Source organism: Miscanthus floridulus, chromosome 18, assembly GCF_019320115.1.
Source record: "Miscanthus floridulus cultivar M001 chromosome 18, ASM1932011v1, whole genome shotgun sequence".
NCBI lineage: Eukaryota > Viridiplantae > Streptophyta > Magnoliopsida > Poales > Poaceae > Miscanthus > Miscanthus floridulus.
In genome coordinates this window covers 84,631,036-84,702,916 of record NC_089597.1, presented here as the reverse complement: position 1 = coordinate 84,702,916, position 71,881 = coordinate 84,631,036, and the positions used below count along the sequence as shown (strand labels likewise).

Genomic DNA, 71,881 nt, shown 5'->3' with positions numbered 1-71,881 from the left:
CGGAGTAATGGCTGTGCAGTATCGGTTACTAAGCCTCATTAAATTGCGGAGAAATCGGTGAATATTTGGCGGCAATAAATGAGCGACGTGGGCTACTGCTATGTGATAGCCCAAGTTGCGGCCCATTAAACCATGTTGGAGGAGTCGAAGTAGCGCTGATCGCGGGAATGGTTTCCCAAAAACCCTCAGATGCAAGGAAAGGTGGGGGAAGTGCTTTATAACCGCGCCACCACATACATCGCCTCCTACCTCTGTCAATCTGCCCTGCTTCCTTCCTTCGCAATCCCTGTGCTCCACATTCCGCACCAACGCGAGCACTCGCCTCCAATCTAGGACCAATCTAGAGAGAATGGCGCCGAAAAAAGGAGCCGCAAAGCCAAGGAAGGTGACCACCGGAGCTAGCCGTGCTGAGGAGTGGGTGCCGTCAAAGACAGGGGCAGCGGATCTCAACAGGATGGTGGCGGCGGGCGTTCTCCCAGACCACCTCACTGCCAGATGGCGGCCGGCTAGTGGTGAGCCCTTCCCAACACCTCATACTGATGAGGCTGTAGTATTTGAAGATTATTTCTAGCGAGGATTTGGGTTTCCTGTCCACCCCTTTCTGAGGGATCTTATGGAGTTTTGGGTGATTAGCCTCTGCAATCTGCACCCCAACACCATACTGCACGTGTCGATATTTATCCATTTCTATGAGGCATTTCTCGGTGTTCTTCCACACTTCAACCTCTTCAGGCACCTGTTCTGTCTAAAGAAGAAGGGGGGCAGCGGTTCCAAGGTGGTCGACTATGTGTACCTGCAGCTCAGGGATGGGATGTCCAGCGAATACATCAACGTACTGCTAAATACTTCCCTGAAAGGTTGGAACACCAGATGGTTCTATATCAAACAAAGTCACCCAATGATTCGATGCGACATCCACCACATCTCGGTTAACCATAGTAACTGGTCGGAGAGACCCAACAACGCTGACATGGAGCAAGTAATGGAACTTCTAGACTTGATTAAGGGCGTGGAGCTTAGGGGTGAACTGGTTGCAGCTAGCTTCATAGTGCGGCGCATCTAGCCCTGCAAAGAGAGGACCCACCTGAAATCTAGGCCTTGACTAGCCCATAGTCCATAACGTCGAGCGTAGAGACCCTAACATGTGTAGGATGAATAGGCATGACCAAGGAACCACAGCCGACCAACCGTAACACAGGGCGCGGAGCCCCTAAGCACGTGTAGGAAGTAATCAGAGACTAGGTCTGCTCCATAGAAAACAGAAAAGAAAAACGTGTGCTGCTCGTCGATCGGTGAGCTATGTTATGAAATTTGGAGCACAAAATCATCATCGTTTTTAGGAGGAAAAACCTATGTGATCCGGAGAAAACATAGTAGGCGATTTTTGGAGAAATCGTGTTCGGCGATTTTTGGAGTTAACGTGTTCGGCGATTTCGGCATGCTTGGCGAGCGTATTGGAGATCGTCATTGAGTGGCGTATAGCCCGATAACAGTAAGTGAAACTTATAATGGAGGAAAATTACGGAGACTAGAACTTTATTAATCTGAAGGTAAAGAATACATATCTGTGTTGTTTCAGGGATAGAAACGTATAAGGTGCTCTATGTGCTAGGAGTTAGGAACATCGAGTCCATCTAAGTCACATAAGCGATAAGACCCTGGTTGAGTAAGACCTTTGATGATGTAAGGGCCCTCCCAGGGGGAAGACAGCTTGTGAAGCCCTTCGGTTTTTTGTTTCCTACGTAAGACGTGGTCGCCGATCGTGAACGAACGACCTTTGATGTTACGGTTGTAATACCTCCGTAGACCTTCGAGGTACTTGGCTATGCGAACGCAAGTAATCAGATGTTCTTCCTTAGCCCGATCAATGTCTTCTGTCCGAACAGCTAAGGCTTGCTCTTCATCATAATTTTCTACTCTAGGTGCTCAGAAAGCAATATCCGCTGGGAGTATGGCCTCTAAGCCGTAGACCATAAAATATGGAGATACGCCAGTACTGTGACTAGCTTGAGTGCATAGTCCCTAGACCATAGCCGGTAGTTCTTTGAGCTATCTACCTAGATGCTTTTCTTCTTTCTGATAGAGCCTTTTTTTAGGGCATCGAGGATCATACCATTAGCCCGCTCGACCTGGCCGTTAGCTCTAGGATGAGCAACGGAAACATATTTAACAGAGATGCACTAGTCTTCGCAGAAGTCCCAAAAATGATGGCCGGTAAAAGTCATCCCGAGGTCAGTGATGATGCTGTTCGGGAAACCGAATCTGTGTATGATGTCTTCAAAGAGCTCGACTTCTTTCTTTGTAATAGCTAAGACGAGTGGTTTGTACTCAATCCACTTGGAGAACTTATCAATGGCGATGTACACATACCAGAAACCTCCTGGCGCTGGTTTGAAAGGCCCGATCATATCCAGTCCCCAGCATGCGAATGGCCAGGAAGCTGGAATGGTCTATAGTTCTTGTGCTGGTACATGTATTTGCTTGGCAAAAAACTGACAACCCTCACATCGTCGAATGAGATCTTCTGCATCGGAGATGGCCATGGGCCAGTAAAAACCTGCTCGGAAAGCTTTGCCGACCAGTGTTCTCGAAGCCACGTGATTGCCACAGGAACCAGAGTGAATTTCAGAAAGTAGCTTCACACCGTCGTCTTGGATGATGCACTTCTGCAGTATCCCTTCCTTGGCACTTTTCCTCATCAAGCTACTGTCTACCAACATGTAATGCTTACTTCGGTGAATTAGTCATTCAGTTTCGATTTTGTCGGCGGGTACTTCGTCGCTGGAGAGGTATTTGATGAACTGTTCCCTCTAATCGGTGATCGGTGAAGGTACCGCGAGTACCAACTGCTCGACAGAGGGTACTTCTACAACTTTCTTCTCTTCTTTAATGGATGGTGCTAGGAGGTCTTGAACGAAAACCCTCTGCAGAACCACGGCGCGAGAAGATCCTATCTTTGACAGCTGGTCGACTGGTTGGCTTTGATCCCGTACCACATGGTGGTACTCGATACCGTAGAATTTCCCTTCAAGCTTCCTAATTTCAGCGCAGTATGCGTCCATTTTCTCACTGGAACAGGACCAATCTTTATTGAGCTGGTTGATAACCAGCGTGGAATCCCCATATAGCATGAGGCATTTGACGCCGAGCTCGATAGCTATATGGAGACCATGGAGACATGCTTCGTATTTCGCGGCGTTGTTGGAGGCCGGAAAATGTATGCGAAGAACATATCGGAGTTTATCCTTTGTCGGCGTGATGAACAGAATGCTCGCACCAGCACCATTGATGTTAAGGGCACCGTCGAAGTACATCACCCAGTGCTCGAGGCAAGTGGCGGCAATGGGTTCTTGGATCTCGGTCCTCTCAGCGATGAAATCAGCAAACACCTGTGACTTAACGATCGGTCTGCTTCTGAAGTCAATGGAGTAAGTGCTGAGCTCAACAGCCCACTTGATGATATGACCATTGGCCTCTTTATTACGGAGAATATCCCCCAGAGGGAACTCGGTGATCACAGCAATCTTGTAGTATTCGAAGTAATGTCGGAGCTTGCGTGAGGTAATCAAAATTGCATATAACAGCTTTTGCACTTGAGGATAATGAGTTTTGGGCTCATTAAGTACCTCGCTGATGAAATAGACCGGACGTTGCACCTTGTAGGCGTGTCCAGTTTCCTCGTGTTCGACGACAATAGCCGTACGGACAACGCGAGAAGTGGCGGCGATGTAAACCAGCAGAGTTTCATCTGGTCGTGGCGCTGTCATGACTGGAGGTTTTGTTAAAAACAACTTGAGCTGCTCGAAAGCTGTGTTTGCCTCCTCTAACCAAGAAAAAAGCTCGGAGGCCTTGAGGAGCTTGAAGAAAGGTAGCCCTTTTTCACTGAGGCACGAGACAAAATGGTTTAACGCAGCCATGCAACCTGTAAGCTTCTGTATATCCTTGACACACGTAAGCCATTTCATGTTGGTGATGGCAGAGACCTTGTCAGGGTTTGGTTCGATGCCCCAAGCGCTGACGATGTAGCCCAGCAAGATACCGGATGGTACTCCAAAGATGCACTTTGAAGGGTTCAGCTTCCATCGGTAGTTGCTCAGGTTGGAGAAAGTTTCTTCAAGGTCAGCGATAAGATTGTCGGAGGTTTTAGTCTTGATGACCACATCATCGATGTAGGCTTCGACATTGCGGCCGATCTGTTGGTCGAGGCACATCTGGATAGCCCTTTGGTAGGTCGCTCCAGCGTTCTTTAGTCTGAAGGACATAGTGGTGTAGCAGTATGCACCAAAAGGCATGATGAATGATGTCTCCACCTGGTCTTCTTTCTTGAGAGAGATCTGATGGTAGCCGGAGTAACAGTCAAGAAAGGAGAGCAACTCGCAGCCGGCGGTGGAGTCTACAACCTCGTCTATCCGAGGCAGGCCGAAGGCATCTTTAGGGCAGTGTTTGTTAAGATCAGTATAATCAACACACATTCTCCATTCTTTATTCTTTTTCTTAACAAGAACGGGATTAGCTAACCAATCTGGATGATACACTTCTTTTATAAATCCAGTAGCTAAGAGCCGTTTTGTTTCTACCCTAATGGCCTCCTTTTTGTCCGGTGCGAATCGGCGAAGTTTTTACTTGATCGGTTTAGCAGTCGGCGAGACATTCAAGGAGTGCTCGATCTTCTCCCATGGTACCCTCGGCATGTCTGTAGGTTTTTAAGCAAACACATCGGCGTTGGCATATAGGAAGGAGATGAGTGCGCTTTCCTATTTGGGGTCAAGGTGAGCCCCAATTTTCACCATCTTGGAAGGGTCATCGAGGCCGAGGCCGATCTCCTTGACTTCCTTGGACTTGGCGGAGGCACTAGGAGGCTCTAGGATCTCCATGTCATCGGCAGATGCCATCTTGGCTTCAGTGACCACGCTAGCCATCTAGATGGAGAGGTCGGTGGCTTCGGCGAGGGTGAGACTTTCTGTCTCGCAGGCGTAGGCGACGAAGAGGTTGGCCCGTAGAGATAGGACTCCTATGGGCGAAGGCATCTTGAACACCAAATACGCGTAGTGTGGAACAGCCATGAACTTGGCCAGAGCCGGACACCCTAGTATGGCATGGCAGGCGGTGTCGAAGTCGGCGATGTAGAAGTTGATATGCTCCACTCGGTAGTTGGTTGCCGTGCCGAACTGTACTGGTAGGGTAATTCCCCCAAGCGGTCTAGATGCCCTACTAGGTACCATGCCCTAGAAGGAGGAGTCTGAGGGCGTGAGATCTGTTGTCCCGAGGCCAAGCTCCCTTAGGGCCCCGACGAAGAGTAGATTCAAAGCGCTCCCACCGTCGACAAGGACTTTTCTAAAGAGCACCTTCTGGATAGTCACATCAAGGATGAGGGGAAAACACCCTGTGTAGGGTATGTCCGCCCACTGGTCGGCCCTGCTAAAGGTGATGGGGACTTTGGACCACGGGCGATAGCTAGGGTTGGTGGTAGTTTCCTCTGAAGCGACGATGAGCACTCGTCGGGCGGCCAGCTTCCGTTCCCTTCTGCTCTCATTGGAGGCGAAACCCCCAGAGATGGTGACGACCACCTTGTCATGGTCCTGGAAGGCATTATTATTATCCCCAGGTGGTCGGTGTCCTCCGTTCCCACCATTGTCGTCGTTGTATTTTTTCTCCTAGAACTCCTTAGCCAAACCAAGGAAGTTCTTCATCTTGTGTTTGGTGTTCTTGTGTAGGGGGCACGGTCCGTCGAGGATCTTCTTGTACTGCTCATCATAGTTATGCTTGGTGCATGGCTCATTGACGTTGGCAACAAAGTGGTCTGGTCAGCGGCGGCGATTCTGACTAGGTTTGAATCCATCTGGCTGATCATGTCCACTGTCCCGATGGAAACTGCGGTCATCATAGCAGCGATCGTTGTGCTGTCGGTTGTCGGTGCGATCGTCGTGGCGGCGAGGCAGGTGATTAGTGCCTGTATCTTCATTAAAATGCACCTCCGCTTCCTTGGCATCGGCGTACTAGTTGGCGGTTGTGATCATCTCGCCTATGCCGGTAGGTGGCTTTCTGTTGAACTTAGAATGGAGTTCGCGGTGATGAAGTCCTCGGACGAAGGCGGTGATGACTTCGACTTCTGTGATGTTGGGAATAGAATTCCTCATCTCAGAGAAGCATCTGATGTAGCTACAGAGTAGTTTGGACGGCATTTGGGTGATGCAGTTGAGATCGTGCTTGGTGCCCGGCCGCCTGCATGTGGCCATGTAGTTGTCGATGAAGACTTTATTCAGCTCTTCCCAAGATCCGATGGAGTCCGGGGCAAGGCTTGTGAACCAGCTCATGGCGGCTGGCGTGAGCATGATGGGTAGATAATTCGCCATGATGTTGGTGTCTCCTCCAGCGGCGCGGACGGCGGTGGCATAAGCCTATAGCCACTGAGTTGTGTTCATCCTTCCTTCATAGGGCTCAACTCCGGTGATTTTGAAACCACATGGCCACTGGAGTGTTTGGAACGCCTTGGTGAACACTGGGGGCCCTTCCGGGTAGTTGGGGCCGATATCAGCGTTATTGCCGGTGACGATTGGCTCCAGAGCTATGTCCGGATTACCGTACTCTTGCTCATACTCCTAGCGGCGTCATACTTCATCTTCATGGTGCCCGAAGCGACGTTGATTGATACACCATCATGCATCCCGAAGGTTACTGAGGTGCACTCGGGCGTCCTGTTCGACCTCTTGGTCGTGCTGGCGATGATGCTCGGTGTGGTGGCCTCCAACTCCCCATGGGGAGGTAGTGACTGGTCGGCGAAACGGCTTTGACAGGGGCGGTGATTGGATCTAGGATCGGCTGATCGGTGAATCGCGCTTGTGGAGCATGAAGGTCTCTAAACCTCTCGGATCTCATTAACTTGATAGTGTGCCGCTTTAAGCATAGCGGCGACCTTGGCGAGCTCGGGCGTCTGCGGGAGGTGTGCAAGTTTAATGGCGGCCACCGCCAGATTGGCGCTTGGAGTTTTGAAGACGTCGTGGCCATCAATGTGGAGGAATTCTTCATCGAGGTTGTGATGGAGGGGCCTTCCTTGCGAGTCGAACTAGTTATCTTGAGCAGCCTCGGCCATCGCAAGGGCATGTTCGTTATCACGGCGTTGCGTGCGGTTGACGTTCATGTTTTCATGGGTGGCGCGTTCCTCATCTGTTTCGCCGTTCCGAGGGGGCTGTTGATGCTGACGTTGAAGATTGTGCCACCCTGGAAAGGCAGGAGAGGGGGTTGCTCGGTGAAGGTCTCGGCAAGGGGTTCCACGGAGCCTTGAGACTCGGAGTCTGGATTTTCCTTTAGGATAGTTTGGAGGGATGTTCTAGGACCCCGGCTGGCGTGCAGCATGTTGATGGTTGGTGGGAGCTGGTCGGTGACCTGGTCGGCGAATTTGCCCCTCAGGGCGTCCTGATATGTAGCGGTGGCATTGGCGAGACCGAAGGGTAGGGCGGCGAGCCCTGAAGTTTGCCGAGCACTGAACACCGATAGATCTGGATCGGAAGGTGGTCGGTGCTGAACAAGGGTGTCCAAAGCCAACTCAGCAATGGAGAGGCAATCAGCGAGTTTTAGGCTGACCCGATCGATAGACTCGATCAGATCATCATTGTTGACATGCCTCCTCCAGTAGCGAGGAAGCGAGCGGCGAGTAGCTGATGAAGTTGACCCCGGAAGTGGTTCTGAGATTGGATCTGCAGTTGCAGGTGCGAGGGTGGTCGGCGCAGAACGGATCTACACTGGCTTGAGAAGCTCTCCAACTCCATCGGTGTTGATGACCCACATGATGGATCCGACCGTGAAGATCTGGCCGGGCTGCGGGAGGGACGAAGAGCCTACGAAAAAAGCCATCTTGTTCGACAAGGAAACAGCACACACACCCCTACCTGGCACGCCAACTGTTGACAGAATATCGTCGATAGTCCACCGAGGGGTATCCCGCGATGGTAGATTGATCGGTAGAGGAGCGTGTAATCAAGAACAAGAAGGCAACAGAGACACGTGAGTTATACAGGTTTAGGCCGTCAGTATGACGTAATACCTTACTCATGTGGTCTATTGGTTTGTATTAGCTATTGTATGATTTGTCGTGATTTTGTAGAGGGTCCCTGCCCGCCTTATATAGTCCGAGGAGCAAGGTTACAAGTCGGTTAGATCTGAGAGATAACCGGAAAGTAATAACAGATTACAAGAATCATGGGATCGTACGTATCCTAATAGATCTTGTAACATCTTCAGGATATCCTCCCCATGCCTTGCGGGAGGCGCCGAGCAGAATTGTGCCCCGCAAGGCTCCTTCTCGTGGGCCAGGCCACCCCTGGAGGCATAGCCCATGTGGCCTGCCGTGGGTATCCTGGGTCATACCCCCCCCCCCACAACAACCCACTCAAATAAACCGATTGCGCTAGGGCATCTAAAAGCGGTCTTTGCTATGTTTTTCTCAGTCATAAAAATTTGGTTATATCCTACATTACCATCCATGAAGCTAATAACCTTGTGCCCGGCTGCTGTGTCTACCAACATATCGGCTATCGGCATCGGATAACCATCCATGGGTGTGGCCTTGTTCAGATCTCTAAAATTGATGCAAACTCTTAACTTTCCATTCTTCTTATACATAGGAACAACATTTGATATCCACTCTACATATTGACATGGTCGGATAAACTTTGCTTCCAGTAACCTTTCAGTCTCCTTTTTGATATCATCAAGTACGTTTGGGTTGAATCTCCTTGGAGCTTGTTTAAATGGCCGATACCTAGGTTTGATTGGCAATTGATGTTCAACAATCGATCAGTCTAGACCAGGCATTTCATAGTATTCCCAAGCAAAACAGTCTTTAAATTCCTTTAATAAATCTACTAACTCTTGCTTATACTCAGGATCCAACTTGGCACTTACATACGTTGACCTAGGCCTATCTCTAGAGCCAATATCTACCTCCTTTAATTCATCGGCTGACGTGAAGCCATGTCCTAGTTTGCCACCTGTACCATCTATTGGATTATCCATTAAAACAAATTTTCAAAGCCAACTGCTTGGATCGGTTGTTGGCTTTCATTATTGATTCTAATGAAGCCTCCTTCCCATAACTTGCTAGAAAAACACTCAAAGTCTTCTAGCTCCCAAAATACTAGATCGATTGTTGTGATACTCACAGACTCATCAGCGCGAACCAGCTCAACATCATCTCCATACCATTGAATCAAACACTGATGCATGGTTGACGGCACACAATAGTTTGCATGAATCCAATCATGACCAAGGAGTAAATTGCATGGCCCTTTTCCATCGATGACGAAGAACGTGGTGAGCAGAGTCTTACTCCTGATTGTATGTTTGACGTTCGTTGCCCCCCGGGTCTTAAACGCATTACCCCCAAAATCCTTAAGCATCATGTCAGTCTCAATCAAATCTCCTGGTCCCATGTCAAGTTTATGAAAAGTGGTGTGGGGCATAAGATTGATAGAAGCACCTCCATCCACCAACATCTTGTTCATCGGCTTCCCATCAATAAAACCTTTTACATATAAAGCCTTTAAGTGCCGATGCTTGACTGGCTTATCAAATATAGCCTGCTATATAACTGTCAACTTGGCAACTATCTCCTCATACTCTGATTCATCAAAATTTGAGTAAACTTCTTGATCTACTGGAGCTCTGAATTCTGATGGCAACAAAAAAGCCATTTGAATATTAGCCGATGGTTGCCCTCTATCGACTGTTTGTTTAACATGCCACACTTGAGGTCTACCAGATACTTGAGCCTGTTATAGCTCTCTATTCCTAAGGTGTTGCACTCTTCTTTTCTGGCTTCTTGTCAGACCTCTTGGACACCATTGGACTTCCTGCCAAACATATTCTCCCTCATTACTTTCTTCTTCATAATCAACCCAGTTTTGATCAACAAGTCGTTTTCCAAGTCGATCATGAACACTTTTATTTTTTAAGCGTTGATCCATGTTATTATGATGATACGCATCTTGAGCACGGATAGACCGGCGGTTGGCTTGAGACTACCTAAACTCCCAATATTATTCGCTGCACTTTAGATAATTATTTCTAGTAGGTAATTTTAAACCTTCATTCCAGCAATGTCTGAAGAAAAGACAATTCCAATGTGATTTGGCTTGTTTTCTTTCGTACCCTTCATTTTCCTGTTAACGCTGGTATTCTTGCTCTTCTAACCAATGCTGATAATCCTTTTCCTTCTGCCGCTGCCATTTGTTCAACAAAATCCAAGATGTGATACACAACTTTGCCGCCCTATCCTTTGATGTTTCTCCCTGCTCATATTGGCTCTTTTGCTCATCACAACGCCTTCTAATCTTTCTATATTCATTAGCTAATATTTGCATCTTGGTCATGATCTAACTGATGTTAGGACTTTAGTCTTCCCCTTGAGCAGCCTAGCATCGACCATGTTCTGATCTCTTGGAAAAGGATTATCATTAACTTTCATCTTACGAGGCGTATTGAATTTAAGCCTTCCTTGTTGAATAGCCCTCTGTATATGCTGCCAAAAAACTCTACATTCATTAGTAGAATGGGATGTAGCGTTATGAAACTTATAGAACTTCTTATTCTTCAACTGATCAGGGGCAACATAACATGATTGTCGGGCAACTTGATCTGTCTCTTCTCAAGCAAGAAATCGAAGAGCTTGTCTAATTTTATGACGTCGAAGTCATAGATCTCTTTGATTCCTCTTCTCTAAGAATTTGGCACCATTACCATCTTCTTACCTCAATTCCATTCAGTTGTGGCAACCTCTTCTTCTTCATCGTCTTCATAGCCATCATCGACCGAATACAGATTATAGGCTTCGGCTATTGTGGTACTTTTCTGAAATTAGGTATCTCTGTGCATATTCTGGAATTGGCTATTGAGCGCTGTCACTAGTTGAGCCAGTTGACCCAAGTTGTCAAATTATTGGCCCAGCAGCTTCTCTCTCTATGTTGGCAACATTCCTTGAATGGCCAAAGCAGCTAGCTGATCGTTAGTTAAGTTTAGTGAGAAGCACAAATTTCTGGTCTCTCAGAATCTCTGAAGAAACTCGGTGCCCAATTCATTAGTTCTCTGTCTTATAGTTGTCAAATCAGTAATCTTCTTTTCTCCTATCCTAGAGTAAAAATATGTATGAAACTTCTTCTCTAGGTCAGCCCAATTAGCAATGGAGTTAACTGGCAGTGATGAAAACCAAGTGAAGGCTGGCCCTGATAGTGACAAGGAGAAGAAACGAACTCGATGGGCCTCTTCAATGGATGCTTCGCCCAATTATGTAACATACCGACTGACATCTTCTATTGTGCTTGTGCTATCTTGGCCAGTGAACTTAGCAAACTCTGGGAGCTTGTAATTTATAGGAAGAACAACCAAATCGTACCATTCTAGATATGGGCATTTGTACGAGAAGGTCTACCCTTTCAGCTTCCAACTGACCTGATTCTTCATCATCTCGGTTACTCTCAGCAACAACTCATCAGCATTTGAATTTGGATTTCTCTGCACCTGCTGACCCATTTGTAGATTAAAATTCTAGGTACCTTGGTACCCTGGATTCGGAATCATGTGAAGGGTATTGTAATCTATGCCATAATGACACCCTTGTGGAATCTCTATCTGTTGGGTCCTTTACTGGTTTGCTGCTTGAAGTCTCTGATTATAGATGTTATGATCTATATCTCTACGAATCATTTGAATTGATGGCTCTATTTTTTGAGCTGACGATGGTGTAACACCCACGGTGTTACACTGTACAATCTTTTGCTAAAACACTAAATGAGCATCATACTTATGTATAAATGTATGAAATATAATGTGTAAATAAATTCCTGTGACTTGAAAATTTTATCAAAAACACGAAACGAATGTTATATTTTATGTCACGTCATATCGCTTAGAGTTCTAAATGAATTTTTTATTGGACAAAAATGCTATAGAACGCATACCCGGCACTTTAATAAAGTTTGTAGTACAAACTTCGTAGGTCATGATGAAATATTTGTCGGTCGAGAATAGGATTCGCTAGATAGCTTACTTAATAACCCGGAAATCGAAGTTGACGCGAATCTGAATAAAAAGTTAGTCATTTTCTTAAGTTAGAAAATTGGTCGACGAAGCTAAGTTTGGGAATTTTTATAGGAGAATCAGTTTAAGTAGTAGCAAGGTTTTAGGGTTCGTTTTAGTAGCTTGACATCCCATCTTGAGCGTTAAATAGTTAGTTTAGCCATTGGATCATCAGGTTGGATTTTTAAGTAGCATTAAAAAGTGTGCAAGTCATGTTTTTTAACGGTGCCAGCGCCTAGGCGCGGTCACCCTGCCCAGCGCTCAGCGTTGTCACGCTGGCCACCGATGCACATGCGCATGCATGCCTGCATGCATGGCTCCACACTGCTAGCCATGGCCTCCTGCTACCGCGCTCTGGCGCATGACTCGTGCGCACGTTGGGGTCCAGCGAGCTTGGCCGCTCTACCCGCCTGAGCTTTCTACTCGCCATCGCCGTCACCACCGCATCGAGCTGCGTCCACGGTCACTGCTGCCGCTAACCTTCATGGTTGCATGCACATGGGCTTGCCATGCCTGCCTTTGCCATCATGTCCGCACTCGTGTGTCGCCACGCTGCTGCCTCCCTAGACCGATGTCAGTCACTGCGGCGCACAGTGCCGAGCCGCCATCGTCTTGCGGGTCATGGAGCTATAGTCACACGTTGCCGTGCTAGACTTGTATGCGCACATGGAGCCTTCATAGTTGCACTGCTATCCTTCCCCAATTAGTAGCTATGCCACGCCAAGCTCCTCGTCACGTCGCCTTGAATGCTGTCATGCCAGCCGTCTGAGCCGCACTAAGGCAAACCCACAGAGCTAGCCCATCTCTATAATTGCGCACGTCTAGAGGTCGAGTTGGAGTCCAGCTTCGCACCAAGCTTGCCACTATTGTAGCCGTATGGTGTCGGGGCTTCAATTGGAGTCCCCCCCACCGTCGACCCCTTAAGTCCAAACGTCGTCGTCCATCGAATTAGCTAGGCATAGTCCATCTCTTTCCAATTAACTGTGCACCCAGCTAGCCCTGTTAGTTAGCCAGCGCTTGAAGTCATCCCGGTGAGCTTCCATCCTAAAGTGAGGTAATGTGGGGTATTCTCCTCATGGCGGTCCACCATGGCCGTCGAGGTGGGTGCTCGGCTAGCACGTCGCTCCATGCTCTGTTGTTTCAATTGAGCGGTGCCTTTGAGTCATGTTGACTTGGTTGCCTCGCCCGTGTAATAGTTTCACCAGTGGAGCAGCAGGTCACCGGGGACACCGTCGCCACGCTTGCCGTGAACCAGAGTCACCCCACGCTCGTGGCCATCCACCTTGCCGAGCCCCATGACTTCATCTAGTCTGCCCTACACATCTTTGGTGAGGCCCTCTTGCTCCTAGGGTAGGTGGTTGAACCATTTGGGGACTAGGTCACCCGGGACACGTTCGTTACCGCTGGCGAACTGTGTTGGAGGCCGTTCCCATGGCCGATGCACTTGAGTGTAGTAGCGATTGAAATAGGACTTATACATTGTTGCCCACAGTCTGTAGATGGTTAAAGAGTAGCGGTAGAGGCGTTGGGCTAGGTAAATTCGCCGGCGCCGGTGTTGCCGCGGCCAGACCCCGCCGCGGCGCATGGCCACACCTAAACACTGCACAGTTTTTAGTGCTTAAGACCTCGATCAATTGCGTTTCGCTCGTAGAGTGCTAGGGAGGTGTTGGTTGAGGCTGAGGAGGCCCGTGCTCGCTGGTGTTTGGCCGGAAATGCCACGGCTTCTGTTGAGTTCCGGCCAGGGACTTTGTAACACAAATTCGAAGTGAACCGAGGGGTTAAGTGCGAGCGATAGTGAAAAAGGGGAATAGTGGAAAGGACTATGGGTTCATTTAGTTGAAAGCCAGGGGCTCTTTAGCAAAAGCGCCAGCTCACGCGCTAGCTCCGCCATGGGCTGCGTTGCGTGGGCCGCGTCTGCGCGCCGCTTGCGTGGGGCGCACCGGTGGCTCACGTTTGTGCGTTGTGGGAGTGGGCCGAGCTGCGAGTAGTGGGTCACGCGGTGAAGTTTAGTTTCTTTCTTTTCCAGTGAATTAACAAATATTTATTCAAGTTAGTATTGCGCTGATCTTGGTAAACTTATAGTAAATTCTATAGGTATCCAAAAATAGTGAAACAAAATTTGTTAGGTTCATAAAAATGCTATCTATCTGTTGGTATAGTTAGTTTACAGTTAGCTATGATAATGATAGGGTCATAAATTCAAATTAGAAAGCTTAGTATTATGTAGTTTAATATTTGTAGGAATTTTTGTGGCAAATTGATGGTAGCTTTAGCCATGAAATTTTTACAGCAGGTTTATTAGATTATTATGTACGCACGGTAATTTTTGTAGCCCTAGAGTAGATGGATAAATAGAGTAGCTAGCACTCCTTGTTTTAGCATATATAGAGTAAATCGATATTAAGAGTAAGAATACCTTTAGTTGTTAAGATAGTATATGTCATGCTTCATACTTGTTAATGGTAACTTAGCACCTTAGTCAGTAGACTCGCTTAGTAGCTTGCTAGATGTATTTTTATTTTAAGAGTTGTTGTTGCAGTATTACTAAGTGTTGCATCATCATTTCATGCATGTAGATCACGAGTTGGTAGAGTTCGTGCCTACAGACGAACAGGACTATGAAGAGGTCATTGAGAAGTACAAGGAGGAGATCCTCATGTAGGAAGGAGCCCCAGAGCCTTTTGGTGCTGACTTTGTTGACCCGCCGCCTGCCCAAGGCAAGCCCTGGTGCATAACCCATATTTTTAATGATCACTGAATATATATATATATGATGTGCATTTACGTTACAGGCATTTTATGGAAACTACATGCATAAATATATCTACCTATGAGTCTTACTAGTATAGGTCGAGTAGCTACTATGCTCTGGATTTCGGTAGTGTGAGTAACCTGCCGTTACTCACAATAGGTGATAATTATGATCACTCTTGATAAAGTGGTGGAAAGAAAAAATGGTGACCGGGCAGGGATGTGGTTTGGGTACTGGTGGGTGTAAGAGGCTATGTCCTATGACCAACAGGGCATAGCTTGGTTACACTTTTTCCCTGTCTGTGTCGGTTAAGGACCAGTTGTTGCATTGGACGCTAGGAAAGTCATAGACTTATTATACCAAGCACATACTTGGGTATGGGCGCAGGGAAGACTTGTTGCTCTCTTGTCGTGGGTTCTGGCTCTTTTTGGACCGACTGATTGGAGGTGGGGATGGTGGAGGTCCTTGCACCGCACTAAGTCCGGGACTTAGGAGTGGGGGCTTGGACTCCAAGTTTGGACAGGGACCTAGACCCCATGACAGGAGGGTGATGGGTTGGTCCTGCTTGTGCCTAGGGTACAAGCAGGGCATGTGTTTTCAAGGTACCCAGCTGGGAGCATTGATACACAAATCGCCGAGAAATCTGGTATGGCTTGTCTAAACTCTAGCACCATAGTAAGAACTGAAAGATAAAAGGTGATGAAATGGAACTAATTACTCAACTCTTGCTTGAAAGTAGAACAGGTACTTATATAGAATGGCTAGATAATCAATTAATCATGGCTACTAATTATAACATAAATAAGGACTCACTATTAGTATCACTTTCTGCAAAAAGGAAACTAGTAAACCATAAAGCTTTGCATATCCCTTGGAGTCGGGAAATTATTCCCACTAGTTAGATAAGTCTTGCGAGTACATTGTGTACTCAGGGTTTATTTACCCCTATTGTAGGTAATGCTTGAGGAGTATCATTATGTGAAAGATTCTTCTGGTGGGCACAGATGGATCCTTGTTCTTTGTCGTTAGATGTTTATTTTTAATTCCATTGTTTAATATTCCACACTCTAACTTTGGAATTATAATAATGTAATTTTTAAGAACTCTGGATGTATGTAATGGATTAAGTATTGTAACTCGTTCTCATTATTTAATCCTTGGGGAAAAATGTGGATCTTTCGGGTTCTTCCTCGGGGTGTGCCCGACGGATACCGCCTGACGTAGCTTGCTTTCGGGGTGCTTAGTGTCAGGTGGAAGACGAGCACCTCCGTAAGTGTGTTATTTCGGGTGGTTCTGCCACAGACGGTATGTGGCCTAATGTACCAAAATTAATCACCTGGTTCTGACCTTGCCCCACCAGCTATTGCATATGCTGCACTAATGATCCAGGATTATACTATATCTGATTTGTAGTAGCATCTTAAACTTGCTCAGATGAACTCTGAACTACCTGGACATCATCATTACTGGCTGGTGCTGCTTCTTGATGGCTAGTACCGGCTTGATTAGTCCCCTGAGTCGACGAATGTAGAATGTTGTAATAAGCTGGACCAACATGATCAATTGGAAACCCGTGAAACACCTCTTTCATGGTGTTGTGGAATGTGTTCAAGAAGATTTCATTATGGTTCGATATGGCATCATGAACAGATTTATTTACAGCTTCCATGAAGAAACGCTTGTCTTTTGCTTCATCTGCATCTGTCTACCCATGCAATAGAACTCTTGGTAGTGGATATTTTCAAACAATTGTATTGTCACGTGTCTTGGTGTAGGACAATAAACACTTGTTCTGAAATTCTTCTATAGCTTTACTGATGACATCTTTATCCTCATCAGGTAAGTCTTCATAAGGCACCATAAGGATGTTGTTGTTGTTGTTGTAAGCCGCCATGACGATTGTGGGTCCCACCAGGCATGCCAGAATGTGTGTCGGCACGAAAACATGTCATGTTGGCACACAGCAAGCCGAAAGGGTCTACTCAATGGAGCTGAAGATCTGCCTGGCTTCAACATAGGGATAATTGATCCTGCGTATTCCTGACGAGATGTGCTAGTCAATTTGACCCGGACAGATTGCTATTGCTGCAGACCAGAACGTGTGTCGGCACAAAAACGTGTCATGTTGGCACATAGCAAGCTAGAAGGGTCTGCTTGATAGAGTTGAAGATCCGCCAGGCTTCAACGCAGGGATAATCGATACTGTATATTCCTCTCGAGATGTGCCAGTCAATTTGACCCTACAATTGACAAGGAGAGAAAGTTTATTAGTAATTTAAGGTGGAACGTGACAGTCTGTGCCCAGACAGTTACAAGTGCGCCACTTCGGGAGCAGCCATACAAGAAGAGCGATTAAATAGCCGATACACACAGAAATCGATTGTTACAGACTGTAAAGCTCGTGGGTAGTGATTGCTTTTATGTTGATAGGTACAGTACACATATATGTAAATGAGATCATCAGCTAGGTGGATATTACCAGTATGAATCATTGAGCCGATGAATCTAACGATAAAGGATATAGCACGCGAACAAATCGACTATCTAATATAAACGGAACTATAGACGCTCTGAATCTAATATGTTACCATCAATAGTGAGGTTCTACCAGATCGATGTCAACTATGATGATAATAACAAACTAAAACCGAAGAATCCATAAAATCGTCTACACTTCGACAGGCTTTTCGAAAGTCATGCTATACGTGAAGGCTCGGATGAATTGGCTAAAATAGCCGATTCTGGTGAAGAGGACTACAGCGTGTGAACACTCGACTATTTCACGTGGATAGACCTATGAACTCATCAGACCTAACCTGCTATCTCTAACAGTAGGGTTCGACCGGATCGATGCAGCCGTGATAAAGACAACAAATCAAACCTTTAAAGTAAACGGATCTATTCACGTTCAACAGAATTATGTAAACATGTTGTAGGTGTTAACGCATAAGTGATCGGCTATTTAGCCGATGTAGGCATAACAAATAGTTAAGGTCATGCCTAATCAAGAATAAATCTACTAGCCAGCATCCTCCAATCTACAGTGCTATCAGTGGGGATCGACCAGATCGTTATAGCTATAATAGTGAACCGTAGACCAGATTTAACTAACCAGCAAACCTCTCCCAGATTATTCATGCCTTAACTACGTACTATGCGTGATCAATATCGAAGTAAAACAGCCGATGAAACATAAATCGTTGCTCAAGGTAGACAATATCGTGTTGTAACAAAACGAACGACGGATCTAAAGGATATGAGGCCGATCTAAATTGATCTTGACCGGGCAGATTGATGTTGCTGCAGACTAATAACAATGAAAAAACATTAACAAGATCGGTAACTTAATGAATCTACCAAAGATTCTCACTCTTAGGTAGAGCCGATAACTTGACCTTAATCTAATTCGAGCAGTGGAGGTCGACCGGATCGATGCAGCCATACTTGAACTAGACAAGAGTCGATAACTAGCTTATACCAGAGTCGTAGTGGAGGTTAACCGGATCGATGCAGCTATACAAACAGAAGTATAAGCCATGAAGGTACTTACAGACAAGCCGAAGGTCGGCCGGACCGATGCAGCCCTGCTCGCTGAAGAACTCATCGAGATCTACTCTACTCCTACTCCTAAGGGGTGGTCGGAGCTGAAAAATAAGTAACTTGTATTTAATTGATTGTGTGTCCTTTACAATAGTCAGGGTCCAATATTTATACCCAGAACCTACGTATGAATCCTATTTAAGCATGACTCATTGCAATCTTTGATATAAGAGAAGACATTCCTAATATAAGATAACTTGGACCCTAATCTTTCCCTTTTTGTAGAGTCCAACATGTTTTTCCTGATGCCAACCGTAGCTTTATCGTTATCTGCTGGCGCTATCTGAAGAGAGCCGATTCCAATACTGCATTCGAATCAGCTGATACCAACCTTTATGCAATCGTTTCCCTGATGACACGATCTTGGGAGCTTTTGATTTCTTACAACTCTTCTTCCCAAATTTTGGTGTAAACAATATGTGACATAAATTTCATATATTATGACAAAGATTAATTTTCAAAGAACCACACATCTCATGCAGTGTTCCTTGCCCTTGGTACACTTTTCTCTATAGAGGCATTTAAATCCTCGCTATATCCACCTCTTCATCACTATCATTGTCATCATCACCACCATTAACAGAAGGATCTGCCTTTGCATCATCATCGTCAGGGGGGTGAACCGAAGGAGATATGCCTCTGCATCATCTAGGGTAGAGGGTTGAATAGAAGGATCTGGCTCTACATCATGTAGGATAGAGGGTTCAAGAGAAGTTATTGCCTCATCATCATAAACACTCTGACCACATGCAACTGCAATTGTGTCATGTACCCCCACATACACGACCAGCCTCCTTAGATCCCATTACATATCAATATCATCCATCAACATGGAGTCAGTAATTAGAGTGGAGTACCATTTTGTTGACCCCGAAAAATCCGAATCAACGGCCGATCGGGACATGGCCGATGGAGGTATCTCATCAACAAACGAAGGCCTTGGAGATTTGCTTTACTCCGATGCTAGACCTGTCGGTTTTGGAGGTTCGCGGGCATGCCAGTCAGTTTGATCCTGCAACTGACAAGATCTACCGTGCATCGGCTAAAACATACTATTACAAAGTGTAACTCAACAAGCCAATGCATTACTTAAAATGTTACAGCACTTGATATCATATCGGCCAGTTAATATAACAGAATCACAATGCTAGCTCGATACAATACTTGATATATGCCCTATCGGCTAAAAACAAAGTTGTAACATAAATAGCCGATGAACCAACTACCGACACAAATCAAAGATATTCAACATGAATTGTATGGACTATCAGCTAGGAAGCCAATATGTTGTAGGATGCAAACAATTGCAGGTCTCACTATAACCAAACCCATAAACTTAACAAAATCTAATCTAATGTCACCATACCAATCAGGTTGGAACAATGTAGCGTTGGTAGTAGGGCAATAGATTAAAGATTCCAAGTCGATAAATCTTGATATAATAAAACGAACTCTTGAAAGCATACTACGTAAGGCCAGGATTAAGATACAACAAGCCAGTAAACGATCTGACGTCAATCAAGATATGATCAAGTTGAAGGATAGCAAGACGACAGACTTATGTGATATGAGCCGATGGATCTTAATCAAGGCAGGATGATTCTATCAAATACAGTAAGAGGTTATGAGATGCAGCCTTGTGAGACATAATAGAATCGGTAACTAGGTAGACTAGATGAAATTACAGCAATGCGTCGGTAATTAATGCCTAGATCACCTGATAGATATGAAGCATGTAGACAAACTGGAGGTTGAGATTGATGCAGCCCCCGTCTATAGAAGAACTCGTCGAGATCTATGATTACATCTTGCTCCTAAGGTTGGCGTTCAACCGAGAAAGTAAAATTGTATTGATTGATTTAGAGATATTACAATTGGCCACGCACCTCACAATTTATAGGTGTCTTTGATAATACAGAATAGGACTCTTTTACACGCACGCAGAAAGATCACATATCTATCTTGCAAGCAAAATTGAATATAATATTGTTATTCCTCCACATGTATATCTAAACACGTAACAAAAGACATGTCATTTAAACTAGAAGAAGAGGGTGTACCCTTCGGGACGCATGCTACATTGAACACCTTCGAAGGTGAATCTTGAATTGGCCGTAAGCGCTTCACTTTTGTCAGTGACACCATCTTCACACGTGCATCAAAAGGCGAGCATGAGCTATGGTGGCGGCGGCGGCAAGAGGGTGGTCCCCAGATCGCAGTGGTGGCAATAGGAATGGCGGAAGCGTGGCTGTGGGCCAAGTGCGACGACTGAGATGAGGGCTAGGGTTTACCTCAAGTGTAAAGGTGACACAGTCTGGTTCAACCAAGTGAAATGTGCGCCTTAGGTCTGGAATTGATCCAGGGGAAACAAACGTCATTTTGAAAAGTTTCTCCCTCCCAAACCAAGAGAAAGATTTAAAAACTGGTTGCGGTGTGTTGTGGCAAATATACTCGAATTCATAATGGTTCTCTGCCAATTTTCAAGTTGGCGGTGTCCAACAGCAAATTACACATTTGAGCGGTGTCCATGAGCAAAATCCGCCTTTAAATAAATAACAAACATAACTATCAGTATATATGTATATGTCATGGTCCCAATGAGAGCCCACCCTAGCGGGCCGAACGGGCCAACCAGGGCCCAAGGCGGGGCGGTGACCCGGCCGAGGGTGCCCCCAGCACGCCGGCAGCAGGCGCAACCAAGGGGGTGGCACCCCACCTCCTCCACATTATCCGGAGTTTTAGGCAATTTAGGAAAATATAGATATTTAGGGAAAATAGATAAAGATTCTTTTTAGGAAAAGAAACTTATAATTTGTTTGGAAAAGAGAGAGTTTGTCTTAGGAAAGGAGAATCTAAACCTATAAGAACTCCTTGCTAGATTGCTTGGTGTGCAAGTCCATTACAAACTATAAATATAGGGGCATTGTAACTATTCCAACTCAAGAAGGAAACAGAGTCTTGCTCTTTAAACAATTCTCCTCTCTCTCTCTCTATATATATATATATATATATATATATATATATATCTATCTATCTCTCTATCTAGCGCCGCTGCCACCCCTCTCCCGAGCCCGCATGCCGCTCACCGCACGCCACCGTCCCTCTACGCACGCCCCCCTCCGACGCCAACACCACCCCCCCCCCCCCCCCCCCCCCCCCCAAGACACTGCCATAGGATCATCACAGTATACCTAATTTATATACTCTAACAAAGCTCATCCTTACTAAATGTTCAATCTCTTCATGCAAGATGTCCACATTATTCCCCACTAAATGCCTCACTAGCTTGCAATCTTTAATCTATCAATGTGCAAGTCATCTATATATGCTTTTTGTTTCATCATCCTATCATTCTATAATGTGATCTAATATTCTATTAGCTTTTCTTCCATTATCTTACCATTGTTTACTAGATCCAATGCAATAAAATAACATGCAAGTGAAGCTCATATACACACAGATTACCCGGGTACCATGTAGTAATGGTATATATATTACAAATTTATTTCTAAGAAAATCACACGCCAATGCATGGGATATTTTTCTAGTAACATTAAATAGAGAAGAAATTCTTCCGAGCGTTACTTTTCATAATACCGTCAGGTCACTCCTTATCATGTTCCCCTATGTGACCCGGACACATAACCTATGCTCATATGTGTTATAACTGTGCACTTCACGCATTTAGCAATGGCCCAGAGTTTGATTTTATAAATATATTGGAACAGATGATACCATCGAATAAATCTTGGAGCCAAAAACTATTTAGATGATCACTCAATAAGTCACATGTTTTGTTGCACGTATGGATATGTTTGCTAGTAGGCAATAATACAAATGACCATAAATAAGTAAATTCTAAATAACTCTAAATAAATTACCAACAAATAGATAATATTTTTAAGAAAAAGTACTACTCCCTTCGTTCTAAATTATAAGACGTCATGTATCTACAAAAGACGAACTCTAAGTAAATTCTAGTAACATTTAATTTTTGCTATGCACTTACATTATTTCTAGATACATAATAAACGTCATGTATCTACAAAAGACGAAACGTCTTTTAATTTGGAACAAAGTGAGTAGCTTCAAATTTTTCTCGTTAAAATAAACTAGTTATTAATTCTTATAGATTAAACTAGATTTTTATTATTTGTAGAAAACAAAAACCACACAAGAAATTACTTTGTGCATATATTCCGGTAATCTGCTGCCGATGCATTGAATAGTGTGTTCTACAGATATTGACGCTGTTAGCCGTCAGCGATATATATATAGAATATATTGAAGAGCAGGTAACCCGTAACTGCTATATACAATATACTGGCTAGATCCACGTATCAGAGTGAGCCAGGCAAAAAGTGAAGTGCTGCTCCGATCATCCGATGTACATACCGCGGCATGGATCGCGTGTTGAAGCAGGTTGATTTCTGATCCGCGAATCCCACTGCCGCCACCCGCCACCGTACCGCCACTGATTTTTGGCTGTTCCGCCGGGCAAACTCGCCACCAATTGCCACCTCAGTGTGATGCTAGCAGCTTTTTGTATCTTTCCTGTTGTTTGAACGGCGCCTGGCGACGCGACAGTTCCAACGCACGTCACCCTAATTGTTTTGTTATGTTGAGATTAGCGCTTGCTGAATGTGCGATCCATCGTGTGGTCGGCTGGTCGCACCTCTCCTCCATGTTCCATGCCGCCTCGGCTGCAAAGGATCATAAACAAATATGTTTGCTTTTTATACAATAGGAGCAGGAATACATAAGACGAGACGACTCCGTGAGAAGATCGTGAATCTGATCGGTGTGTAGGACGTTGCCCTGCTCGTCTGGTCAGCCACACAGCAAGCCACCGCAAGTCGTCGCGGTACTCAAGTGAGATCGGGTCGGGGATTCGGGATCAGGTGAGGGCGATCGAGGACCGCCCGTGCGGGCCGCGGCTGCCGACATGGACGAAGATGCGGCAATCGAGGGCGGGCAGCTCGCGCCTCTTCTCGGAAACCGAAGTGCGGCCTCGCCGTCGCCGGACGCGTCCCTGCTCCGCTGCCTCTACGCCGGCCACGCCCTCGCTAGATGGGGCGCCAGGTGCGTTCACTCCGTAATCAGTTACATACCTTTCATTCCTCCTCGAGTTTTCAAATCAGCGCCTGTTTCCTTTTCCTTCGGTTTTTTTTTCCTCACTCTCTATTTCAGCTTTCGACAATCTCCTTGTTGCTACCATGGATTATAAACCACGCATATATGGATATATAATAAATAATACTACTAATAGTCAGATTATCTTGTGGTTTTCCGGTGGCAAATTAAGGATGTGGGAGTTCTCAGTTGGGCTGTACATGATCCGCATCTGGCCAGGCTCGCTGCTCTTCACGGCGATCTACGGCGTCGTCGAGTCGTCCTCCGTCGCCGTGTTTGGTCCCATAGTTGGGACGCTGGTCGATAAGCTCACGTACCTTCAGGTCAGCCATGCATCATTCGCCATGTTCATCAAACTACTATTCCTCGCGTTCAAAATTATATATGTACGTATACGTGGTTTATTTGTTTTCTTAGGGCAACTTCAGCGGTGATCTCAAAATAGGTTCTCTATTTGCCCTGCTTTTGAGGTTTTCTGTTTTTCAAACTCCACTCCAGGAGACCTCAAAAAAGGGTCCTCAAATTCATTCTTAGAAGAAACGACACATGAGACCTACACGTCATCCACTTTCTTTATCTTCTTTCCCGTTGAGAGGAACTCGGCCATGTATTGGCAACGGAAGAGAAGAGCCACCGAGGGAGGGGTGTAGCGAGGGAGGGGCTCATCCAGGTGCTCGACGGAGGAGGGGAGCCACCAAGAGACGGGTGCCCGACAGAGGAGGCAAACCATTGGCCCCTCAACGGAGGAGCGGGAAGGGTGTCACGAGGCGTAGATGAGCCACGAGGATGCAGTCGTGAGGGCCAGCTCCTCAATGGAGGAGCGGGGAGGGCGTCACGAGGCATCGAGAAGCTGCGGGGTGGGAGCCGTGAGGTCCGGCCCCTCGACAAAGGAGCGGGAAGGGCGTCGTGAGGCGTCGAGGAGCCACGGGGATGAAGTCACTGGGCCGCCAGGGAGTGATCTATAGGAGACGCCTAGCTAGGATGGAGGAGTCTCCCAAGTGGCGGAGAGGAACCTGACAGGGTTGGGTGAGCATGGAAGGTCGAGCAGGTGCGGGCGAAAAAGCCTGCACAACCATCAAAATAGAAAAGTTAGCACTCCCTCCGGACCCTCCGAGGAACGAGGGTTCGAGAGGAAGATTTGAAGGTCGCCTACTTTTAAAGGCCGGAGTAAGGTCGTGTGTATTTTGCTCCCTCCCCTCTCCTCATCCCTCAAAACTAGGAAAAGGACTCAAATAGAGGCCTCCTAGAGTTGGTCTAATTACAACAACCTTTTGGATGACAAATACAAAATTTTAAATAATTTTGTGGCACATAAATGTTATATTATGTTAAAAAATAATTTATTATAGTATAGTATTTATTATATATAGTATAGTGTTGTATACATCATCGCATAAACAATATACTATTAATAGAGTAACTATCGGAGGGAGTAGTTGCTAACTGTATATCAAGGCACTCGTTGACAAGCTCACATACCTTCAAGTCAGCCATCATTCGCCATGTTTACCAACCTACTGCTCCTTGTTTAGAGGATGATGTTGCAATGGAAAAAAATAAGACTATAATATTTAAAGCTTGAACGAACACACTATGTTTATAGTATATTGTTCTAGAAGATCATATGTAGATAACCATCACTATCATATGAGAAAACAAATTAAATTAACTAATACTGAGAGAGGTTGTAAGTTGTATTTAATACATTTGAATGGTATGGTACGTAAATTAATAACTGATGATTATATTGCATACGCATACAACTTAGTCACATAGGCACTCTGACACACTCCATCAGTTAGCCGCTCAACACTCAGTCATTCAATCAACCACTCTTGCCACTCTTCAATCAGTCAGTTACTTGACCACACTAAGAGACTCAGCGGCTTAGTTTGTCATGCATTGGACCACTCAACCACTTGGCACTCAACACTCATGCACTCTGATACTCAGTCACTCAAACACTTAGCCACTCGGTCACTTAGTCAGCAACTCGACGCTCAGCCACTTGGCACTCAACCACTCATGACCTCGGATACTCAGTTACTCAGAGACTCAGCCACCCAGGCGTAGAGGCAGTCGGTCACTCGACACTCAGCCACTTGGCACTGAACCACTCGTGCACTCAGACTCTTGGCCATTCAGCCATTGAGCCACTTGGTTACTCAGCCACTCGGCCTGTCAGGCAGTTAGACACTCCACACTCAATCACTCAGCACTCAGCCACTTAGTAAGTCAAACACTCAGTCACTCAACCACTCCTCACTTAGAGCAACTCCAACAGACTTGGTAAAATTAGATGTTAAATTGTGAGATTTAGCCATTATGTAAAATAGAAAGCACATCTAAAATATAGAGTTTTACAACAGCCTAGCTAAATTGGAAAACACATATAGCTAGCAGGACTCCCTAGAGAAATATGGTCAATGAGAATGGTGGGATAACCAGCTAGAAAAAATGGAAACAATATAGACAAGCTGTTGGAATGCTTTTTGGAGCACAATAGCTATATATGGCTTCACGAATACATTTACCCAGATCCTCTTAGTCACTATTCCTTGTAGTGCTTTCTCCATTAGGAAGTAAAACAGAATCACAAACAATAGGAATAATGGTATAAGATTTTTGTTTTGTCAGAACATAACTAGGCACATGTTTCATTGAGAGAAAGATAAGAAATAGAGTTTTGCAAGAGGTAGGGCAGCAGCGCCCCACAGCAGCACTCGGGTTTAACTTACAAAGACAGTTTGAGCGACACAACGACAATCAGTCACTTCCTATGACACTTGTATATCCCTCCTAGCAAGCAATTAATAACCAATGAAAAAATTGCAGGTCCTTGGCCTGTGGCTGTTAGTCCAAAGCCTGTCCTTCATCATCGCCGGAGCCTCAGTAACCGCCCTGCTTGTTTACGACGACCTGAAAGCCACAAGCTTCCCTGTTTTCATGGCGCTGGTCATCGTGACCAACGTGTCAGGTGCGCTAGCAGCGCTCTCAACACTTGCCGGAACCATACTGATCGAGAGAGAATGGTACGGTAATATCTAACTACTAGCTTCTTATATATCTGTCCTGAATCCTGACCCACAAGTTGATCGAGTTGTTGCATTGCCGCAGGGTGGTGGTGATCTCGAGCAGGCACCCTCCTGCAGTGCTGACGGGGATCAACTCGGTGGTCCGGCGGATCGACCTGAGCTGCAAGCTGCTGGCCCCTGTCTTCTCCGGCCTCGTCATCAGCTTTGTGTCGGCGCAGGCCTCCGCGGCAACTCTGGCGGTGTGGAACGTCGCCTCGGTGGGGCTGGAATACTGGCTCTTCGTCTCTGTGTACAATGGCGTGCCTGCGCTCGCTGAGAGCAGCCGCCTGAGAACAGCTGATGCAACAGAGGCCATGTTGATCTCGTCGTCGTCGTCGGAGATCGTGTCACCGGCCGATAAGGAGCTGGATTGGAGGGTTAGGATGTCGGAGCAGCTATCCATCATACCATGCTGGGAGTCATGGGTGGTGTACCTGAGGCAGGACGTGGCGCTCCCAGGCGTCGCTCTCGCCTTCCTCTACTTCACCGTCCTGAGGTAAAGCTACCTCTTCTCTTTCATTATTACGAAATTCTATTGCCGATGGTTGCAATAGCAGAATCTATCGAGCCAACAATAGATTGTTTTAGCCTCTTTTAACAATCAGATTTTTTCTCATGCACTTACACTGTCTTATAGCTATATTTACACCGTTTCATTACTATATTTAAAATGATTTTTTCAGTATAATTTATTGGACAGAGTGATGTAAGTTGAGAATAACACAAATATATGCCAAATTTTCTAAAAAAATATATAAATTATTTCTATGGATTCCAGACATAAGAGAAATATATGTCAAATTATTCATAAATCTTATCAAATCGTTCACAAATTATGCACAAATACATATGGAAGAACCAAGAGCAGATCTCGTCTTCAAGCGGCAGAACAAGGGAGCACAGATGCATGATCACGTCGTACAGTGGCATCACGGGGGAGCCAGCCGGCCGACCAGCTTTAGTTCACCGACCGATCGGTAGATTAGCTTCATAATGATGGGTGCTCAGGTTTGTTAAGACGGCCTTGTTAGGTTGATCTCTACCAATTGGCCCGTTCTTGGATCAACGCCCTGATCAGGGGCGTCCAACCGCTCCTTGATTGGTGGACCCCCGTCGCACAGTACCATAAAGGGAGGTGGGGGCCGGAGCTCTTGCTACGAGGTTGACCTGAGCCACCGTAACCTACCCATAGAGAAACGCTAACCGATCAAGAGATGGTGCTGTCAGCGACGGGAAGCCACCACCGACCTCACCGTCGCCTCTGCATCGCCACTGGACCGCGCCTCCACTGCATGGCGTTCGACTACGACCCTCCGATGACCGGTGACATCTCACCTCTCTTCCTTCCCTCTCTGTCTCTCTAATTCTACATGTATTAGGATGCGCTACTTCTTTTATCCCAAATAGAACCATTCTACCGGATAGATCTATGCTCCTAATGATCCTATATGTCTAACAATGGTATCGGAGCCAGGTTAGGTGTAGATCTAGCCTATCGGAATCCTCTGTCTAGATGTAGATCATGTCAGGGGTAAGAAACAGATTAGATCCATTCGGATCTGAGAAGAGAAGAGGGTCACTGAACCCTAACCCTAATCGATGAAGGAAAGCAGTAAGAACGGGGTCCCGGTTTTAAGAAAACTCTAACTGAGCCCTAACCCGTGAAGAAACCGCTCGGGGAAGATGAACAGTTAAGAAAACCCTAACCCTAATCTCGATCCTAACCCCATCCCCAACCCTAAATCAGATAGATTTGAGAAGAAAAGGAAGAAATCAGATAGATCCAAGAAGAAAAGGAAGAAAAATCCAATCAAATGAGAAACGGCGAAGGGGAAACGACATACTTCACCACTGTACCGCGCTGCCGCCTCATTGGCGCGCGAGAAGAAGGGTCGAGCCACCGGACGCGTGCTCTGGCCAAGGACGCCGCAGCCAGGCCGCTCGACGATTCCGCGCTCACTCGTTGGGGAGCGCGCGCGCCGGCGAGGGGGCCGGCGATGGCGCCATCATCGCCTCGGCTCACTAGGTGTCGTCGCGGGACGGAGAGAGAGAAGATGGAGAAGAGGCCGGTCAGATCTAGTGTTTTGGGGTTTTGGGAGATCTTCACCGTGGGGATCAGGGCACCGCCGCTAGTCCGCTCGATGGCGGTGCGCTCACCCACGTGGGGAGCGCGCGTCGACAAGGGGGCCAGCAACGACGCCATGGTCTCTCCCTTCGCTCGGTCGCCGCTCGCTGCTTCTGCGTTGAGGAAGAAGGAGCGCGGCGAAGAGAGAGATAGGAAGAATGCAAAATGGAATTAGGGTTTTGGGGGCACCGGCCGCGGCACGCTTTTGATCACACGAGACGCGTGGACGATCGTCGATCTCAGATGAACGGCCAGCGCTGATCGGACCGGGGTCTAGCCTAGGCGGGAGCGCGCGGGCGGGCGGCTTTGCTAGCCTAAGCCCAGGTTGTGGCCTCGGAGGCACAACGCGTGCATCAGCAGACCAGGCCAGGGCGATTTCGCTAGACTGGACCGCACGCTGCTGCGTTATGAAGCTAGGCCGCATGCTGTTTTTTCATAGGCCGGGCCAAATGAACGTAGCTAATGTTTTAAGTTTTTATTCATTTTCAGAAGCAGTTTTGACAGTTTTCATAAGCAAATTTCGATGAATTTTGTCAGTTTTAAATCTCTATCAAAATTTGAACCAACGGGATAATTTTTTCAGAGAGTAGATGAGTAAAGTAAAATGCTTCTGAAAAGTAGATAAAGAATTTCTCATGTTTCCGCTACAAAGTTTAATGATTATTATCTTCCAATTAATTTCGAACCAACGGGAGAATTTAATTTGAAGAGCAGTTATATTTAGAAAATTATGATTATGTTGATCCTCTAATTAAATTGGAACCAACGAAAAAAATTCATTAGAGTATTCCGTTTTTGTTTATGTAAGATTATGGTATTGTCATTTTCTGACCAACGTTGATGATGACAATATTATAATAAATTTAAGTTTGAAGTTTAAATCTCTGATAAATTTTACACCAACGTGGTCAATTTATTAGAGAGTAGATAAGGACAAGAAATGCTCCTGAACTAAAAAAATGTATTTCACTATTAAGTTTTCGCTGCAATGAAGTTGATTATCTTCTAATTAAATTCGAACCAACGGGAGAATTTAATTTTGAAGAGTAGTTATATGGATTTCAAGTTAATTTATGAGTTTTAATGCATCAATTCTATTTTCTGCCCAACGGTGATATAGAATTGATGTAGAAACATATTGCATGTTTTATTTTTAACTGACAAGATCACTCGGCTGCATGCCAACGGGCTGCAATGCTGGGGTATGTGAATAAAAAGGCTTGAATCAAGCCAGTTCATGATAATTTTTTGTTAATTTACTAATTTTCTAATTAAATTGGAACCAACGGGAATATTTAATTGGAAAATAAAGTATATGTGAATGTTTTAGTCGTCATGACTAAGTTTTCGTATAAATGTATCCCGCATGGGGGGAGTTTTGGCATAGTACTTATGCTAGTCAATCCTGCATAGCGGGAGAAGTTTTGTGATGATTCACATGTTTGTATCCCGCATCGTGAGAAAAGTTTAGATAGCTCTTATGCTGTCCCAGTATTGACCGTGGCACAATAAAAAAACATTGTCATGGTCAATACTAATCAAAGGATAAGAAAAAGATGCAAGTGTGACTTGCAAAAGTACAGCTAATAAAAGACCTCGTTGAGTTGTTGAAGTGAAATAAGGAAAGTGTACTCCTAAACGGATCAACTTTGTTTACATGACATAATCATGTGAATGAAGTAAGTTATAAGTGTCTCCTCGTTCACAGGCTTTCTGAATAGTTATCAAAATTATGGCAGTAAAGCTCATGCCATATTTCGAGGGGGAGAATATAAAGATCAATTAAGAAAAATACTCTTTATTAAGAGTGAGATAAAGATTAATTAAGGTGGATGCGACCGTTGGAGGAGTACAACTGTCACAACGATGATACCCCTAAATAGAGAAATAGCTAAATTCCTAGACCTTTTAAAGTTCTGACAGGAAGATAGCGTAGTCAGCCTCCAAGATGTTAAGGTGGTGCTTAAAACGTCATATGAGGTTTTTAATGGATTAAACCCAAAATAAGATATTTAAAGATACATTATCTTTATAAAAGATGGGAAGATCTGGAGGAGCATGATATATAGAGGTATGTAGAGACCTAAGACTTGAAGACAAGAGGGACTACGTGCCCACTCCAGTGACTCAGGAGCAATAAGTTTCTTAATACATATTGATGTTGTATGACTAATACAACACATGTTGTTGGCTCTTCGAAGAAAATCAATAGTGTAAACAAGGATCTTGTGATATAGGAGCCTATAGAATCAATTGCCTCTTGGCAATGAAGAGCAACGACAGCCCCATATGAAAGTGTCAGTAGCTGAGGCTCCAGAAGGTCTCAAAAAATTAGTAAACCAGTTTTTACAATGACTATGAAATTTATGTTAGTAAAGAAATTCAAATGGAGGGCGATCCCACCTTATTTGAAGAAGCCATGAGAAGCGTTTACTCGTTTAAATGGCTAGAAAGATATAAAGTTGAAATGAATTTGAAGAATACCAACGATGTTTAGGACTTAGAAGTAATTCCTAATGGAGCCAAAATAGTAGGCTGTTAATAGATCTACAAGACAAAATGTGACTCCAAAGAAAATGTAAAAAGATATAAAGCACAACTTATGGCAATATGCTTTAAGCAAAGAGAAAGAATAGATTATAATGAGAGTTTTCTCTCCAATCTTATGTAAGGATTCTTTTAGAATCATAATGATGTTAATGGCACATTACGATTTAGAATTACATCAGATAGATATAAAGACAGCATTCCTCAATAGGGATTTATATGAAAATGATTACATAGCGTAACCCAAAAAGTTTTGTCATAGAAGAAAAGAACATATGGGATGCCGCATGTGGAAATCCATTTATGGGTTAAAAGTAAGTCTCTGGACATTAGTATTTAAAGTTGATGAAACAATGAGAAAGTTTAGGTTTTAAGAAAATTGAGAAGGACAATAGCGTTTATGTGAAGCTCAAGAATGGAAAATTCACTTTCCACATCCTATGAATAGATGACGTTCTACTCATTAATAGTGATGTTAATCTGTCATTGGAGAAGAAAAAGTTTTGTCCTTAAGTTTCAATGTGAATGATCTTGGTGAAGCGTCATTGATTCGAGGAATTAAAATTCACCGAGATAGAAGAAAATATGGTATTAGGACTATTGCAAAAGGTATATTTGAAAAGATTCTAGAGAAATAAAGTATGCATGCGAGTAAACCTACGCCTGCTCCTATAGTCAAGGGTAATAGATTTGGGAACTTTAAATGTTCTAGAAATCGATATGAGATCAATCAAAAGAATATGGTTCTATATGCTTCAGTTGTTGGAAGCTTGATGTGTGTACAAGTACAAGTAAGAACTTAGCCTGACGTAGTTTATGTATCCGTGATATTTTGGCAGAAGTTCAGTTCAGATATAGATCATTGGAATTGAGTTGAGAATATCTTGCATTTTTGCAAAGTATTATAGGCCTCATGCTGAATAAGAAAAAATAAGAAATCTCAAATTGTTAAGAGTACAAAAGGTCAAGTCTTGGCGAGATGTGTAGTGAAATCCACAGCAGTTGTTAACACTCGCAGTTAGAGTATTATTGTGGAAAAGCTCCAAAAAAATAGTCGTGGGTGTCATCAGTGATGCATATCATATTATAGCTTGTCTGAGGCTTAAAGAACAGGCAAAAGGAGGTTAAGAAAATTTGTATCCGGATTTAACAATGGTAGACAACAGCAATAACCATTTAAAGTAAGTTAACTCCTAAGATAATAAGTCAAGTGTGCTGTCAAACACATTGACACTAAGGTATATGTTGTAAAGGAGAAAATTCAGAATCATTTTAAAAGCATTGAGCACATAAGTATCGAGTAAGTACTTACGGATCTGCTTACCAAAGGCTAACTACCCAGTGCGTTCAGAGAACACACAGTCGACATGGGTTTATGGAAAAGCCTATGATTTATGGATACTAAGGGCCTAGTTGAGTATCTGTTTTAAAACAGAGAAGTGTGTTGTAGCCGTTTAATCTAATGGCAACAGACCGTGACGATGAGGCACGCTCTATACACTGATCTATGATGAAATGGGAACAAGATAAAGTAAGTAAGTTAAGTTTAAAAAATAAGATGAGATCAAGGGGGAGAATGTTAGGTTGATCTCCACTAATTGACCCAATGGCCAATTGGTCCCTTGGATCAACGCCCTGGTCGGGGTGTCCAACCACTCCTTGGTTAGTGGGCCCCCGTTGCACAGCACCATAAAGGGATGTAGGAGTCGAAGCTCTTGCTACGAGGTTGACCTGAGCCACCATAACCTACCCACAGAGAAACGCTAACCGATCAAGTGATGGTGCTGCCAGCGACGGGAAGTCGCCACTGACCTCATCATCGCCTCTACATCGCCACTGGACCGCGCCTCCACTGCATGGCGTTCGACTACAACCCTCCGATAACCGGTGACATCTCACCTCTCTCTCTTCCCTCTCTGTCTCTCTAGTTCTACATGTATTAGGAATTTAGGATGTGCTACGTCTTTTATCTCAAATAGAACCATTCTACCGGATAGATCTGTGCTCCTAGTGATCCTATATGTGTAACAGGCCTAGCTAGCCCTGCCCTGCCTTGCCCTGCGATCGCTCGCTCGGTGGATATCGATATCGCGCTTTTCCAAGGCGGTTGACGAGTACTACGCATTCTAGCTAGCTTTTGACCGGAGCTAATCTAAGCTACTAGCTGGAGCGGAGCGGCTGCCCGCGCGCGCTTTGCGTAGTTGTCGAACCGCGCCGGCGCCGCACGCACGCAAGCGTCGGATCGGATCATCGAACGCTCAGAGATCAGGTTACTGGAGGCCAACGAAATAACCGGTTGTGAGATGCGATAACGTAATTAACCCAGCTTAAATTATGTCTGATTAACGCAAAGAGTAATGAAATGCTGTATGTGCTGGTTTTGCAGTTTTGGCACGTTGATGACGGCGACCCTGGACTGGAAAGGCATACCTGCGTACGTCATCAGTTTGGCAAGGGGTTTCAGCGCCATCGTCGGCATCGGCGCAACGCTGCTGTACCCTGTGGTGCACTCATGGGTGTCCACGCTACGAACAGGGCTATGGTCCATTTGGATGCAGGTACTAGTATGCAATAATGCACAGCGCGACATACAAACTAAGCATCAGGTTTCAGTGAATTTAACTGCTGCTGGACCTTGCTCTGCGGCCAGTGGTGCTGCCTGCTGGTGTGCGTGGCCTCCATCTGGGCGGCCAGCGACGTGGCGTCGGCGTGGATGCTGATGGCCGGCGTCGCCGCGTCGCGCCTAGGGCTCTGGATGTTCGACCTCGCCGTGATGCAGCTGATGCAGGACGGCGTGCCGGACCACGAGCGGTGCGTGGTGGGTGGGGTGCAGAATTCGCTGCAGTCCGTGTTCGACCTGCTCACCTATGTCATGGGCATCATCATCTCCGATCCCAGGGTGAGTGCCATTGCCATGAACGACGACTACTAGATGCTGTAACTACTAGTACTAGGCATGAATTGACATGCTCCGTATATACAAAGAAGGGAAGAAGGTGATGGTCGGTCCCATTAATTTTGAGCAGGATTTCAGCGAGCTGATCGTGTTGTCGTTCTTCCTGGTGACCTGCGCTGCAGCCATGTACACGCTGCACGTCTACCGCGTGCGCAAGCACCTCTTCCACTTCGACAAGATCCTCTCCAAGATCAGCTGGTGAGCGACCTGGCACGCATCATATGCCTGAGTAGAGTACCTTATACTTTACCAGTTATACCGATTGATGAGTTCCTGACTCTCTTGTTCTTATCCCTGTCTGCTGTCCGATGCAGGAACAAAGTTTCATGAATTGATTATATGGGCGGTTGGCAAAGCAGATATATCCTTGCTCCTGTGGCAATTGTAAATTGCTGATTTGACACTGGTTTCGAAACAACCGAAACGGAGTATACTGGCTGCTATTGTAAACAGTTGTGTTTTTTTCCCTCTTCTGGTGTGCAGAAAATCGTGTAATCTATCTAGGAACATTTTTATCAAGTATCAACTGTAGGTGAACTGGAATTTCCTAAACAAGCGTTGGGACTGAAGGATTTTAATCCAAAGGTGGTGTGATTAGACTTTTGTGGAAATGTGGTTATAATGAGTAAATGGGCCAATACTTCCGAACCAAGAAAAGTCTTAGGCAAGATGATCCTGTCACCGATCTTGTTCAACATTTTTGTGGATAATTAAGCTATCATCTTATCTAGAGCTAAGGAGGAAGGCCAAATAAAATAAGTCATTCCAAACCTAAGTGGAAAATAGCTTGTCAATTTTGCAATATGCAGATGACAACATTTTTTTATGGATCATGATATTGAACAGGCAAAGAATATTAAGTTGTTTCTTTGGACTTTTGAACAATTATCAGATCTAAAAATCGACTTTCATAAAAGTGAACTATTCTGCTTTGGCCAATGAACGAGTATGATGACCAGTAATCTAACGGTTGATTTCTGAACAATGCTCCTGTACCATGCAAAAGAAAAACAAACTCATGGGATTTCTAAAGCTGCTTTAATTGGAAGACTCAATCATGCCAAACCATCATCAAGTGTGCAAATGGAAAACATTTGTTGTTGATCCAAGCTCACTTCCATGGCCAGGCTCTCGGATCTCGGCTTCGATCTAGGAATCAAGTTTGAAAAACCGGTGTCCCAACGTTTCAAGTGCTCAGTGAGTCCCTTCCCCTCTCCCCCATTAAGCCGTTTTTCTTAGTGGCTAGTTTTGACCACTCTGCGGTTTGTCTCAATGAGGAGTCCGTGGGTCTCCTCCAATCTTGCCTCGGTGGAATGGCAAAAGATTTCCATGTGGTGCACCTCTCTAGGTGGATGTACCTAGGGTTCAAAATTTCGGCGAAATTTCGCGAAATTCGGTAATTTCGGTGATGGCCGAAAGAAAAATCCAAAATTTTATAATACACTAATACATGTGTTATATAACTTTAGACTCAATTTTTTATTGTTTATATTGCATATTTTTGTATTCAATAGATATGTAGTCATAAATCATACTAATATTTGTTTAGATTTAAATGTTTTTTTTAGAAAAAACATACTTCATGTGCTAGTCTCTAAAAAAATTCGCCGAAATTTCGGCCGAATTTCGCGAAATTCGGTAGTTTCGGTGGTGGCCGAAATTTTTGTAATACCGAAATTAAAAACCCATGTACCGTTTCTCCATCTCTTGCAAAGATGTGGGTTTCATGGTTTACAAGTTAAAGCATTTCATTTGCAACATTTTTATTGTCTTCATTCATTGGGTTGAAGGAGGCCCCAATTGGCGCAAAGACTTTGATCTCTGGTGCCTAGAACAATAGTCTGAGTGGACCAGAGTCGGTTCAAAATCCAGAAAACCTTCGCTGAGGCTGTCCGATCTACTCCGGTCTCGTGTCGATCTGTTTTCCTGCGCCTCAATTACCCTGCAGATTATCCAAAGAATTTTGATGTGGATCCCTCTGATCTCCCAAAAATCAAGTTGAGTTCTTCCTCCAGGCGGCCATCACGGCCTGTTCTTCACTGGGTTCCTAAATGCTTAGCGCCTTCTCCGGCGGAGCCCGTGGTGGTTCCCCCTGGTTTCAAATTCAAATTCAACACTGCATGGCCCCTCCCTTGGCTCAGCGGCTCACTCGGTCCCAGCCAGGCTCCCCCTCAGCACACAAGGTCCCTACCGAGGCCCATCTCCTCTGTTCAAAGTGCTTGGGCCCTAGTCATTCAAGGAAAGGTTGCTCTAATACAGTAAGATGCAAGATAATGGGTGCTTTTGTGACGTTATGTAGCTGTGTTGATGCTAAACCTATATGGACATCATAATTTATGTGGCTGTTGATGCGAGACCTATGGACATCATAATTTATGTTCCTATTGATGCCAACTGAACTGTGGGCATCTAAAACTATATGTATGGCATGTGGATGATGACACATTGATGCTATATATTTGTTTTCTAGTTGAGAACATTATAGAATCATATATATGATGTTTGTGGATACTATTATCATGAATGAATTATTGTATGAAATTGTACATAAATGAGGTCCTTCTGTAGAGAAGTATTCTATCGGTGTCAATGGCAAAATCTGATGGTGGCAAGGATAAGGAAACATATTTCCTCCCGGACGTATATAAATTTTTTTGTCGGTAGAACGTCGATGAGAAAATAACAATTTCCTGTTGGGCTAACGTTCATGAGAAGCTGTTGCGGTACTTTGAGATCTAGAAGGCTAAATTATTTTAGAGAGCCAATTGAGCTATCTAAATTTACCTAGGCTCTTGAAGTTGCTATTATAATTTGAAATGGATGGAGACATGGAGTATAATATAGATAGATACTCCAAGTGGTGCATAGTAATCAAGAACCGTATTCTTCTCCTGGAATATTTCCTGTTGTCATCTTGCTAAGCTTCCAAGCTGAGCAGCATCGAATCCCAGGCGGCTGTACGACGCAAGGTTCCATGTCCATATCGTAGACTCTCAGTCTTGCCGTCCTCGCAAACATTTCCCAACACCCTCACGGTTCCGTTCCAAGTGCTCATTTCTGCTTCTGCCAACAAAATCGCCGGCCTTGTACGGTTTAATCAATTTGCACACACGAACTGTGATCCAAAAGCCTGCCGTCTCTAACAATGAGTGAATACACATACACGCACGTTAATCTTGTCTTGTATAAAAGGACGCCATGGATGCACATGCAAACAACATTAGAGCAAACCGGCAGCAATGATGGAAAGCTTCTACTTCAAGCTGTCCTTGCTCGGCATTCTTACTCCCTGTGTTCTCCTTGCTACTTCAATCGTTGTCAAGACGACCGGCGATGACGAGCTCCGCACGTTCATCGTCCACGTACAGCCGCCGGGGAAGCACGTGTTCGCCATACCAGACGACCGGACGGCGTGGTACAGGTCGTTCCTCCCTGAGGACGGCCAGCTTCTGCACGCCTACCACCACGTCGCCAGCGGCTTTGCCGCCCGGCTGACGCAGCGGGATCTCGACGTGCTGTCTGTCACGCCAGGCTTCCTCGCGGCGCAGCCGAACGTGTCTTGTGAGCTTCTGACGACGCACACGCCTCGGTTCCTCGGGCTGGACGTGCCAGTGCCACAGGAGGGCGTGAGCGCCATAAACCACAGTGCTTCTGGGTTTGGGGACGGCGTCATCATCAGGCGTGCTCGACACCGGTATCTTTCCCTACCACCCATCGTACAGCGGTGAGTAGGTTTTCATTTTTAGAAATTAAAATTTATCGGGGGTCATAGATAAAGAGGATAAACAGAATATATTGAAAATATCGGACCAAATTCAAATAAAATTTAATTTGAATTTAAGTAGATTTAAATAAATTTAAACAAAATTTGTACGAAAAAAAATAGATATTTTCTTATCGGTACCTACGGATAAAGAGGATATATCGAAAATATCAGGAGATTTTGGACGATATTGGAAACCATGCCGGTGACGGCATGCCGCCGCCGCCGGCAAAGTGGAAGGGTCGATGCGACTTCAACGGCTCCGCGTGCAACAACAAGCTCATAGGCGCGCGGTCTTTCGAGTCCGACCCCTCACCGCTCGACATGGACGGCCCTGGCACACACACGTCGAGCACCGCGGCGGGGGCGGTCGTGCATGGAGCCCAGGTGCTCGGCCAGGGCCGCGGCACCGCTTCAGGGATAGCGCCACGCGCTCACGTCGCCATGTACAAGCCGTGCGGCGACGAGTGCACCAGTGCCGCGATGCTCGCCGGCATCGACGCGGCCGTGGGTGACGGCTGTGACGTTCTCTCCATATCTCTCCGCGATACCTCGTCGGTGTCGGACACACCGTTCTACCAAGACAGCCTCGCGATTGGTACGTATGGCGCCGTAGAGAAGGGCATCTTCGTCAGCATCTCAGCCGGCAACAGCGGTCCAAATGCCAGCACGCTGTTCAACGACGCGCCATGGATGCTCACCGTCGCGGCGAGCACCATGGACCGTTTGATCGGTTCCCAGGTGCGTCTCGGTAACGGCCTCTCGTTTGACGGGGAGTCGTTGTACCAGCCAGAAATCTCGGCGGCCGTCTTCTACCCGCACGCGGGAGCGAGCTCGACAGCCGACGCACAGTTCTGCGGCAACGGTTCGCTGGACGGCTTCGACGTCAAGGGCAAGATCGTGCTCTGTGACCGTGGCAATGACGTCAGGAGGGTTGACAAAGGTGCCGAGGTGAAACGAGCAGGAGGCATCGGCATGATCATGACCAACGAGTTCTCCAACGGTTACAGCACACTCGCTGACGTCCAAGTCCTCCCAGCTTCGCATGTCAGCTACGCTGCCGGAGCCGCTATCAAGAAGTACATCAACTCCACGGCGAACCCGATAGCGCAGATCTTCTTTCGGGGCACGGTTCTCGACGCGTCGCCGGCCCCGGCCATCACTTCCTTCTCCTCCCGCGAGCCGAGCCAGCGCAATCCCAGCATCTTGAAACCCGACATCACGGGGCCCGGCGTGAGCGTACTCGCGGCTTGGCCGACCCAGGTCGTCGGCCCTCCATCTTCATCGGTGAATTCCGGACCGACCTTCAACTTTGATTCTGGCACGTCCATGTCGGCACCGCACCTAGCCGGCGTCGCGGCACTGATCAAGAGCAAGCACCCGGACTGGTCACCGGCGGCGATCAGGTCCGCTGTTGTGACAACAGCCGACCCCATCGACCGCTCCGGAAACCCGATACTGAACGAGCAACATATGCCGGCCGACTTCTTCGCGACGGGCGCCGGCCACGTCAATCCAGTCAAGGCCGTCGATCCCGGCCTGGTCTACGACATCGCCCCCGACGACTACTTGCACTTTCTCTGCAGCGTCTACGCGAGCCGGGACGTGTCCGTCATCGCGCGGCGCGCTGTGGACTGCTCGGCCATCAGGGTGATCCCAGACCACGCGCTGAACTACCCCTCCATCTGGGTCGTGTTCCCACAGGCGTGGAACTCCACGGCCAATCCGGTGGCGGTGGTGCACCGGACGGTGAGGAACGTCGGCAAGGCACCGGATGTGTACTACCCCTATGTAGACCTGCCGTCGAGCATGGTGCACGTCGAGCCGAGGTCTCTGCAGTTCACGGAGTCAAACCAGGAGCAGAGCTTCACGGTGTCCGTGCGGCGAGGGCAGAGTTGTAACCCGAAGGTGGTTCAGGGCGCGCTCCGCTGGGTGTCCGACAAGCACACCGTGAGAAGCCCTATCTCCATCACATTTGAATGATCAGTAGAGTCGCAATTGAGTTCTATGTTCTTGGCTGCTCCTGACACTTCCACCCAATCCAAAGGTTGTTCGTTCTTCATGCAAATTTTAGGAAGCAGCTAGGCAGCAACCGAGTGTTTTGGCCACTCCCAGTACTCGGTTGCATTACAATGTCTTTTTACTATATTTAAAATGTCTTATTATTACATTTGCAATGATTTCTTTATTATAATTTATTGGACAGAGTGATGTAATTTGAAGATAACACAACTTTTATTTCTATGGATTGCAGATCTCAAAGAAATATATGCCAAATTGTTCAGGGGTTGCAGATATCGGAGAAATATATGCCAAATTATTCCCAAATGCCAGAGATAGAACATACCAAAACAAAGATCGAACATACATTCTCTTCTCTTCTACCTCTGGTTCAGGCATCTTCTTTCCGATGCGGAACATCCCGCAGGGTAAGGGAGCGGAGCTCTGGGCAGCTGCGGGCGAGAGCGGAGATGCCAGCATCGGTGACACCACGCACCGGGTGGCTCCCGCGGACGGCCGCCGCCGTGAGGCAAGCATCCGTGGCCTCCTTGCCCTTGAGGGTTCTCTCGCAGATGTCGCCGTCGTGGTCCATCAGATCGGCCTCGTCGCCCTCATCCTCTTCAAGGTATTCAACTGCAATCTTCTCAAGGGAGGAGTCTCCAATCTGTGGAGATAACAGAAAGGCCAAATGCACTAGGGTGACAATATCATCAAAATAAGGTGGAATGAGAGTATTTTGATCAAGGTCTAGCAAGGATAAAAAAAATTGAAGGTGCCAAGGCAGGACTGATGGTTAAGAAGTTGAGTACCTTAGCAAAGAGGTGGGGCAGGGGAGCTTAGAAGAACCTGCAACAATGTTAGGCCCAATGATGATGGATTTGAGTGTTGGTGCAAAAGCTGGTGCAGGGACTGTGTGAGACCCCACTAATGGGCCTTGGGCCGGTCTGATGGTGGGCTGGGTCGCTAAACACTGTAGCTCGGTGTTGGTGCTGTAGGGTGAAATGTTTCTGATTACTGTATCACGCGGGACACGGTAGCTGCGCGAGTTTAGCACCACATTGCAACCTGGACGGTGGACAAACCATCTTAAAAGTCTTAGCCTGGAAAGCTAATGAACTTCGGTTTGAATTTTTTGCGCGAAGCGAGGACGAAAGCGCAAGAGAGTTAATTAACAGGCGTGCTCTATTCAATGTGTAGAGTGGATCTTAGCCGTTTTTTCGGACTGGGGCGTTACAAATGGTATCAGAGCCAACTCTCGCGGTTTTACGGATATATGGCTCGGGAGCTCGAACAGGCTGCGCATGGCTCCTGTGAGAGCATGGCACTTGGGCCGGGGAGCTGGGAATATGGACGTGGGCCCAGAGAGTCTCGTGGTTTCACGAATATATGGCTTCACAAATATATGGCTCGGGAGCTCGGACAAGTTAGCACTTGGGCTTAGGAGCTGAGAATATAAACATGGACCAAGAGAGGCGATCCTGGCCATTTGTACTGTTTGGGTGGGTTGGTTCGGCCCTCGATGAGAACGTCGAGTCATTAAGGGTGGGTGTATGTGAGACCCCACTAATGGGCCTTGGGCCAGTCTGATGGTGGGCTGGGTCGATGAACACTGTAGCTCGGAGTTGGTCCTGTAGTGTGAAAGGTTTCGATACTGTAGCATGCGGGACACTGTAGCTGCACGAGTTTAGTACCGCATTGCAACCTGGACGGGGGACAAACCAGCTTAAAAGTCTCAGCCTGGGAAAGCTAATGAACTCCGGTTTGAATCTTTTGCGTGAAGCGAGGACGAAAGCGTAAGAGAGTTAATTAGCAGGCGTGATCCATTCAACATGCCGTTTTCCCGGGCTAGGGCGTTACAGACTGCCTTGGTCACATGATCCGAATGAAACTGAACAGCCAAACAGTCACAATTTCTGTAGGAACAACTGACCTTTCTTTGTAACTAACCCTTTCTCTATGTTCTCAATAGGTGCATCAACTACCTCGACCACCGTTTCTTCCAAGTCAAGTGATGCAGTCTGCTCATTCCATCGTCCTTGGGCCCCTCCATCAATGTTCATGACCGAGACAGTGCTGGAGCCTGCTAGGTTGGTGTCAGACCATGCTAGAGGCACGGGTCCGGTCCAGCGTGGGGGCTGAGGAGGATGGGGCCTCCTCATCAGGTAGTTTAGAAACACTCTTCTTCTTCTTCAGGACAAAGACCAACACAGCCTCCTCATCAGGTAGTTTAGAAACACTCTTCTTCTTCTTCAGGACAAAGACCAACACAGTCCAAGAGTCACCCATTTGTGGTAGACCGGCATTAACCTTGACTGGGTCTAGAATCTTGGCATCGTCATTCAGGTAAACTTTGGCATCGACTCTAGCAAGGCTGTTGGAATCATGCCAGTGTACAAGAATACTAAAACCAGAGACTACCTGTTGACACTAGAAGTGACAAACGAATATATTGCAAGCATACGGTAGTCAATGTAGCCTTCACCGGGAGTATTTCATGTATCGTATTTCCACGGGGAACGCAAACGCAAAGTGAACTAACTAAGACTCAAGATCATCCTATGATGAGACAAAGGAATCTATGATAACTGGGTAGAGAGGATCTGTATAGTGAAGATATCTGGTCAAAGTATGGTAAGTACAAAGGGGTATACCACCCCTTCGCTTTACAGGAGGTGATAGGTGAGACAATAGGGAATGAAACCCTATCCGAAGCGGCAAAGGCGGCCTGTTTTAATTTGCCCGCCTCGTTAAGTCGCCCGCCTCCGTTAATTGATTAACGGAGGCGGCAAAGGCGGCCTGTTTTAATTTGCCCGCCTCGTTAATCATTTTCTAGTTTAAAAAAAATAGTTTCCCACCATTTGATTTGAATTCGAATTCTATTTTCACGATTTAAACACAGACAATATACATTGAAAACGCACAACATACTAACGGGAGTCGCGTCGTCGTTAGAGAGAGAGGAAGAGAGATCAGGTTTGGGTGTGCTCGGCAGAGGGAGGGGGAAAGGGAGACGAAGAGAGATGGAGCGCACGACTGAGTCTTTGCTGGTTGGGAGAAGAAAGCTAGGGTTTCTCAGCATATATATACTGCTAACACATTACCGAGCCTAGATGGGCCAGGTGGGCTCGCCCACGATTTACAGAGGTGGGCCTCATAAGAGGTCCTCCTCCGTAAAACGATTTTAGGAGACGGTTATTTTTTATCGCCTCCATAAATCGATTTTACGAGACGGGCAATCCCGACCGCCTCTGTAAATAAAATGTCTGCCTCCATAAATGCATTTTGTGAGACAATCAATTGTGACCACCTCCATAAATGAAACGACCGCCTCAGAAAATCTTCAGGAATTTTACGAGACGGTTGGATTTTGTGACCGCCTACGTTAATGTTTGGGCAGTGTCTCGCGAAATCATTTTTGTAGTAATGGAGGCTGTTTGCAAAGCCTAACGACCATATCCCTTGGTGCCCCCTATAGATATATGGGTATGCATGGGATTTGGAGCTCTCTTGGCCACTTGTTCAACCTCCTACATCCCTTCCAAGCTGAGAAAAGCCTCTCCTTCTCTCTCTAGCTCTTTTGCTCTTGCAAGAGACTTTGAGAGAGATCGATTCATCACTAGAGCATTGCATTGCATCTTGGTGTGGCACTAGTGATTGTGAAGCTTGGGCGTTCTTGTTACTCTTGATTTGATGGTTGCTGCGACCTAGACGGTTGGAGCTTCCGTAATTAGTGAGGGGAATTGGTGATTGTTTCCACACCAAATCAAAGTGACTGTGAAGAGGTTCTTGTTCCCGCCTCACGGAGTGCAAAAGGGAAACTCTAGTAAATTGGGCATGGCTAGAAGGAGGGCTTGTGTGGGAGTGATTTTTGTGACACCCACGTCGTAGGTCTAGTGTGTGATGCTAGTTAGTGCGTGAATCAAATCACCATAAGACTCGCCACAATGGGGATTAAGTTACGGACAAGCAACCGAACCTTGGGTGAAAAATTCATTGTGTTATTTCTTTTGCCTGGTTTGGTATAAAGCTCTACACTTGCAAAGTAGCTTGTTGTTCCTTACTGGGTGTAACTAGTTGTTAGTAGCTCTCTAGTTTGCTCTCTTGTGTAGTTTAGTAGTTGGTAGCTTGAGTGGTGAAGTGAACTAGCTAGAAACCAACCTTGCTACTAGACTTATGTAGGGGGCTTGCTTGAATTGAACTAGAGCTAGTGCTTGTAATTGCTATTAGGGTCACCTATTGTTCTAACACTTTCCTCTAGTGAAAATATGTTTGGTAGAAAATTTTTATAGGTTTTTCACCCCTCTAGCCATCTAGATTTGTTCAAATAGTAATTGATGATCAAATTTGGTATTTAGTGACCATCAGCGCTTACTAACTGGCACGCCAACTGTCGAAAGTATCGACTCCGACAATATAGATCAACAAACCACACCCGGGTAGGGGTGAAAACGATCAGAAACGGTATTACAATATAGAAAACAGAAATGATTTGTAAGGTATTTTTTATATTTTAGTAATTAATGAGTATAAAAAATGGTTGAAAATGGTTGTGAAACCAATTGAAAATGACAAATGTTTAAGTTTTGCTAAATTCGAAAACGGTATCATAATATAGAAAATGCAAACAGTCGGTGCGGGATCTATCCCATTCACTTTCATCCTTAACACGAGGAATCAGATAGGTAGCACGTGGAACACTTTTATATTGGTTTAGGCAAGGAGTGTCCTACGTCCCGTGCACAATAGATTGCTTATGTTTAATGCTTAGTGTTTACAGGAGCGTTGATGACTAATTGCCTAGGGTTGGTATGATCAATGATAAGTACCAATCTCGGGCTCCCAATCCCGCGTTATATAGTCAAGGTTACAGATATAATTTTGATCAGTTTACGTAAAGGTTTTCTAGTTGGCTTTAAGGAAATCTATCATGAGATTCGGTTATCTATAGGATATCTTGATCTCCAAACTCTGGTTGCTTGTCCCACTTATGTTATAAGCAATTTAGTCTAATTTTATTCTAATTCATTCGCAATTATATTTTTAATATTATAATTATGTTTCTAATATTATAATTTGAAAAAGGATGAATTAGAATGAAATTAGACTAGCGGAAGGACCCCACCTCCCCGCCGTCCCCCACAAACCCACCGGAAGTACCCAGGGCGCCGCCGTCGGCACCATGCCCCGGCGCCTCCTCCTCGCTCTCTCGCTCGTCGCGTCCGCGAGCGCCGTGCCCGCTGTCATCCGCATGGTCCCGGACGACCCCACGGCGATCTCCTCTGGCGCGGTAGAGAACGCGGACGAGCTCTTCTGCGACAGCTGGAGGCTGTCTGTGGAGACGGGCAACGCGGGGCCCTGGCTCGCCGTGCCCGCGCGCTGCGGGGATTTCGTGTGGGACTACATGGAGGGGCCTCGCTACGCGTCTGACTCCGCCGTCGCCGCAGCCGACGCCCTAGCCTTCGCCTCTGATGCCCTGGCCGCCGCCGCCGAGTGGGGCGGCTCGGCGAGCGCGAGGCCGGCGTGGGTGTTCGACGTCGACGAGACGCTGCTCTCCAACGCGCCGTACTACGCGGTCAACGGATAGGGGTAAGGTGACTTCCTGCCTTTTCGAATCAGTTGTGGCAAAAACTGAACTCAATGCGAATTTGTTCGATTATAAGCAATTGCTCTGGGTTGTGATAATACTCCACCACTGTGGTTTGGCATTGGTTTGCCAACCAATGTGCCAATGCTGAGGTGTTTTGTCATGTGTACAATGTTAATATCGCACAAGTGGGTTTGTTTGTCTGTAAACACATTGCTGCTTTAGAAAACATATTTCCACTGTTCCAGTGCTTGTGCTCTGAAATTGATTATGTTTCGAGGGTGTTACTTCAGTTTATCCGTTCTCTTTATTTTGTGATAACTATTTGAGAAAAAAATAACTACAATGTGGGTTTCAGAACTTTCAAGTAGATTATGCTTTGGTAGGATTCTGGGACTGTAGATTAACTAATAAAGGGAGTAGAACCAGCTAACTGTATCATGTATAAAGCTGTTCTGGGGTCCAAATTAATTGGCATCCTCTGTATACCTTACGGGCTTATGGTAAACTTGTTTCTTGTGTTGGGGTCCAAATTAATTGGCATCCTCTGTATACTTTATGGGCTTATGGTAAGCTTGTGTCTTGTATCGAATTTTTGTTTGTAACTTGGGGGGATAACCCTCAATATTTATTCAGCAAAAGAAAAGAAAGGTGCTAGATCTTTTCTCTCCGGGACATCTCTGGTATCGTTGAACTTTTTTTAGTTGAGGTATACCAGATTTTTTTTTTTGGGTCGCTCTTAAAAAAGGAATGCATAAACTGGCTCTATTTGACTGCATAATCATGTGTCCAGTTTTGTTGTAAAGTATTGCTATTGTTTTGACATTTCCCCTGATTTTCTAGATCACAGGAATTCAATGAGACCTCATTTGATGAATGGGTAGATGTTGCAAAGGCACCAGCATTACCATCAAGCTTGAATCTGTACAATCAACTTCAGGGGCTTGGTTTCCATGTTATCCTCTTGACTGGCCGGAGTGAATTCCAACGTAATGCCACAGAATCGAATCTTTTGTCTGCTGGCTACAGTTCATGGGAAAAACTCATACTGAGGTATTTCGTACAATTCTGGTTATGAAAATGATATATTGTCGATGTTTATTGAATTATATAAAAAACCAAGGAAGAAGTCCATTTTTTACCCTTAAACTATCACCTGAATTCGATTTTGGCTATCAAACTCCAAAATCAGACAACTTCATTGAACTATCAATATCTTGCGCTTCAGGCCTAAGATCTCATTCTACACCATTTTGCACCACATCACCATGGTTTTTGCCCATATCTAGAGATGAAAGTTTAGTTTTCTATGGGCAATTGGTTCGACCCAAAACACATCAAAATGAACTAGTCTAGATTTCAAAGCCAGAAAAGGGAAAGGAAATACCCATTGGGCACCCACATGTATCCCTATGGCATATCACGAGCCACGTCAAGTCCATGACAGTGTCTTCTTCCCCATCTCTTTTTCCACCCTCTTCGGTGAGCGACACTGCTCTCCTACTCCCAGGCACCCAACAGTGGTATGCTGCTATCATCATCATTGCAGAAGTGTACGCATGAAGGGCCATGGACACTAATGCCATGCCCATGCTGCTGACAGCAGTCTGGCGGAGGACTAGACCGAGACATGAGGATTCTGTCCTGGCATCCAGGCAGCACATATCCACAGCAAGTGCTTACAAAACTGAAAATCAGATGTGAATCAATTCCATCTAAGCACGAAGCAAGCAATAATTCAGGGAGCAAATATTTCTTGACCAGATCTGTCCAGAATCTTGAGCAGTGAGCTCTGCTCCTCCTAAAATCAGTAGTCAAATCATGTTCTTTTTGTATTCACTTTACCATAAGTGCCCTCCACATTTCTGAACTCCTGCTTTAGCTGCCGGAATCATCAGTATTTTTTGTCTGCCATGCACTCAGTGTCGCCCTGCTCGATCTGTTCCTCTGACGTGCCTCTGATTTTTCACCACATCAGAAGCTCTGCCTCGCTGCCTTGTACCCCCCTAGCCTGCCCTTGAGCTATTCCAGTCACCAGTTTATCGTCAAGTCACTCACCACTTTGCACTGCCCTACCGCTGCTGTCCACCTTCTGTGTTACCCAGACCCAGTAACGACTAATGAGGAAGCCCGCAAGCTAGTTCCCCATGACATCGCCTCCTATTGGGGTTAGATTCCCATCGATGGCACTATGCCTTGAAGCCAAGGATTGTGACTCAGTGAGGAAGAGGGGGGGGGGTTGAAAAAAATTGAAAGAGGGGGAAACCAGAATGGAAAAGGCTGAAAAGTTTGCCATATGACCTTTTTGACTAGGCTAGAGGTCTAAAGATTGAGAAAGCTGTCTGGTATTTGAGTTCTAGGGTCAAAATCAGATTGTCGTGAATCATGATATTTCTATGGGTAAGAGTAGATTTCTTCCTAAAGGATATTGGTATGTTGCTCAGATACAAGGGCAAACCATTAAGAATCTCTGCTTCGCCACCAATTACTATGTTTCCTTTTCACATTTTGTAGTTTTGTTACTGCAGATTTTCCTGAGGACATCTGCACTTAGAAGTTGTTATTACGTAATCACTAGCTCAATGTATATCAATCGCCAGCTGAGTTATTAATCTAAGCATATTCTTGCTGCAGGCAATCATCTGATATTGGCAAGACTGCAGTACAGTACAAATCAGAGAGAAGAGCAGCAATGGAAGCGGAAGGTTTCAAGATACTTGGGAACTCAGGGGATCAGTGGAGTGATTTGATAGGATCGCCAATGGCAACAAGATCCTTCAAGCTCCCAAACCCAATGTACTTCATCAGCTGATTTTATTGTTAGAGCAGTGGAGGAAGGACCAGGTTTTCATAGGGCGTTCATAGCATCGTTATGGTGTTGCTCTGAAACTGCTTTTGTTAGACATCACTCTGGACATAAATTTGGATTTCTTCAAGCATGCTGAAATTCAACTGAAGGACGGACCTGGTGCAAGCGGTAGAGTCTTACCGCCTGTGACCAGAAGGTCCTGGGTTCGAGTCGCGGTCTTGCCACTGACATCCTTCCCTAGACCCTGCACAGAGCGGGAGCTCTCTGCACTGGGTACGCCCTTTTTTATGTTGAAATTCAACTGGGGCTTGGGGCCATTGAATCTGCCCTTTGATGATTTGTAATTAAACATCTTTTCCCACACTATTGGAAGCATTTGTGGTAATGCAGATTGTAAAGAATCTTGGTTCAAATCTGAAACAGATGAAATATCAGTTATTTCAAAATTTGTGTCCATTCAGATATAAATGTTTGTTCTTTTGGCGATTTTTGTATCGTTTTTCTGTAAGATTTACAGTGGAACCAAATGATAGATATTGTATTGTTGTTGAACCAGATTATGCCTTTAGTTCAGCCATATCAGTTCACCTTAGACCAGTCAAGTGGAGACACAGGATTTATCACTATTGACATGAGAAGTAAACAGAATAACTGAAAATTTCAATCGCAGAAAGCTCTACTGACGAAGGAAGATAGGAGGCCACCAATCGATGGTACTATAACTCATGCACAAGTAGAATTAAAAAAAAAAAAACTCATGCACAAGTACTTATTACATTTGCGTGAGCGTGACCTAGCATCTGTACAGCTCTCTCTTGCCCTGGAATTCAGATGCAGCTGGTTTCCTCCCCCTCGGCTCTTTCTTTGCTACTGTCTTTGACAACCTGTTCTTCACACCCAGCGCCGCAGCGTGACGTCTGGACGCCTTCGGCCTCCTGATTGTTACCGGACTAGGTAGTGGTGGAGCTAACTAGCACGGGGATAGCTTGAACCTCGAGACTCCGGCGATCGCCGAGCTCGCCGCCGACGCCAACCGGCTCGGTTCCGATACAAGTTCAAGTTCAAGTTCGAGTTCGAGTTCTCTCAGATTGGGGATCGATTACATAGGAGCCAGAGCTACGGTCTCCGTTACATGGGCCTGCGGAAACGAAAACGTAAATGCATTACATGGGCTCTCACACCCAGTCCGGCCCAGTGATGCGAGTGTTGGGCTTCCTGCTCTTCTTCCCGCTCTTGGCGCATCTGAAGCTTCTGTTTCTTCTTGATCACCAGCGTCTTCAGATAGTTCAGGTTCAGGGACAGCATCAAATGTGTTGGCGTCGGTGACATCCCTCCCTCCATGAAGAACGGCTTGACCCCAAGCCGGCGCTCTTGGGAATTCTTGACGAAGCGCCGTCTCGTCCTCCCAGGTGGACAGCTCCACTGGCAGATGGGACCATTTGACAAGAACTTGCGCCACACTGGTGTTGTTGTGGTGATGAAGACGTCTATCCAGAACAGCTTGAGGTACCTGAAAGTGAATAGTAGGATCGGGTAGTTCTTGACTAACCACCGTGTTAGGAGCAATTGCTTGCTTTAGCTGAGAAACATGAAAGACTGAGTGGATGAGGCAGTCTTCTGGAAGTTGAAGTTGATATGCAACATCACCAATCTTCGCCACAATCTTATAAGGGCCGAAGAACCTGAAGGAGAGCTTGTTTGAAGAACGATTAGCCAACGATGTCTGAACATAAGGCTGAATCTTGACAGACACAGTATCTCCAATCTGGAAACTGCGGAAAGAATGTTTCTTGTCAGCCTGAAGTTTCATTTTGCGCTGAGCCCTCAAGAGGTGTTGCTGGACCAATTGCTGTGCTAGCTCCCTGTCTTGCAGCCAACTGTTCAGATCTGAGTTCTGACTGACACTAGGAGCTTCAATTCCCAGCTGCTGAGGATGATGACCATACAACACAAAGAAAGGTGTATTCCGTAAAGAAGTGTGATATGATGTGCTGTACTAGAATTCAGCCAATGCAAGCCAAGATGACCATTTAGCAGGACAAGAGTGCACAAAACACCTTAAGTAGGTTTCCAAACATTGGTTCACCCTTTCGGTCTGGCCATCAGACTGGGGGTGATAGGCGCTGCTCATATGTAATGCAGTTCCAAGTAACTTAAATAATTCCTTCCACAGTTTACTGGTGAATATCTTGTCCCTATCTGATAGTATTGCTTGAGGTAAACCATGGAGTTTGAATATGTTGTTCATAAACAGCACAACAACTTGTAATGCAGAAAATGGGTGAGACAGAGGGAGGAAGTGAGCATACTTCGAGTACCTATCAACAACCACCAGTATGCAGTTGTAGGAGCCTGACCTCGGTAAACCTCCAATAAAATCCATGCTGTGTGACCTCCAGGCTCCCTCAGGTATGGGTAATGGTGAGAGTAACCCAGGAGATGCCACCCTCTCAGTCTTAGCCTGTTGACATGTAGTGCATTGAGCAACATAATCTTTGACAGTTTGCTTCAGGTGGGGCCAGGCAAACAACCTCTTCACCCTGTGGTAAGTGGCTTCATATCCAGAATGACCTCCCACCGCACTAGAGTGTAGTGCACACAAGATTTGCTGCTGGATTTCCATAGCATTGCCAACCCAAATTCTGCCCTTGAAATAAATTAATACCTTTACCAGAGAATAATGACCAGAAGGAGATTTTACTGATAGTTCTTGCAGTAGCTTAGCCGTTTCAGGATCCTGAAGATAGGCGTCTTGTAAGGTCTGAACCTAGGGGGAAACCGTCACAGTCACTGCAGCCAACTCATGATCTTCAGCATGACTGGTTCTGGACAATGCATCTGCCCTACCCGATTTTCCTTGCCTTGCTTGTAGATTATCTTGTAATCGAGACCAAGCAATTTAGTCAGAGCCTTATGTTGCCACCTTATGTTGCCACGGAGTGGTCAACCTTTGATCGTCGAGATGAACCAAACTTCTTTGATCTGTTCTTATGATAAACTCTGAATGAAGCAAGTATGGGCGCCAATGATCCACGGCTAAGAGTATAGCGAAGCACTCCTTTTCGTAAATCAACAGACCCTGAGCCTTGTGTAAAGTAATCTGCTGCTCCCTCGCCGCTGCACTGTAGCTGCGGCAGGGGCAGGCACCGAAAAGCTCCCGTGCCGCACTGTGCCCACAGCAGGGGTAGGCGCCAAAGTCAGCCATGTTGTCACATCTAGTCACTGCAGCAGCATGACAGCCTGGTATGTCTGTGTACTAGGATTAGATGAGTAGAGTTGTATATATAGCTTCCCACTGCAACTCAGTAAAGTTGAGCGAGTTCATTTTTGTCATCTCCTCTGTAGAGCTCCGGCCAACGCTGGTCCTTGTGTTGTGTGTGTGTGTGCGCTCTGTTCTCCCTCCCTTCTTCTACCTCTAGCCGTAGTGTGTGTGGTCGGCAAAGACGGTGAGTGGTCGGCTCACCCATGCCGGAGATCTCGGGACCAACAAGTGGTATCAAAGTCATACAAGCGCCGTCGCCGGACTAACCACTGGCGATGACGGACGGTTTAGAGATGGGCAACAGCAGCGGCGCTGCTGTGGCTGCCCAGCCACGACAGGAGGTCGTCGTGCTAACGGTGCGGGAGGTCAGCGGCTCCAGTTAGCCGACGCTAACTCGCACCAACTATGGCGAGTGGGCGGAGCCCGACGGCTTTGGAATGTCATTGACAAGGGCACCGACAATGAAGATGACATGTTAGCATTGGAGGCTATCCTCGCTGCTGTGCCAGCGGAGTACAGGGAGCCGCTGGGGGCGAAGAACTATGCTAAGGAGGCGTGGGAGGTCATTGAAGCGATGCGCGTTGGCTCTGACCGCACAAAGAAGGCAACGGCCCAGCTGCTGAAGAAAGAGTACGCCACCCCCAAGTTCAAGGATGGTGAGTCGGTGGATGACTTCTCCCTTCGCCTGTAGTCGCTCATCAGCAAGCTGAGGAGCCACGGTGTCACCATCGATGAAGAAGAGGCGGTCTCCAAGTACCTCCACTCTATGCCGGTGAAGTACATCTAGATCGCTCTCTCCATAGAGACGATGCTAGACTTGTCCACCCTCACCATTGAGGATGTGACAGGCCGTCTGTGGGTGATGGACGAGCACATGGAGCAGGCCACAGCAACGACGGACAGCGGCAAGCTGCTGCTAACAGAGGAGGAGTGGGCTGCCCGAAAGAAGTCTAGGGAAGCCTCCTCCAGCCATGGTGGTGATGGCAAGCACTGTGGCAAGGCTTCTTCTTCTTCGAAGAAGAAGGTCGACCCCAACGCCTGCCGGCGCTGTGGGAAGACGGGCCTTGGGCAAAGGAGTGCCCAAATCGTAAGCAGGAGAAGAAGGCTGATGCTTATTTAGTGTAGGCTGATGAGGATGATGAGGCCACTCTCCTAATGATGACATTCTATGCACTGCACGATGTTGAGGCCAAGGAGAAGGGAGAGATGATGGCGGTGGAAGGGCACGGCAAGGCTCTGAAGGCTATCAACATCAACGAACCGCGTGCCCAAGTCCACCTCAGACGTGTGGGCAGTGAACAGGAGCAGCAATGGTATCTAGACTCCGATGCCAACAACCACATGACGAACTCCAAGGAAGCCTTCTTCGAGCTCGACGGTAACATGAACAACATGGTGAAGTTCGGTGACGGCTCAAGGGTGACGATCCGAGGGCGCGACACCATCATCTTCAGGTGCCAGAATGGTGAGCACCACGTGCTGATGGATGTGTACTACATCCCACAGCTGTGTTCAAGCATCATTAGCATCGGGCAGCTGGATGAGTGCGGATATGAGGTACTGATCGAGAGCGGGATCCTGAAGATTCGGGATTGGGAGCGGCGTCTTCTCGCAAAGGTAAAATGCTCATGTAATGGATCATACCTGCTCGACTTGAAGGTGGAGCAGCTGGTGTGCCTGGCAGCACAGCACACCGAGGAGCCATGGCTGTGGCATGCCCCGTTCGGACATCTCAGCTTCGGCGTGCTCGGTCAGCTGGAGAAGATGGTCCGAGGGCTGCCTCACATCAAGCACGGAGGTGAGCTGTGTGACAGCTGCCTTGCCAGGAACCAAAGGAGGTTATCATTCCCAAAGGCGACCAAGTATCACGCCGTGGACGCTCTCGAGCTCGTCCACAGCGATCTCTGCGGGCCAATCACGCCAGCCACAAACGATGGTCGATAGTGCTTCCTTCTGCTCATGGATGATTGTAGTCGCTATATGTGGCTACAATTCCTGATGAGCAAGGACGAGGTAGTGGAGGTGATCAAGAAGTTCTAGGCATGCGCGGAGGCGAAGAGCGATAGGAAGCTGTGCGTGCTGTAGACTGATCGCGGTGATGAATTCACTTCAGTGGAGTTCACTGCGTACTGCATGGATTAGGGTGTGGTATGACACCACACCACGCCATACTCGCTGCAGCAGAATATCGTGGTGGAGCGGTGGAACCAGATGGTGGTCAACATGGCTCGATCCATGATGAAGGCTAAGAGCATGCCGGTAAGGTTCTAGGGTGAGGCAGTGACCACAGCGATTTTCATCCTCAACCGTGCGCCCACCAAGGCCCTGAAGGGCAAGACGCCGTTCGAAGCTTGGTATGGGTGCAAGCTGAGTGTGTCATTCCTCCAGACATTCAGCTGCATTGGCCACGTTAGGAAGACGAAGCTGGTCCTCACCAAGCTAGAGGACAGGAGCACACCGATGCTGCTCCTGGGCTACGAGGAAGGTATCAAGGCGTACCAACTCTATGACCCACGCGGGGGCAAGGTGGTTGTCTCACACGACGTCGTGTTCGATAAGAAGGTGGCCTAGGACTAGGATAGTCTAGGCACGGGGAAGCTGGAAACTTCACCAGCACCTTTGTCGTAGAGCACTTGGTCATCCACGGTGGTAGAGACGCTGGAGAAGAGGTGCCGACCACTCCAACAACAGAGCTGAGCACTCTTGGGGTGGTGCCGAGCACTCTAGGAGGGGTGCCAAGCACTCAAGGAGTGGTGCCGAGTGATCCTATAGTGGTGCCGACCACTCCAGGATGAGTGCCGAATGCTCCCGTAGTAGAGCCGAGAGGTCTTGTAGTGGTGCCGACCACTCCAAGACTAGTGCCGAGCACTCCTGCAGTGGTGCCAACCACTCTAAGAGTGGTGACAAGCGGTCCAGGAGTAGTGCCGAGCACTGCAGCCAGGGTGCCGAGCACTCCAGGTGCTATGCCAACCACTCCAACGGAACAGAGGACTCCATCGATGCCGATCGAGTTCGCCTCACCTCCAAGCGACATCACTGAGTTCATGGATGCCTTCCTTGATGGTGAGGAGGTGCGGTTCCACAGGCTGGATGACATCGTCGATGGCACAGGGTCCTCAGGCTTGATGGGTCGGCTACTCAATGACCCAAAGCTGCTTCTCATCAATGTAGAGGAACCACCCACGTTCGCGCTGGTCGAGCATGATGCAAATTGGCAATGGGCGATGCTAGACGAGATGAAGGCGATCGAGGAAAATGAGACTTAGGAGCTTGTCGATCCACCTCCAGGATGTCGTCCGATTGACGTGAAGTGGGTGTACAAGGTCAAGCAGGACGAGCACGGCGCCATTGTCAAACACAAGGCACACCTCATCGCTTGAGGCTTTGTCCAGCACGAGGGCATCGACTTTAAGGAAGTCTTTGCACTAGTAGCGTGCATGGAGTCTATCTGACTACTGCTGGCTTTGGTAGTAGAGAAGGACTGGCGCGTCCATCACCTAGACGTAAAATCGACCTTCCTCAATGGCGAGCTGGCAAAGACAGTCTTCGTTAGGCAACCTCCGAGTTTTGCCATCAAGGGTGCGGAGCACAGGGTGCTCCAACTACGCAAGGCGCTCTATGGGTTGCGGCAGGCCCTGCGAGTGTGGAATGCCAAGCTTGATGCCACGCTGGGCGAGCTTGGGTTCACGCGGTGTGCAACCATGCATGTGCTCTACACGTGGTGATGGGGGAAGGAGGAGCTCATCGTCAGCATGTATATGGATGACTTGATCATCACCAGCATGCATGCGGAGGACATCGACAGCTTCAAGCATGAGATGGCGGCTTGTTTTTGAATGAGCGATCTCGGCGTGCTCTCCTACTACCTCGGCATCGAGGTGAGACAGGGGAAGAAGGCGCTCACGCTCGATCAGAGCATGTATGCCTCAAAGTTGTTGGAGTGGAGTGGTATGGCTGAGTGCAAGCCATGTGTGACTTTGATGGAGGAGCGGCTAAAGCTGACGAAAGCTAGTACCACGGCAAAGGTAGATACAACACTCTACCGACGCATCGTCTGTGGTTTGCGCTACCTAGTCCACACCAGGCCGGACATTGTAGGACCCTAGGTGTTAGTCACAAGTTAAGCAGTGGATTTGGACTTAAGTAGGATTTGTCAAGCAATGATTATGATCTCTAGTTTATAATTTTGAAGTGATGATGAAGGTGTTGTGGTCCAATCTATGAAATTGAGTCCTAACTTGAACTTGGACAACACACCTTTGCTTACATATGAACCCTTGTTAAGATTTCGCAAGAGTAATGTTAAACATGCTTGTTTCATGTACATTACATCAACATGCATCCATCTTAAACAGTGGAAAAGTTTCATGAAGTTTGGAACAAAAAAGTCACATGAAACGATCAGTTATATTTTTGCTTAAATTGCTTCATAAGGTGAATGGGAACATGGGATGTCAACCAAACCTTGCTACCTTGCCCAACTGACTCTAATTGAACTCTACAATAAAAGTCATGAAGGGTTCGTGTTGAGAAAATGTTTCTAAGTGTGGGAATAGCTAAAATTATAATTTTCATGATATGGTTTTGGCCTGTGTTGACCAACTGTCTAGAGTGCTTGCATGGAGTTGGACCTTAAATAAAAGTTGAAGTTTAAGTGAAGTAGAACAAACTTTATCTTTGGACCAAGCCCTAATCAACTCCTAAGTGGCTCCAACAGGGGCTTCAAGTCTGAATGCAGTGTTATTTTGGCCTCAGAAAATTGTCCCTGATTGACAACAATGAGTTGACATGTTGTGACATTTTTATCTTCCAAATTGATATGGTAACTCAATTGGATTCCTTAATATGAGTTGAAGTACACTTTGTGCTGGAAATAATGAAGCAAGTCTCATCAAGTTTGGAGTTTATTTGGATCTTCGAAGTTAGTTTCAAAATCAGCAAAGACTATCTGTTTCTAAGAGTTAACTGAGTCTCGATTTCAGTTTCGTGTACCCCACTTTAGAGAATTGTATCTTCGTAACCAAGCTAAACCAGTCCATGATCCTTTAATCAAAGTTGTAGATCAAGAGGTGTACAACAAACTTTGTTTAAGGGTCAAGAGCTAGTTTGGTCCCTAACTTAGTCAAACTGAGGCCTCAAAATTGAACCCAGTGTTGTTTTGGATCTTGAAATTTTGGCTAAGTCTGAGATTTACAGTGTTGATGATGGTTGGCATTTCATGTTCTTGGATTTTTGTTAAACAACTCAAGTTGTGCCAAATATAAAAGTTGGAGTTTGATGAATCCATCCAGAAGACGGAAGGACTAAGCAAGTGCCGAGATGAGAGATGCTTGCCAAGCAAGTGTCATCTAACAAACACTGACCTAGTGTTGAGTCCCAGGCAAGCCCTGAAGTATTCTAAGCCTCCTATGTTTTTACAAATATCAATTGCATCATTTATGTTTGATGCATTAGGTTATAAGAGTTGGTTAGAAACACTAGATGCATAGAACTACCTTGTCCAGAAATATACCTTGGACCCTATGTAGGTCTAGGATCGAATATATGCTTAGCCATGCTTAGATCGGTAGAAGTCGGGTGATTTCCTGTCACCTGCGAGATATAGGTGGATACCAAAGTATGGTTGACTATATTTGCTATTGAGATATGGGGTAATGTAACTTAAGGTCGGACTGAGTCTATGCGTAGGTTGGCTTATGTTATTCTGTCTGTGCCGATTAAGGACCGTACCGTTGTTGGAACTTCTATTGAGATTGAACGCATGCCTCTTACTTAGCTGGCCGGATAACTCGTCCCGACCGTGAAGCCGAGTAGCTCAACTCAGGCTGGACCCCATTCTGTTAGAGTGTGCCCTCTGGATGGTAGTAAGGTTGTGAGGGGAGATAGATGTGAGCCGAAGGGCAGAGTAAGCCTAATCGTCCGGGTAGCTAGTTGTCCCTGATTATACGACACTGATTGAACCCATGAAATGTGGACCTGAGTTGTACCAAAGGTGACCTAAGACTACCTTGCTGCAGGTATGTCTGGGTTTGTGTTAGGAATAAATTCCCAGCTGGTTGAAATTGATTCGAATCACCGTCTCTCCTGGACAGTGAGAAACTTGGCTAGCTCCAACATCGTAGTAACTGGATTATGAAGTGATGGTTATGGTGAACTTGGAACTTTTACACCAGCTATGGTTACTGTTGTTATGCTACTAAATGCTATACCACATGTTTGGCACATGTTAGTTGCTAATCTATAGATGAATAGCTATAATTAACTTGATGATCGAATTATAAAATATATAGCTGAATTAGTGGCTTTTTATGCAAAATATTGTCAAGCTAGCTCCACTTATAAAGCCTTCCATAATCCTTGGTGTCACTTTATTTCTGGTTTATGACGGGAAAGTCTAGCTGAGTACATTCGAGTACTCAGGGTTTATCTCACCATGTTGCAGGTGAAATTCTCAGCCTGAGGAAGATGGTGGCTAACCGCCAATTGACTCGGTGACTCTATATTTATTTCTCATCTATATGCTTTTGACGGAGGATGTCACTTATGCTAGCAATGTATTTAGAATTTATATTAATGTAATCATTTGAAAGCTATGTTGTTTTCCCTTAACCAGTTTTGAAATCCAAACTTGTACTATTAGTTGTGAACCTATTTATAATATTATTTCCGCTGCAACTCTGTGTATATGATGTATATTTGCTTAAGCATGTGATCTTGGTTATGATGTTGATTTACCGAGGTCCTTCGTGACACTCGGCGGACTACTGGGTTTATATAAGTGAAAGTATATGCGCGTCAACGTTTTAAACGGGGACAACCATACATGATTTGTATAAATTAGGTGGTTCTGTCACAGATATTGCGTTCGCCGTGGGCTACATCAGCCGCTTTATGGAGGATCTCCGAGAGGATCACTGGACCACGGTGAAGCAGCTGCTGTGCTACGTCAAGGGGACGGTGGATCAGGTCATCGTCTTCCCCAAGACCAGCGGAAGTGGGCTGCAGCTTACTGTATTCAGCGATGCAGACATCGTGGGGGACATCGACGGATAGCGGAGCACCCCCAACATGCTCGTCTTCCTCGGGTCAACTCTAATATCATGGCTATCGCTGAAACAGAAGGTGGTAGCGCTGTCCATGTGTGAGGCAGAGTACGTGGAGGCGGCCACAGCAGCGTGTCAAGCTGTGTGGCTACGTCGGCTGCTGGGCAAGCTAACCGGTGTGGAAGCTCACCCACCAGCACTGATGGTGGACAACCAGCCCACCATCGCCCTCGCGAAGAATCTGGTTCTCCATGACCAGAGCAAGCACATCGACATCAAGTTCCACTTCCTCAGGGACTGTGTCGACAAAGGGCAGATCGTCATCGAGTTTGTCGAAATTGATCGGCAACTCACGGACGTCCTCACCAAGCCGCTCCGCCGTCTTCGATTCACGAAGCTAAAGAAGATGATCGGCATGGTGAAGGTTCTAGGGTTAGCAACAGGATTAAGAGAAGAATTGTAAAATAATCTGCTGCTCCCTCGCCTGTACATGCGGTAGGGGCAGGCGGCAAAAGGGCTCCCCTGCTGCTGCACTATAGCCGCGGCAGGGGCAGGTGCCAAAATGCTCCCCTACCGCACTGTAGCCACAATAGGGGTAGGCGCCAAAGTCAGTCTTGTTGTCACATCTAATCACTGTAGCAGCCAGATAGCCTAACTTATCTGTGTACTAGGATTAGATGGGTAGAGTTGTATATATAGCTTCCCACTGCAACTCAGTAAAGTTGAGTGAGTTCAGTTTTGCCATCTCCTCTGGAGAGCTTCGGCCAATGCTGGTGCTTGTGCTATCTCTAGACGTAGTGTGTGTAGTCGGCAAGGACGGTGTGCGGTCGACTCACCCAAACCGGAGGTCTCGGGACCAACACCTTGGGCCCCAATGCCTTACTCACGTAGGCCAGCGGATGCCCGTCTTATAACAGTACAGCACCTATCCCCTTGTCAGAAGCGTCTGTTTCTGGACAAACGTCTTGGAGAAATCCGGCTGGGCAAGCACGGGGCAGTCATCAATGTCATTTTCAGAGTTTGAAGAGAGGCTTCCATCTCCGAAGTCCAAACATAAACTACCCCTTTTTCAGTAAATTGGTCAATGGCTTGGCCAATAGTCCAAAATTTCTAACGTACTTCCGGTAGTATCCAGCCATCCCTAGAAAGCTTCTTAACACCTTGATCGACTTAGGGACAGGCCAATCTGCTATTATCTGTATCTTCTTAGGGTCTGTGGACACTCCTGTCGAGCTGATAACACAGCCGAGATAGCTGAGCTCGTGTTTCACGAATGAACATTTCAAAAGCTTCACATAGAGCCAATTTTGTTGTAGAATCTTGAATACCGCTTCTAGGTGCTGCAAATGTTCTTGCCAGCTAGAACTGTAGATAAGCACGTCATCAATGAACATGACAACAAACTTCCTGAGGACTGGGGCCAATATAGTGTTCATAACTTCTTGAAAGGTGGCCAGGCCTCTAGTAACCCCAACCCCATAAGGCATCACTTGATATTCATAGTGTCCATTGTGCGTTTGAAAAGCAGTCTTATGTTCATGCCCTTCGGCCATTCTGATCTGATGAAACCCTGAACACAGATCCAAGAGGAAAACCAGGCTGCCCCACTTAGTTCATCAAGCAACTCATCTATGACTGGCAATGGATATTTATTCTTAACTGTTAATGCGTTCAGACGTGTGTAGTCAACACAAAGACACGAATCCCCGGTTTTCTTTCTGACCAGAAGAGTTCGAGATGAAAATAGGCTAGAACTGTGCTTGATAAGCCCCTTTTCCAACATCTCCTTGATCTGCTTCTCTATTTCGTCCTTCTAAAAAGGGTTATAATGGTATGGTCTGAGCCTGAACGGTGCTGCACCGGGTTGTAGCGGTATAGTATGATCACCTTGCCTCTTAGGTGGCAATCTAGGTACCGGTTGAAATAGCTCTGAGTATTTCTAGATTAAGACTTGAATCTTGGCTGGGATAATAGTTTCAGCAGAATGGGCTTCAACCACTGGATTGAGTTGCACACAACATAGCATAGAGTTCTATCGCACCATAGAATCCAGTTGACTTGGTGAAATCAGAGGACCCAATTGCGCTGAAGAAGAGATACCTTGGATTGTGATAGGATTGCCCTTATGCTCAAACTGCAACCATTTCTCAGCCCAGTGAACTTGCATGGGACTATTTCCTTCTAGCCAATCCATTCCCAGAATAGCATCGTAAGTACTAAGAGGTATGATCTTGAAGGTGCTCTTGAAAGGAACACCCTGCAGCATCCAGACTTGATCTGGTAATTCATGAGTGCAATTCAGAATGTTTCCATTTACAACCTTAACTTGTACAGGAACTGTCAGAGCTCTCTTGTCAGGAATCTCGGTAGCTGCAGCTTCACTGATAAAACAATGAGTACTCCCTGAATCAACTAGCATGAATGCCTCTTGATCAGAGATAAAACCTCTCAGCCGAATTGAAGTGTTACTTTCAGTTCCCTTCAGTGCTTGCACAGATATTGCCATCAAGTCATCCCCTGAGTCCAATTCCTCCTCTACAGAAGATTGAGGTTCAATATGGTCATCAGATAAGAAATCCCACACTTCTTCCATAGCATGCTGAGAGACATTTTGACATTTATGTCCAGGATTCCATTTTTCACCACATTTGAAACACAGCCCTTTTGCCTTCCGGTACTGTTTGAGAGTTGAAAGTCTGTCATCACCAGTTCTTCCCTTGCTTGATTCAACCCCCTTCTTCTCCTCTCCTGGGCTAGGAGAGTACCTTGGAGAATAACCAGCTGGATATGTATTTCCTTTTACATTATCTGGCGGAAACTTCTTGAAACTTGAATTTGCTTCATTCCTCCTGCTACTGTTGGTAGGGTCCAATAGAGCTTCTTCCTGCAATAAAGCCAAGGAACTCGCAAAGTCTAGATCTTGAGGTCTATGCATCATAAGAACAGACTTGATTTCTTTCTTAAGCCCATCTACAAATCTATTTGTTATGGTAGCTGTGGCAAATGTAGGATCATGGGCAAGAAGCTGGTGAACAAGATCACAAAAATGTTCTATATATTCATGCACAAAATGGTTTTGGTGAATGTGGAAGAAATGTCTGAGTAGGTGGATATGCTCATCCCTGTCAAATTTAGCGCAAACTGTAGCACAAAAATCATCCCAATTCATGGCTAGGAGAGCGGATTGGACTGTTTGGTACCACAGGACAGCAGAGCCAGTAAGATGCATAGTGGAATAACGGATCCATAGGCGTGGGTGATTGTATAATCTGAGAAGAAGAAAGGATCTGGATTTTGTCAACGAAGTTCAAGTCCACCTCTGGTTAGTTAAGTTTTAGGGTTCACGATGATCGATTTCTCACCCTCGTGTTTTTGGATCTGTTGGACATACGCCATGTTTTGGTTGATCATTATCTTGTTGTTTCTCCATTGTTCTCATCTAGCTCAACTTCTAGAGTAAACTTTTGGTTGTACTAGGTTTGTTCTTAATCGTGTATCTCTAAATTCCTGAGCATTTAGTATTCGAAGTCGTGTGATCTCTCGTGTAATTTTAGATCTATGAAGTGTAATCGCATTTTTCCTTTCTGACTACTCTCGGGACAAGATTCTTTTAAGGGGGAAGGTTGTAATACCTCTGGTGTTACGAGAGTGCTTAGCACCTAGGTTAAGGCCTAAGAGAAATTAGCAAAACAAGTTCTTGAGTTTTAAAATTTTAAAACACACATGAAATGATAAACAAACCCTATGCGACTCACTTTTATGGTTGAGAGAAATCAAATAAATATCTAAGTTAATTTACTCAGTGCGTAAATGTGCTAATAAAAATCCTAACAAGAATAATAAAATAAGTAGTTTTAATTGTTTGGTACAAAAAATAATTTCTATAAACAAAAATAAAATGTAACTTGTGTATAGCGCTTATGTAAAGATGATGAGCAAGTGGTGCAGGTGAAAATGCAACTTTAATTTTTGGAAAATAAACGTGTTAACTAATGTTCTTGGGAGCTCCAAAAATCAAATTGGGAATTAAAATCAACCTTCTCGTTAAGTCGGCAAAGATCTGAACTTATGTTAAAGTACTACTTTTGGTGAGTTATATTGAGCAAAGTAATTAAATAGTGCTTAAATATTTTATTCCTATGGTTTAGTATAAAGTATGGACTATTGCATGGAGTACTTGTTGGTTGAAGTTAATCAAGATTAGGCCTTATAAAAATTGTGGCAAAAGTGTTCATGGTTGCTAAGTTCAAATTGAACTCTTGTCTTTTCTAAGTTTGAAAGAGTAGTAGACACTGCCATTTTGGTGTTTAAATTATAACAAAAATGGTTAAACACTAGTTTCATATTTTTGTATTGTTGGTTGCATCTAAGTAAGCTCTTGGGCATGGGGTAGGTCGTAGTTGCGTTGGGTGTCGCGTTGCTCCCTTAAAAATTCCCCAAACTTCGTTGGAACGTGTTGTAACCATGTTGTTGATGCTTTGTTCGTTAACTGGTGTTTAGCGCGATGAGCTCATGTTGGCATCCATCTATCCCCCTCTCTGGTTGCTCTCTGGCCATGGTGATGGCTTTGCTAGGACGCTGGTAATGTTGACTTTAGGATAGGAGATTAGTTGTGCCTCAATTGTGATCGTTAGTAGCTTTCGCTTCGCTTTAAAATGCATGTACATCACCAATAGCAGTCGCTCGGTCTGAGTTCATGGTCACCGTGGGCACAACGTTGTTGGTGCCAGGCTCATGTCATGACCGAGCTGTGATCACTGGCTAGCTCATGTGCCAGGCCAATGCCGCGCTGCGCCCTGGCTTTGCGTTGGCTAACCTGGCTGGCTGAGTCTGGTCCCACTACCACAGTGCGCGCGCTCACCAACTTCCGGCCGCCGAGCTACGCGTGTGGCTGTGACGGAGCTGTAGCTGTCACCGCCTTTCCGTCATGGCACTCATCTCACCCTTCATTTTACCTACCGCGTCGAGTCTCTGAGCATGTGCCGCTGCCCGCCGTGTCTAGGTCGATGACCCCGGTCACAGCGGCGATGGGATACCTCACTGCCTCACTTGCCCTCGCTAGCCGACGCTGGGGAGCCCTACTCGAGTCTGGCCATGCCATTCCGAGCGCTTCATGCCAAGCCTCGAGGTCTCATCATCCGTACGCACAGGCTCGTACTGCTGCCACCATCGAGCGGAGCCACACATCTTAACTTGCTCTGGTTCGCTCGTGTGCCCTCTCCATGACCGCATGGTGTGCTGAACCACCGCTCCTCCTTTCCTCCTAGCGCCAGCGGCCTCGCCGTATAATTCCTCGCTCTAGTGGGTAGCTTAGGAAGTAGGCTAGCCGTCTCTTCCCCTCAAGCTCGGTCATGCCCTACCGACCAGCAATTTGGCCTTTTGCTCGTCGTCGGTCATGGGCGCCGCCGAATCGGTAGGTTGGGAGATAAGGCATGTAGGAGTGGCAGCAATTTGATTATTCATAACCCTGAGCTCGCCTTGACTCCCTCCATCTAGTGCTCGCACTATTTTGGCCAGGATGCTCATCGACGGCATGGTGACGTGTCGGTGTCCATCGCGGAGCGCCGCCATCCCGCTCGGTCGTACGTGGCCAGCACTGCACGAGGTCTCTCCCACTTCACGGATGCATTGGCTGTACTCATGGTATGTCACTGGTGCTTGCGCACCACTTTTCCTCCCCCTCCGTCCTCCTCTCTCATCGAAATGATCGCGTTGCCGCTGCAGCTCGCACTAGTGTGCCTCCGAGCCCTAACCACCACCCATCTTGGCGCGTTTAGCCATAGATGGTTACCGACCCGCTAAATGGGTCCGCGCAGGCCCCTGGTGGTCGACGTGGACACCAAGTGCCGTCGCTCGCTGCGCCGCCGTGCACGGGGTGGCCGGGGGTGCGCACAGGGAAATTTGGAAAAATCTAGGGGGTTAAGTGAATTCGCGAGAGAAAGGAAGAAATGGTATTAGGGCTTAGTCGTGGTTCGGGAAAAGTATGATGGCTCATTTGCTAAAGTGCCAGCACGCGGGCTCCCCGCGTGGGCCGCGCCCCGTGCTAGGCCACGGGGTTGCCGGGCCGAATTGGTTGCCACCAGCCCTTTTCCTTTTCTAAGCATTTTCTAATTTAGTTTCTAAGGCAAACTTGTAAATTCAAAATAAATTTATGTAGTTGACCAAAAATTGTGAAACTAATTTTGTTAGGTTTTCTAAAATCATGATCTATCTGCTAGTATATCTTGTTCACATAGTTTCATAGTATTTTCAGGAGTTATCTAATTAAATTGAGATGCTTAATATTGTTAAGATATAAACTTGTAGGAATTTTTGTAATAAATTGATGATAGTGTTGGCTCTAAAAATTTCATAGTAAATTCCTAATATTATTATGTGCTCACTGTAAGTTCTGTAGCTCCATAATAATTAGTTTGCTAAGATAGCTAATAAGCCCTAGTTTGAATATATATTAAATCAATGAAATGCCGAAACACCTCGGGACGGTGGAACGGAAACATTTGTTGGGAAATAACGCCTTATTCGGCAACATGGATACGTAGCCCAGTGCGTTAGCTGTTAAAGCTAGCTCATTAGCGTGAGAGGCATAACTGTATTCTTAGAGTTGCGGTTGTCGTTGATTAATTATGTTTTCTACGTTACGTCTACGTATATCATAATAGGGACAACGATGGATGTGGAGTTGACCAGAAAAGCAGAAAAGATGGAGCCTTGGTGATCGTGTCGCCCTGATGGAATGCTAATCCTTGGTTATATCTTGCCCAGGCAAGCCCCGGTGCATAATCCCTATTATTCTGTACTTTATTTTATGCTTGTGTATTAAGTTTTAAGGAGTTAAATAAAAACCACTCGCATATATATATATATATATATATATATATATATATATATATATATATATCCTATGAGTTCTACTAGTATGCTAGGATCGTATAGATTGCTATGCTAAAGGATTTTGATAGAAGTCAAGTGATTACCTATCACTCACGAGAGATAGAAAAGATATTATTGTTCTTATTATCATATAACTATCACATGGAATATATATGGATGATAATTGAAGACCGGGCAGGACTGTGCTTTGGATTTGGATTTAGATTTGGTTAGGCAACCGAGCGAGGCTCTGATTGCATTTGTTCCGCCTGTGTCGATTGAGGACCATCCGTTGCTATGGATGGTAGTTAGGTCACAGACTTATTATCCTGAGCACATACTTTCTTATGAGAGCGGGAAGGCTTGTTATGCTCTTCTCATGGGTTCTGGATCTTTCCAAACCAACTTTTAGGGGTGGATATTAGGTGGAGGTCTAAGCACCATACTAAGATCGGGTCTTAGATGTTAGGGGCTTGGAGTCCAAGTTTGGATGAGAACCTGGACCTCTTGATAGGAGTGGAATGGGTTGGTCTTGTTTGTACCTAGGGTACAAGTAAGACGTGTGTTTCGGGGTACCCAGCTGGGATACATTGATTCACGAATCACCGTTTTTGTAAGACGGTACGACTTGACTCTGGTCTAGCACCATAGTAAGAATTGGAACATGAAAGATAGTAATATGGTTCTGATTGCTTACCACCTGCTTGAAAGTAGCATAGGTGCTTATATAGAATGGTAAGTTAATGAACTAATGATGACTCTAATAAAAATTGAATATATAGACGCACGTTTAGTAATGCTTCCGTAGATGCAATAACCCATAAGCCAAATAAGCCATGCATATCCTTGAAGTCTTTTATTTTCCTCCTGTCGGGTAAGTCTTGCTGAGTACAATCGAGTACTCAGAGTTTTTTTCCTCTGTTGCAGGTGACCGATGGATGGTAGACGGCTTTTGTGTGTGGAAACCTCCTGTTGGTCTCAGCGAGGATTTCCTTACGTTGCTGACGTAGAGTTTATTCCAAACTTTTCACAAAATGTTTTTGCAAAGGAAAAGACTTACAGTCTGTTATCATTCCATGTATATAAATGTTCCTCATGTTAGCGCTTAAACTTGTCATTATATATATTTCCGTTGAAAACTCTGATAACATTGTTATATTCTGATGTTATAATCAATTGAGGTAATATTCTACTACGGTAATAAAGTGATGTAAGAAATGTCTAAAGATGTTGTAAGCTTTACACTCTCATTTATGATCCTGACGAAAAAATATGGATTTTTTAGTTCTCTCTTGGAGTGTGCTCGACAGAACTGCATAGTTTAGTGTCCTCGCTTGGGTACTCAGTGTCTAATGGAAGACAAATACCCTTGAGAGGCATTAGATTAGGTGGTTCTGCCACAGTGGGCTAACTTCATAAACATCAAAGAAGGTTTCACAGTTTTTGATCCATAGCTTGGGGTTGGTGCCATTAAATTTTGGGAAGGGTAAATCAGGCATAGCAGGGTTATGCAAGGGCCTCATGTGCTGCAGATGCAGAGTCATCACAACGAAACTTAAGTAGATATGGTTTAGTGTGATTCATCGCACCTGTGACCGGAGGCGGATTCAGGGTGGTGTACACCACCCTAAATCCAGCACTCCGGTGTTGGGGCTCTTCATGGTGGCCACTTGGCCCTGATGTCGCCCCGGACGGGGATGGTTCCAGATGGGCGGAACCCGACACTATTGTCACCCCGACCTTGGATGAGGCAGGCACGGGGTGCGTAGAGGGATCGACAACCTCCTCAGTGAGCGACGACGACGACTTGCCATGGTCGGAGAAGAGCTTCTCGACCCGATCGCCAAGGTGGTTCACTGCCTTCTCCAGATCAGCAGCGCGATGGTCAACCTCCGGCTTCCATGCTTTGATCTACTCCTTCGCCGATCGGATCTCCGACATCGACAACTTCAACTCCGAGATTCCCTTGGAGTCCTCACTCAATAGGGCTAGGATTTGCCCAAATTGTTCCTCAGGCGACAGCCGGGAGGCTTGCTGGGTGAGGTGCGGGTGGCTGGGGTAGGTTTGGTCGTCCGCAGTCATTGGCGAGGTAGCGGTGGCAGGATCGACGCTCTGATACCAGTTGTTACCGGACTAGGTAGTGGTGAAGCTAACTAGCACGGGGATAGCTTGAACCTCGAGACTCTGGCGATCGCCGAGCTCGTCGCCGACGCCAACCGGCTCGGTTCCGATACAAGTTCAAGTTCGAGTTCTCCTCTCAGATTGGGGATCGATTACATAGGAGCCAGAGCTACGATCTTCCTTGCCCGTTACATGGGCCTGCGGAAACGAAAACGTAAATGCATTACATGGGCTCTCACACCCAGTCCGGCCCAGTGATGCGAGTGTTGGGCTTCCTGCTCTTTCTTCCCGCTCTTGGCGCATCTGAAGCTTCTGTTTCTTCTTGATCACCAGCGTCTTCAGATAGTTCAGGTTCAGGGACAGCATCAGATGTGTTGGCGTCGGTGACACTGATGTACGGGGTGGTCTTCTTTGTGAGGTCCTCCACGCAGATGACGTCGGCTAGCGATGTGAAGGACTCGAACCTCCCCTGGTAGTACTTGGATAGCCCCCTGTCCTGAGAAAGTGTGGTTTAACCGTCAGAGATCATGTTGCAGGCACGAACAGGCACGAAGCAAGATATTCAGACTAGTTTCAGTGTGCTAGCACTTTTCAACTTGATGATGGTCAATAGAATTGCAGTCATCTTGCTCAAATTGTTTCATTTGGACTCTTTTTTGCAAAGGAATTGGTGTAGTTTCTAGTTGCAACACATAGGTCATAGGTGTGTGTAATCGAGTTATCACCTATACATTTACATTTAATAACATGAGCTCTGAAGGAAATCTGAAGACTGAATATTTATCAGATATCCGTTTCATTTTGTTACACAGCTATTGCATTTCTTTTTCAATTCACCTATTTTCAGTTCTCCATTGATCTATAGCAAAGCAGAGGCTTATATGATCACCTAGATCGTAGATTTGAGGCGCGTGTGTACCTGAGAGCCGGGAGATGATCCTGAATCGTCGACATCCCATAGAGCGACCCGCCGGCGGCCCCGTCCATCTGCAACGCTTCCAACTCTGACGGCGTCGAGGACGACAACGAAGACAAGGACGACAAGGACGAGAAGTGACGACGACCTGCCGGTCGGGACGACGACGTCGCACCGTCTCCGTCCTCCTCTTCGTCACCCACGCTCCACGTCGTCGTCGATGAGAAGAGCTAAGACGACGACGACCCGCTGGACGCCGTCCCGATCCCCGACACCGCCGCCGCCGACCCTGTACTCCCGGATACCCAACAACCTCCGGTGGCGCCAACGTCCTCCCCTCCTGCGTGGAGCGCCACGGCGGCCTCGGAAGCCTCTCCCATCCATCATTCGAATTTGAAGCGGCGGTCTCGTGTTAGCTAGGATCGGAATATATCTTGCAACCCACGGACCCGGCTGGGGTTCGTGCGTCAATTTATATGCGCGGCTCCTCAGTAGGGGAGGAGGAGGATGAGGCGGCGGCGGCGGCGATCATGGGCTGGACCGCAAATATGGCAAGGGAGAGGGTGGAGGGAGTGGATATACGTTTCCGTGGGCGGGAGCGTGGATATCCTTTCCGTCCTCTCAATATATATATATTCCAAAAATCCAAACTAGGCTAGTACGTTTCCTTTTCTCTCTTGCTATCTGTGTCTGTCTCTCTCATCTCCGGATAGGGCTTAGCGTCCTGCTGGCATCCTGATCGTCAACTTCATGGACGACGGATCGGCGGCCTCGCTGAAATTTTGAATTTCGGAAAGAAAAGGTGGTTTCAGCGCTCTCGTCTCCCATCCATCAGATGCCAGCTGGATCATCCGCCGCCTCCGCTCCCTCCGGAAATGGATCCAACCGCGCAGCGCACCGGTGGATATAAAATGTACGCTTCAGATCGATTGGAGGACCACGCACGATTTTTCTTCTTCATAAGTTTGTAATAATGGCCAATAATGGCCATGCCTTCCTTTATAATAATCGAAGAGTAACTATCATTTTTTTTCCAGAAGTCCAATCTAAAAAATTTCCATTATTGGTACCAATAATTATTTTAGTATGTCAAAGGAACGAAAAGTGTAGATGAGCATCTCCAAGAGTTTCCCAAACCTACTTGCAATCTAGAATTTTTAGCAAAATTGAAAAAACTTATCTCCAACAACTCTCGATCTCAACTCTGAATCTTTCTGCACATGGAAAAAAAACAATCTAATCGTGCGGAAATATCCACATGTGTATCGATCCGCCAATCTGGAGATGGAAGGACGTTGAAAGAATAAAGAGGAGCATATGGTTCTTAATACAAATATACAAGAGAGAAAGAAAGTATAAAAGTGGTTGGAGATTTACAAATAGTTCGGGATTACTAATGCAAAATTGTCTTCTATATTTTAATCATGACATTTTGAACCCAACAGATATGCTCCCAATATTTTTAAGCCAAATTTATACTAATAGAAATCAGCAAACCATTGTTTATAACAGTGAAATGCACATAACAAATGCAAAAAGCAAACATCTCACTATATCTTCACTAGAAGGCAATATATTATCAGCTTTGGATTGCCAAGTATATGTTGACTGAAAAAGGTGATAGTACTAACTTAGTACCCTGCCATTCTTTGACCATCCATTCTATTTGTTCAACCTTAAATTTGGAGATGTCAGGTCACAATATCAAAAAGAAATAGATTGATTATTAGTAATTCGATTAAGCTAAGGAAGCCAACAGATGGACAAGGCAAAAGCATCTTGAAGCAATCATGTCTTTTATTTGAGTTCAACATACTTTTGTGTACACATACAATTTTGTATACAAACGTTGCTTCAAATTTAATGAGTTCTTGTCCATCTATTTTATTTGCAATTGAATAAGCCCTACTCATCTCTAAATTACGTGTGGACGTGTACTTCTTTGAAGGCGGCGTCCCTTCTTGGACTAAAGGCAACCTCACCAATGATCTATCCAAGGATTTTGCATCCTGACCTTGCTCGCAACTGTTCCATAGTTTGTTTCAACTTTCAAGCACCATTGGAACATCAAGCTAGCGTCGATTGAGACGAATACCCTAAGCCTGCAATGGCCTCCGTATCCTCTAGCCTCTGGGTACCTTTAGTCAAATAGAATTGTTACTATCGGGTATTAAAATATTTGTACTACCTTCGGAAAATATACAAATCCAAACAATTAACAGTGCTTTTGTAAGAACTCTAAATAAACAATTAATTTTATATATACTCTCAATTTTTAATTGATTATTGAAATTTACACGTGTCTGCTCTTTTTCAACTTTGATCCATGAGATACATGTCTTGATCAAGTTTCATCGTTCGCTGCTAGAGCCCATCTTCCTTAGTACTTATTACAAACGAACACAACTGTAGATCTGAATTCGATGAGATCACTTAAAATTCAAACCCCTAGTGTTATTCCAAGCAATTTTCATAAGCTTGTACATTACTCTCAGAGTCTCAGTAATCTGGCATCCCCTTTGCTAGTTAGGGAATCGATGGTCAGGTTGATACATTGCTCAATCATTGCAAAGGAAGTATTAGTTTCACATTTCCATTTAGATTTACGGTTTGGTAGTTTGACTGGTGCTGGAACATTTTTAGGAGTATTTGATTACATGGCGTGTTTCCTTGATGCAATAGTTAAATTGATCCTAGGTTTGTTTCTAGCATTTTACATCTTGACATTTGGAAGCAATTTAAATGTTTTCTACAGAATGCTCACAAGTTCTAAAATGATATTTATTTTTTACCCTATAAATATTTCTTTGCATTTAACACGAAGGGATTCCCATCAGATTTTTTCATATGAAACTTTGTAGTTTTCACAAACTTAAATACAGCTATTTTCTCATTGCGGTTTCTGAAGAGTTAGCCTTTAGCACTTAGCAAGGCTAACATGCAGCTTACTGCTGGGAAAAAAAAATGTTGGTAGTAGGAAAGTTTCAAACATCATAGGCCACTTTTTTCCCTAGAGGAATTAGATATGCCATATGCAGTGATTATTTTAGATGGAAACCAATGTTCTGATCAATGTTTTTTACCCAATTTAGGCTGAGGTGGAAATTGCAGAACTTGTTGGAGAGTGCTGGAGCAGGAGAAAGGCAAGCTAACATGCATGGCTTGGAATCGAGTTATTATAAATAAAGTCATGTCCAGTGATGGTTTAACAAATATGTAAATTATCGGCCATATAAACCGAACTTTTAATGCA

General features: G+C 45.9%; 3 protein-coding genes and 1 pseudogene across 3 annotated transcripts; all 4 read left to right on the top strand.

The window, feature by feature from the left end:
- The first annotated feature begins 23,178 nt into the window (after window positions 1-23,178).
- On the top strand, window positions 23,179-34,853 carry LOC136522585 (solute carrier family 40 member 1-like). Its single transcript, XM_066516391.1, has 8 exons — window positions 23,179-23,503; window positions 23,727-23,877; window positions 26,390-26,586; window positions 26,672-27,124; window positions 33,687-33,858; window positions 33,951-34,199; window positions 34,327-34,454; window positions 34,571-34,853. Exons 1-8 carry the CDS (start codon window positions 23,367-23,369, stop codon window positions 34,584-34,586), a joined length of 1,503 nt encoding a protein of 500 aa, XP_066372488.1. The 5' UTR covers window positions 23,179-23,366; the 3' UTR covers window positions 34,587-34,853.
- Window positions 34,854-37,498: 2,645 nt separating this feature from the next.
- Window positions 37,499-40,002, top strand: LOC136524118 (subtilisin-like protease 4; annotated as a pseudogene).
- A 5,161-nt stretch (window positions 40,003-45,163) lies between these two features.
- On the top strand, window positions 45,164-48,796 carry LOC136522954 (acid phosphatase 1-like). Its single transcript, XM_066516750.1, has 3 exons — window positions 45,164-45,606; window positions 46,448-46,657; window positions 48,239-48,796. Exon 1 carries the CDS (start codon window positions 45,200-45,202, stop codon window positions 45,602-45,604), a length of 405 nt encoding a protein of 134 aa, XP_066372847.1. The 5' UTR covers window positions 45,164-45,199; the 3' UTR covers window positions 45,605-45,606; window positions 46,448-46,657; window positions 48,239-48,796.
- A 6,715-nt stretch (window positions 48,797-55,511) lies between these two features.
- On the top strand, window positions 55,512-58,728 carry LOC136524117 (uncharacterized mitochondrial protein AtMg00810-like). The gene is made up of 2 exons (XM_066517584.1): window positions 55,512-55,734; window positions 58,517-58,728. The coding sequence occupies exons 1-2, from the start codon at window positions 55,512-55,514 to the stop codon at window positions 58,726-58,728; spliced, it is 435 nt and encodes a 144-aa protein (XP_066373681.1).
- Window positions 58,729-71,881: the final 13,153 nt, after the last annotated feature.

What these genes read in the sequence shown, in the direction of transcription:
- LOC136522585 (XM_066516391.1), top strand. Translation starts at nt 23,367, where the DNA reads ATGGACGAAGATGCGGCAATCGAGGGCGGGCAGCTCGCGCCTCTTCTC. An exon ending in ATACTGATCGAGAGAGAATG is followed by an intron (nt 26,587 to 26,671) that starts GTACGGTAATAT and finishes GCATTGCCGCAG; the next exon opens with GGTGGTGGTGATCTCGAGCA. An exon ending in TATGGTCCATTTGGATGCAG is followed by an intron (nt 33,859 to 33,950) that starts GTACTAGTATGC and finishes CTCTGCGGCCAG; the next exon opens with TGGTGCTGCCTGCTGGTGTG.
- LOC136522954 (XM_066516750.1), top strand. Translation starts at nt 45,200, where the DNA reads ATGCCCCGGCGCCTCCTCCTCGCTCTCTCGCTCGTCGCGTCCGCGAGC.
- LOC136524117 (XM_066517584.1), top strand. Translation starts at nt 55,512, where the DNA reads ATGAGCGATCTCGGCGTGCTCTCCTACTACCTCGGCATCGAGGTGAGA. An exon ending in CTACCGACGCATCGTCTGTG is followed by an intron (nt 55,735 to 58,516) that starts GTTTGCGCTACC and finishes TGTATAAATTAG; the next exon opens with GTGGTTCTGTCACAGATATT.